Genomic DNA, 72,089 nt, shown 5'->3' on the forward strand with positions numbered 1-72,089 from the left:
TCTCTTTCTTGGTGTATCTAACTAAAGGTTTGTTTCTTTGGTTTTGGGTTTTTGTGGTTTTTTTTTTTTTTAAAGCTCTTAGTTTCATTCATCTTTTTAGTTTTCTTTTTAGTCTCTATTTTATCTATTTCCACTCTAGTCTTTAGTTCCTTCTTTCCACTAATGTGTTTAATTAGAAGATTACCCCTAAGGCCACAGCTGTGAAGGTAAGCTAATTGGCTCCTTTCACAGGAAGGCTGTGGGTTCATCTTACTGGCAGCTGGTTAAGAACTCTTTCTCCATTTGTTACAGTTCTGTGGGACCCCTGAATTTAAGACCCACTGCCACAAGACCCAGGTAATCGAGAGGTGTCCCCTTTGCCTGATAAATCAGCCCCAGTCAGGGCCTTCTGGGGGGGGGGTGGGTAGCACTGGGAAAGTTTCTCTTTCTGCTTCCTGTGTAACCACACTCATACACAGTTGACTCAAACACGAGTTTCAACTATGTGGGTGCACTTACTTATATGTGGATTTTTAAAATAGTAAATACAACAGTACTACATGATCTGAGATCTGTGGAATCCATGGATGTGGAACTGCAGATACAGAGGAACCACAAGTGTATGGAGGGCTAACTATAAGTTCTACATGGGTTTTCGACTGCACAGAGGGTGGGTGCCCCTAACCCCCACGTTGTTCAAAGGCCAATTGTATTTTATTCCTTTTTCCCCAGTGGTGTATTATATTTTCCTTTCAGGAGGGCTGGACTCTGCAAGTTCTCTCTCGTGGCCACTTCAGCACTCACCTAATTCTTGCTCAACAGTAGCAAGAGGAGTCCAGGAAGTCTCACTGGCTCTGCTTGTTCCACAGTTTGTATGGAGGTATGTCTGTCTGCTACTGGCTGAACTGGTGGGCAGGATTCCCCTTGGATCCCTTGGGGAAAGGTACAAGATCTGGAAACCCTCATAGAGGCGACCTTGTTCATTATGGATGTACAATTTGTTGATTAACGAGGGGGATTAAAAAGGAGGACTATCTTATGCTGCCACATGCTGATGTCCCTTTCCAACTTATAATCTAAATAAGTAGAGAGTTTCTCTTTAGTAACTGGTGTGGAAGTTTTTCAGTGTTAACCAGTAGTGCTCTTGTACCTTGAATATTAGCTGAGAATCAGCACCTTTGCTCCCACCTGTTATATGCCAGAAATGTCAGATAAACTGATAAAATGTGTAGAAAAATTTGGTGTCTTTGGAAAGATTTACTAAAGATGAGTCACCAAAAAATTGATGTCAAATTACATTTGGACAAGATAATTGTAAAAGGTTGAGGAAAACATCATTTAAAAATATGTAGGACAATGCACTCAGTTGGCAGATAAGTCTTAAGTTCTTGTACTTGCTAAGTTATGAGAATAGATTTTTAATACTAATCTGTTAAATACAAAGTCAGTTTAACCAAATTAGTTCATACACGTTGCTAGATTTGATTTGTTTTTATGTTATTTAAAATTTTTGTACTTATGTTCATAAGTAAGAATAGCCTATCATTTTCCTTGCTTTTATTGGCTTTGTTTTATTAAGATTATACTGGCCACATGAAATGAATCAGGGATACCACCTCTTTATCTATCTTCTATACAAAAGGGAGTATATACAAAAAGGGAATGACCTTCTGGGTTATTTAGTAGAACTTTTCTGTAAAGTATTTTGGGCCTGGTGTTGCAATATTCATTTGCCTGAAAATATCTATTTTGCTTTAATTCTTAAGTGATATTTTAACCAAGTAAATAATTCTAGGTTATTTCGTTTCAGCAATTTGAAGATATTAATCTACTATTTTTTTAAACATCTTTATTGGGGTATAATTGCTTTACAATGGTGTGTTAGTTTCTGCTTTATAACAAAGTGAATCAGTTATACATATACATATGTTCCCATATCTCTTCCCTCTTGTGTCTCCCTCCCTCCCACCCTCCCTATCCCACCCCTCCAGGCGGTCACAAAGCACCGAGCTGATCTCCCTGTGCTATGCGGCTGCTTCCCACTAGCTATCTACCTTACGTTTGGTAGTGTATATATGTCCATGCCTCTCTCTCGCTTTGTCACAGCTCGCCCTTCCCCCTCCCCATATCCTCAAGTCCGTTCTCTAGTAGGTCTGTGTCTTTATTCCTATCTTACCCCTAGGTTCTTCATGACATTTTTGTTTTCTTAAATTCCAAATATATGTGTTAGCATACGGTATTTTTCTCTTTCTGACTTACTTCACCCTGCATGACAGACTCTAGGTCTATCCACCTCATTACAAATAGCTCAATTTCGTTTCTTTTTATGGCTGAGTAATATTACATTGTATATATGTGCCACATCTTCTTTATCCATTCATCTGTTGATGGACATTTAGGTTGTTTCCATGTCTTGGTTATTGTGAATAGTGCTCCTATGAACATAGTGGTGCATGTGTCTTTTTAAATTATAGTTTTGTCTGGGTATATGCCCAGGAGTTGGATTCCTGGATCATATGGTAATTTCTATTTTTAGTTTTCTGAGGAACCTCCATACTGTTTTCCATAGTGGCTGCACCAATTTTCATTCCCACCAAAAGTGTAGGAGGGTTCCCTTTTCTCCACACCCTCTCCAGCATTTGTTATTTGTAGACTTTTTAATAATGGTCATTCTGACCAGTGTGAGGTGGTACCTCATTTTAGTTTTGATTTGTATTTCTCTGCTAATTAGCGATGTTGAGCATCTTTTCATGTGCCTATTGGCCATCTGTATTTCTTCTTTGGAGAAATGTCTTTTTAGGTCTTCTGCCCATTTTTCGATTGGGTTTTTTGTTTTTATTGTTGTTGAGTTGTATAAACTGTATATTTTGGAGATTAAGCCCTTGTTGGTTGCATCATTTGCGAATATTTTCTCCCATTCTGTAGTTTGCCTTTTGTTTTGATTGTGGTTTCCTTTGCTGTGTAAAGGCTTGTAAGTTTGATTAGGTCCCATTTGCTTATTTTTATTTATTTATTTAATTTTGCAGTACACGGGCCTCTCACTGTTGTGGCCTCTTCTGTTGCGGAGCACAGGCTCCGGATGCGCAGGCTCAGTGGCCATGGCTCACGGGCCTAGCTGCTCCACGGCATGTGGGATCTTCCCAGACCGGGGCATGAACCCGTGTCCCTTGCATCGGCAGGCGGACTCCCAACCACTGCGCCACCAGGGAAGCCCCCATTTGTTTATTTTTGTTTTTATTTCTATTGCCTTGGGAGACTGAGCTAAGAAAATATTGATACAATTTACGTCAGAGAATGTTTTGCCTATGTTCTTCTAGGAGTTTTATGATGTCACATCTTATAGTTATATCTTTAAGTCATTTTGAGTTTATTTTTGTGTATGGTGAGAGGGAGTGTTCTAACTTCATTGATTTACATGTGGCTGTCCAACTTTCCCAACACTACTTGCTGAAGAGACTGTCTTTTTGCCATTGTATATTCTTGCCTCCTTTGTCAAAGATTAATTGTCCATAGGTGTGTGGGTTTATTTCTGGGCTCTCTATTCTGTTCCATTGATCCATATGTCTGTTTCTGTGCCCAAACCATACTGTTTTGATTACTGTCAGTTTGTAGTATAGTTTGAAGTCTTGGAGGGTTATGCCTCCTGCTTTGTTCTTTTTCTTCAGGATTGTTTTCACAATTCAGTGTCTTTTATGGTGAGGAACTCCAACATTTAATGGCTGGGTGTTTGGGGCTGAATTGTGTCTTCCAAAATTCATGTGTTGAAGCCTTAATCCCCAGTACCTCTGAATGTGACTATATTTGTAGATAGTGCCTTTAGAGAGGCATTAAGTTAAAGTCAGGCCATTAGGATGGGGCCTAATTCAATCTGACTGGTGTCCTTGTAAGAGGAAATTTGGAAATACAGATACCAGGGTATGCACGCACAGAGGAAACAACTTGTGAGGATACAACAAGAGGGTGGCCATCTGCAAGCCAAGGGGAGGGGTCTCAGAAAAAGCCAACCCTTCTGACATCTTGATTTTGGACTTCAAGCTTCCTGAACTGTGAGAAAATACATTTATTGTTGTCACCCAGTCTGTGGTATTTTGTAATGGCAGCCTTAACAAACTAATACACTAGGTAAAAAGAAGACCATGGGAGAAAACTGTGCAAAGATGATAAAAGATAAGTTCCTGGATTATTGTGTCACAGAAGAGTATCTTGTCGCAGAAGCCAAGGCAATAGTGTTTCAAAAAGAGGGAAGCAGTGAACAGTGTTGAACTCTACTCAGAGGTCAAGATGAGAACTGAAAAATGTTCTTTGGATTTAGCGACTTGGAGGTCATTGGTATTCTTAACACAGACTCTCTTGGTGGAGTGAAAGTGCAGAAAGTCAGAATGGTGTGGGTTAGAGTCAGTGGGAGGTGAAGAAACAAAAGCAGTGTAGGTGGGACAACTCTTTGGAGGTTGGGCTGTGACGGGGGAGGGAATGAGGATTTAGGGAGTTCTTTAAAAAAAATTTTTTTTTATTATGTAAAAAAATTTTTGGCTGCGTCAGGTCTGAGTTGTGGCACATGGGATCTTTTGTTGCGGTGTGCGGGCTTCTCTCTAGCTGTGGCGTGCAGACTTCTCTCTAGCTGTGGTGCGCGGGCTCCAGAGCGCGTGGGATCAGTTGTTGTGGCCTGTGAGCTTAGTTGCCCTGTGGCATGTGGGGTCTTAGTTCCCCGACCAGGGATTGAACCAGCGTTCCCTGCATTGCAAAACAGATTCTTAACCACTGGACTACTAGGGGAGTCCCTAGGGAGTTCTTTTTAATGAGAGTGACTTGACCTTGTTTATAAGTCAATGGAAAGATTCTAATTTAAAGAACAAACTGAATATATAAGAGAAAGTAATTGGTAGAATAACATTCTTGAGAAGGCTGGAGGGGACAGAGTTCACAGCAGACATGGGGGAAGGGGGCAGTTGACCTTTTTGTTAACATAAGGGAAGAAAAGGATAGAAGGATTGTTGTTCATTTTCTGGCTGGTGAAGGTCCTAGGTTTTTAAGCAATCTTTGCTTCCTAAAATGAAATCTCAGTTCAACTTTGCCTTATAACTAGTGTCATTTCCTCTCATGTTCTGGCATTTAGTTGGTTGGTTGTCTTATTTTCAGTGTGGTTGTGAGTCTTCACCTTAATGCCACTGGTGTTTGAGTGAGAAGTTGGGAGAAGCTTCAAAGGCCAGTTGCTAGTCAAGACACCATAAAAATGACAAGTTTGTATATTCTCAAGTTTTACATTTACGTACTTATGCCATCTGGCATTTATGATATATTCAGGAAGTCTAATACTTTTCCCAACTTGCTAGCCAGTTATCCACATACCATTTTAAATTCAGTATTTGAGTACCTATTAATTGATTTGTGTGATAGGGAAAATAAATGAGAAATCACCTTTCTCAAAGGCCTTAGTATTTAGGCAGTAATTAAATAAATATACCAATGAGTATAATATGTCAACAAATTAAGTGCCATAAACCCAATTATCATTTGTAGTTCAACCACAGAGAGGTTAGATTTTTCTGGATTCTTAAAGAATCAGATTTGATAGGGGACAATAGCGGGCTGGAGATACGGGAGGGGATTTAGAGGGTGCAGGGTGTCCAGGGAGGGACCAGAATGAGCAAAGCCTCAAGCAAGAAACTGTAGGATGTCTTTGGGAAATTAGGTTAAATTATGGTGGAAGACAAGTAATGCTCGAGTGAGTTTATTCTTCACTTAGCAGACAGCAAAAGAAAACACATTGGCCTAGAGATGGTTCAGGGCTCTAAAATGGGTGATTCAAGCTATACTTGAAGAGGATTAATTAACTTAGAATGTAGTTTAGATTGATGGGACAAAAAATTAAACAACAGGCATGTTACAAAGTGAAGGAAAGTTTATTAAAAGTCAAGAAAATATGTAAGATTGTACATAATGAAAATTTCAAGTTTAAGTTCCTCACTGTCTCAATAAGCAGGGCTTTTTAAAATTGATGTTTATGGTACAAACTTCTCCACAAAAGCTCATCCGTGAACAAAATCTTATATTGTCCTCTTGGCCCTATCTTGGCCTCCTCAGAGGGGAGGGCCAGATGGCATCAAAGATGCTGTGGAAGAAAGGGGACAGAACCCTTGGGATAAACAAAGTAGGTAGCTTCTCTCATTCTTCCTTCTCAGACAGTGACACCCTTTGATGGGAAGAGTGAAGGGGTTATGAGACAGGAAAGACATACGGAGATAAAGCAGAGCAGCATTTTTGACTGATGAGCTAGGAGAGGTCAGAAAGGAAAACAGGGGGCTGCCACTAACAGGTGACCTCATGTTTAAGGGAGAAAGTGCTACATGAGTTTTCTGATCTCTTTCCGTGTTGTTTTGCCCAGTTTACCAGGGGGCAGACAGTCATGGCCCAGGGCCTTCATCCAGAGAAAAGGCCCATATGGTTGGAGCAAGTGGGACAGAATAGGGTGAAAAGGAGCCCCTTTCTTTTCAAAAAAAATACCTGTGCCCCTAAAAATGTCAGTTATGCTCCCTTTGGGGGTGAGTTCCCCCTTCTGATGCCCCTCTCAGATGTTCAGAAATATCTACAGCTAGCCCTATGCACTCTGATATCCAAAGAAGTACAGCTTTTCAGAAGGGTAGACAGCTTGTGGACGATCAAGTTTTCCTTGCATCTGCTTATACCTCGCCTGTTTGGACTCTGGCTGCTTTTGAAGGGCCGGCAGCTTACTTATGCATTGGCTTAGATTTCTCTACATTCTCCCTTTTCGGAGTTCCAATTCTGCTTCTAAGACTTAAGATGCCAGACAAGAGGTTAAAGTTATTATAATCACCCATGTGTCAAGCGCTGGTGGTTAAGAGTAATAGATAGGAGGCAATAAAAATGAAAGTAAAAAAGAAATTTTAGGAAAAACAAATTAAGGAATCGTGAATTTAGGGTCTAATAGGTCTTCAAAACAGATGCTAAATTGTTGAAGGGTGAAGGAGCCCAGAGGGAGTCAAATAGAACAGTACAACCCAGGTGCCAACAGCACTACTCTCCTTAGTGGGAGGGGGAGTGATCTTCTGGTTTCTCTGAAGTCACATTTGACAGGCCTCTGGGCCAACATGTGTTCTTCTAGCTCTGAATGCTGAGCAGGATGGAGAGAAGGGCAGGAGGGGCTCCACACCTCTGGATCAGGAATCTCATTTCTCAGCCTTTCCCCTCGGAGACCTATCTTTCCAAAGCACGAACTGGCTGAAGGTGCTTCCTTCCCCTAGAGCCACCCTGTTCTCCTATTACCTTTCCTTTCTCCTTAATCCACTCACCTTTCTCACTTTAAAGAAATCAGTCTGATGGAGGGGACGAAAACTAGACTGAGGGGAAAGAAAGCAAAGAAACCATTAGAGATAGAAAATGTATTTATTATTATGCAAATAGCTGTGCAAACTGGGGCCCTGGCAAGCTGCCAAAGGATTTTCCCAAATATCTCGTGCATCCCCGTATTACACGCACCACATCAGTACCACACCCAAGAGAACAAAATTCGAATTCAGAAAACAGAGTACCTCAGAGGACCACCAGATCCTGATTCCTTTTTGAAATATTCTATTACAGTAGCTTTGAGCAAACATCTTAGCTGGTTGCTGAAGGCTGGATCTGATGCTGAGCCGATTGTTAAGGCACCGGCTGTCCTAAGGAGGAAGATGAGGCCTGTGGATGAAGGATGGCAGCCTTGCTTCTAGGAAAGTAGTAGCTGATAAGGATGGTCAAGGAATATATATTTCATCACTTTAAAAAACTTTAAAACTTTTTAAAATCAACTTTACTAAAACTACTAGTTCTTTAGTAATTATTGAAATAACCACTCCAGAAGTAGCATGCCTTAAGTTTCTTTTTACCATATCATAAATCTTTCCAATATTGTTAGTACTTATTACTGTAGAATTATTATCTGATATACTAAAACTCTTTTGATACTGCTTGAATTGTGCAAGTGTATAAAACATAACTTCTCTGCTAAGTTTTTACATTGGTTTAAATAAACCACCACTGAGTGAATTCATTTCAGTAAGTATCTAAGTAAAAAGATGAAGTTTCTGTATAATTATAGCACTTGGGGGCCAATTCAGCTTCTTCTAGTAATTCTGGACTCAGTACAGTTCAAACAATGCTAACTTATACAGCAAGCAGGTCATTAGAAGAAAATACTAGTCCAGCAAATCTACATTATATCCTCATGGTCAAAATGAATTTCACACTGCTCCTTAAGAATACATTGAATGGGTTCAGAAATAAAACAGTTCACTTGTTTGTTTGCTTGTTTGTTTATTTTAGTGAACAGAGTGAAGTTCTTAGAATCAGGCCTTGGTCTATGGGCCTGAAGGATCTCCAGAGAACTGATGTGAAAAAGATTCAGTATGTTAGCAAATGGCAATTCTTCAATTAATTCCCCTCTTCGTATATCTTTTAATTTAGCTGTTGGCACCCAGAAACGCTTGGGTATATTTACCTCCTTGGATATATACAAGTTAGAAAATGCTCCTTAGTTTTTTCTCATTGAAGAGGGGTAGACTGAAAAACATGGCAGAAGAAGACTTGGCCTTGGATTAAATAATGACACCAGAAAAATGCAAGACATTTTCCCCTTCTGAGCTGGAAGTGCACACCATCAGGATAACAAAAGGATACATGTAAGTTGGGATGCCTCTTGAGGCCAAGTGTTTCCGAATAAGTCGCTCAGTACCATACCAGTTAAAACCTTCCGTGGCATGTCCAATGCGTGGAAGATGGACACTTGCTGTTAAAAAAAAAAAAGAATCATGATGTCTTCATTCATCAAATTGATTAATGTGTATAAAATATACATAGGAGATAATAACATATTCTGAGTCACTTTTGTGGTTTCCAATGAACAAAATGTATATAATCTTGGTGTGTCCCACTCAAAGCATATGATTATAATGTCAAGAATATTCTGGGGAGGGGTTGTAATAGGGGAAAATTAAATTAATTCTATTGAACACAAGGACCTACAGGCTCTGGAAATAAGTAGGTACTATGGAAATAAAATACGATCAATGATCAAGATGTAATTAAAATAAGGAAAGATTCTTTAACAAGTCAAGGGGACTTCCCTGGTGGCGCAGTGGTTAAGAATCCGCCTGCCAGTGCAGGGGACGTGGGTTTGATACCTGGTTTGGGAAGATCCCACATGGTGCGGAGCAACTAAGCCTGTGTGCCACAACTACTGAGGCTGAGTTCTAGAGCCCTCGAGCCACAACTACTGAGCCCCCGCGCCTAGAGCCTGTGCTCCGCAACAAGAGAAGCCGCTGCAATGAGACGCCCGTGCACCGCAACGAAGGCGTAGCCCCCACTCGCTGCAACTAGAGAAAGCCCGTGCACAGCAATGAAAACCCAATGCAGCCAAAAATAATAAAATAAATTTATTTAAAAAAAGTCAATCAGTTCAAGAAACTGTGAGACAGCACACTGGGCTTAGAAACAAAATTGAACTCGGGTTTTTGGCAGAGAACTGTCTGCTAATGCAGACTGGGACTCTCCAAGAGGCGTTTCACAACTGCATTATGACCAGTTTACTTCATCTCTGGTCCTTTACTTCCTCATCTGTAAAATGATACAAATACCCAAGTGGATGCAGGCAGTCCACAGAGATAATGGATACAAAAGTGATGCAGAAAGGAAAAGGGCTTTGCAAATACAAGATGCGGAGGTTGTTACTTCTGTGATCTCTCATACTGGGGCTTACCTTTACCATGTATGCTGAATGGGGTCTTGACATTTCTTACCTCCCTTTAAAAATCACATCATATGCTTGGGAGCAGAAATTTATCTATCCCTGAGCACAAGTGGAAGAGCTTACCTTTCTTTTTCTTTGCTGCTAAAAATATCTTCTTCAGGCCCTCGTCTAGGGCTGCCATCTTAATGCCAGACAGGACATTGGCACGATCACGGTGCTGGGCCACAATCAAGGCCAACTAGGAGGAATGATCATTAGCTGGGTGGGAGCAGGAGTAGTTTCAAGGGGAGGTGATGGGAGTCAAAGTTCAGCTCTGATAAACTGATGTGGTTGTTTACTTACCAAATCTTGCCCTTTGTTTCTTGACTCTTTATCATCAATAGGAAATAAAAGGACACCTCCCAAACACAAATCTGAGGTAAAACAAAAGGGAGCAACAGAAAGAACACAAAGTTCACTACAGAATGAGATCCCTGAGGAAGGACTACTCTGAATCCTCCTTATGTCTTGCCTTTTCCAAATCCACTCAGGTATGGGTAAGAGTGGCACCCCGTCTTGTTCCTGATATTAGAGGAAAAGCTTTCAATTCTTGTGGAATATAATGTTAGCTGTGGGTTTGCTGTATATGGCCTTTTATATTATACTGAAGTATGTTCCTTCTATACCCAATCTGCAGAGGGTATGTTATCGAAAGGATGTTGTATTTTGTCAAATGATTTCTCTGCATCTATTGAGATGATCACTTGTATCTTTCATTCTATTAACGTGGTGTATAACATTTATTGATTTGTGTATGTGAACCATCCCTACATCCCAGGGAAAATTCCTGCTAGGTCATGGAATGTAATCCTTTTAATGAGTTCCTGAATTACGTTTGCTAATATTTCCCTGAGAATTTTTGCATCAATGTTTACCAGAGATATTGGTCTATAGTGTTGTTTTCTTGTAGTGTCCTTATCTGGCTTTGATATTGGTAATACTGGCCTCACAGAATGAGTTTGGAAGCGTTCCCTCCTCTTCAATTTTCTGGAAGAGTTTGAGAAGGACTGATGTTAATTCTCCTTTGAATGTGTGGTAGAATTTGCCAGTGACGCCATCTGGTCCTGGAGTTTCCTGTGTTGGGAGGTTTTTAATTACTGAGTCAATCTCTTTACTCATCATTGATTTGCTCAGACTTTCTAGTTCTTACTGGCTCAGTCTTGGTAGGTTGTAGATTCTATGAACTTATCCATTTCTTCTAGGTTATCTAATTTGTTGGTGTACAATTATTCATAGTAGTCTCTTATGATTCTATGTATTTCTGTAGGGTCAGTTATAATTTCTTTTCTGGTTTTATTTGAGTCTTTCCTCTTTTTCTTAGTCTTGCTAAAGGTTTATCAATTTTGTTTATCTTTTTGAAAAACTAGCTCTTAGTTTCATTGACCTTTTGTTTTTCTGGTCTCTGTTTCATTTATTTCTGCTCTGAATTTTACGTCCTTTATTCTGCTAACTTTGGGCTTAATTTACTCCTCTTTTCTAATTCCTTGAGGGGTAAAGTTAGGTTGACTATTTGTGATCTTTCTAATTTCTTAACATTTGCATTTATTACTATAAGCTTCCCTCTCAGAACTGTTTTTGCAGCACCCCATAGGTTTTGGTATGTTGCATTTCTATTTTCACTTTTTTGAAATATTCTTTGATTTTCCTGTTGGTTTTTTCTTTGACCCATTGGTTGTTCAGGAGTGTGTTGTTTAGTTTGCACACACTTGCAGATTTTCCAGCTTTCGTTTTATTTCTAGTTTCATACCACTGTGAACACAAAAGATACTTGGTATGATTTCAATTGTCTTATTTTGCTAAGACTTGTTTTTTGCTCTATCATATGATGTCTCCTTGAAAATGTTCCACGTGCACTTAAGAATGTGTATTCTGCTGCTGTTGGATGGAATGTTCTATAGATGCCTGTTAGGTCCACTGGGTCAAATGTTTGGTTCAAGCCCATCATTTCCTTGTTGATTTTGTCTGGATGATTTACGTATCACTGACAGTGGAGTATTGAAGTCCCCTATTATTATTGTATTGTAGTCTATTTCTCCCTTCGTATCTATTAATATTTGCTTAATGTATTTAGGTACACAGGTGTTACGTGCATATATGTTTACAACTGTTATATCTTCTTGATGAATTGATCCCTGTATCATTATATAATGACCCCTTTGTTTCTTATTACCATTTTTGGCTTAGAGTCTATTTCGTGTGATATAAATATAGCTACTTCCACTTTCTTTTAGTTTCCACTTGCATGGAATATATTTTTCCATCTCTTCACTTTGAGTCTACATGTGTCTTTAAGGCCCAAGTGGGTCTCTTATAGGCAGTATATAGTTGGGTCTTGTTATTTTTATCCATCTAGCCACTCTGTGCCTTTTGATTGATGAATTCAATCCATTTATATTTTATTTATTTATTTTTGGCTGTGCTGGGTCTTCATTGCTGCACATGGGCTTTCTCTAGTTGTGGCTAGTGGGGGCTACTCTTCACTGTGGTGCGTGGGCTTCTCATTGCGGTGGCTTCTCTTGTTGTGAAGCACAGGCTCTAGGCACGCAGGCTCAGTAGTTGTGGCACAGGGGCTTAGTTGCTCCGCAGCATGTGGGATCTTCCCGGACCAGGGCTCGAACCCGTGTCCCCTGAATTGGCAGGCGGATTCTTAACCACTGCACCACCAGGGAAGTCCCCAATCCATTTACATTTAAAGTAATTATATGTAAGGACTTACTAATGTCATCTTGTGCTTTCCAGTGGTTTTGTATTTCCATTGTTTCTCTTTCCCTCTGTTTTCTGCCTACCTTTGTAAATTGGTTATTTTTTGTGGTGGAATACTCTGGTTCCCCTTTCTCTGCCTTTTGTGGATCTGCTCTGGGTTTTTGCTTTGTGGTTACTATGGCGCTTACATGAAACATCTTATAGACAGAACAGTGTTCAATTGCCTATAAAAGCTCCACCCTTTTACTCCTCCCTTTTATACTATACATGTAACAATTTACCTCTTTTTATGTTTTTATATTATTCATTAGCAATTTATAGTAGCTATAGTTATTTTTACTACTCTTTTCCTTTAACCTTTACATTACAGTTGAGTGGTTAACACACCATCCTAACACTGAGTTAGTTTTCTAAATCTGACTCTATATATTTTACCTTTACCAGTGTGTTGTGTACTTTCACATGTGTTCATGTCACTGATTAGTGTCTTTTCATTTTGGCTTGAAGAACTCCTTTCAGCATTTCTTGCAAGGCAGGTCTAGTGGTGGTGAATTCCCTCAGCTTTTGTTTGCCTAGGAAAGCCTTTATTTCTCCTTCATACCCAATAGATAACTTTGCTGGTAAAGTATTCTTGGCTGGAAATTTTGATCTTTCGACACTTTGAATATGTCATTCCACTCTCACGACCTGTAGAGTTTTTGCTAGGAAATCTGCTGAGAGCCTAATAGGGGTTCCTTTGTAGGTTACATTCTTGTTTTCCCTGGCTGCTTTTAAGATTCTTTATCATTGATTTTTGACAGTTTCATTATAATGTGTCTTGGAGAACGTCTTTTTGCATTGAGATTATAGGGTGATCTATTAGCTTCATGGACATGTATGTCCAAGACTTTCCCTGGGTTTGGAAAGTTCTCAGCTATTATTTCTTAAACTCTTTGTCCCCTTCTCCTTCTAGAAGCCCAATTATTCTGATATTTGTGCTTTCTTGTTTCAATCTCATAACTCACATAAGCTTGCTTTGCTCTTTTAAAATTTCTGTTCTTTCATCTCTTCTGTGTTATTTCAAAATTCCTTTCTCCCGAAGTCACTTATTCTTTCTTCCATATGGTCTCCCCTGCTATAGCTGCTCTCTATTGCATTCTTCATCTCATCCACTGACTTCTTCAGCTCTACGATTTGTTTTGTTTTTTAAAATTTCAATCTCTTTGAAAAGAAGTCATTATGTTAACATATTTTATTCCTGATTTTACTGAGTTGCCTGAGTCTTCTTGTAAAATTCATTGAGTTTCTTTATAACTGCTATTCTGAATTCTTTGTCAGTCAGATCATAATATTCTGTGCCTTTGAGCACGGTTGCTAGAGAACTGTCATTTTCTTTTTGTGATGCCATATTTCCTTGATTTTCCATATTCCTGGTACATGCTGGTGCTTTTGAATCTGAAGTAGCGGATACGTCCTAAACTCTGTGCTCATTACCCTCAGCAGATGGGGTATTATGTTCTATGGTTTTGATGTTATCTCGGTTTTTCCTACGTGTTTGTGCTCCACTCTTCTTGCTGTGTCTTGTAGCCAAATTTTTAAGCTTTTGTGTCTTCTCTGATTCTTACAATTCACCAGGTTGGCTGCACACCTTTTCTCCCCAGAAGGTGGAAACCAAGTTTGTGGTTTCTTCCCTGCCCATCAACAGGACCTGTTTTGAGTGGGCTCCTGGTCTAGCAGAGCTCGCTCTCATGGACACACTGCGGAGCAAGCACAGGGAGCCAGCATCAGAGTTGGGGGGAGGTGTGGGTTTAACACTTGGTGCACTGGGAGTGCCCACACACCTAGTAGGGAGATCCCCAGCATGGTACCCCCCCCAGGGGTCCTTGAGTGAACTTCCTACTGAGCACGTCTTTGACACCATTTGAAATTCTTATCTGCCTCTTTCCCAATATCCTTCCTCCCCACAGTCGTGGAGCTCCCACCTTAGTACTCCAGATGCTGGCAGAGAGAAACAGGTTTTTCCAGCTGTGTTCCACCTGGTGAGGGTAGCTGGGTGCCTCTGCCAGAAAAATCAGCCCCTCGAAGTGTTTCCTTGCGGGGAGGGTTGATGCTGGGAAAGTCTCTTACCACCTCGGCTGCAAGCAAACTCGTATTTTTCTTTTTCTCCAATGGTGTGCCAGAGTCTCCCTTCAGGAAGGCTGGACTTCTGCAAGTTCTGTGTGTGAGTAACTGCCCAGGGCAGCACTCACCTGATTTTTGCCCTACAGCAGTGAGAGGGGTCTAGGCAGTTTTGCTGGCTCTATTGGTTCCTTGCCTATACGGAGGTGTGTCTGTCTCTTACCAGTTGCAGTGGTGGGTGAGTCTTCTCTTGGGTCTCCCAAAAGACCCACCAAAGCACCTTTGTTCATGTTTAGATGTCTAAACTGTCGGTTAAAAAGGGAGATTAAAGAAGGAATGCCTTATGCAACCATGTCACCCCCTTCACGCCTGAATTTTTATGATCTAATTCAGTGCCTCTCAAACGCTGCCTACAAAGTACTCCTGTAGGCACTGGAGAGTGAATGCAAAACCCAGAGGCATCCAGGCTGGGAGGGGGTGGGGCACTATGAACGTAAAATTCCTTCAGAAGAGTCTTACGTTTGTCTTAAACTATTCAAATATTGTATTCTACCATACTTACATATTTGTATTTGTATATTTTCCTACCTCACCCAAATCAAACCAAATTCTCTAGAGAAACGAGCTAATTTAATTCTATGGCTTTGCATACTCCAATTTTTTTTTTTTTTTGGCCTACTCCAGTTTGAACCTTTTGTCCTCTCAATCCATCCTGCATACCCCAATTGTTCAGGTCATTCTAAAATATTTGCTCTGCTATGCCATTCTTCTACTCAAATCTCCCATATCTAGCCACTAGCCATTGGATAAGGTACTGCCTAGAATGGCATCTCCCTGGACAAGTCATGTACGGTCTTCTATAATGTGGCCCAAATCTCTCTTTAAAATCTAACTCTCCTCTATTCCTCAGCCTAAACCCTCTATTCCAGCCTGTCTGACCTACACAACATTCCCCAAAAACATTCACTGTGTAGCTGCAGGGATCATTCAATACCCCATACTGGGAACGGTGGAGTTACAGGGATACCAAAAAGAATGAGACATGGTTATGGACTCTCCTGCCCTTTCTCTCCACCTATTTAAATTCAACCCAACCTACCCTTCCAGGACTAAGAGAACTTTCACCACTTTCCATGAAGCCCTCCCTGATAACTCAAGCCCACTTTTCATCTACCCTGCTCTACCTTATTTCAGTCCTTCTTCAGAAAACAGTGCACACCCCCATCTCTGTTTCCTTACTGACCACTTACGCCTTAACTCTGTGCAACCAGGTTTTACTTTTCACACTCTCTCCAAGTGCTCCAAGGTCATGTGACTGCCCTTGGGGCAAATCCAATGGCCTTTTCCCAATGCTCATCCTCACTTCAGTGTCTGACACTACAGACCACTTCTTGACATCTCTCTTCCCTTGTACCTCAAAACACTCCATTCTCAAGGTTCTCTTATTTTTCTGACAATTCCTTCTTTCTCCCCTTCTTGCCTCTGCTCCTAAATGGAGGTGTTTTCCATGCTCTATTCTCTGCCCTCCCATTCCTCACTCAAATGGGAACTTCTCAGCCAGCATCTCTAACTCCGACCTCCTCCTGTATTCTCTCCTTTTCCAGCTGCCCAATCAATATCTAGATCTGGGTTAATTATTTCACACATATTAAGCCCTGTAATATGTAATCTGTTTTATTAGAAAGAGGATTCACTCTACGTCCTTACATCCCCTTCTACCCTGGAGAAGTGAGCAGAAGAATTAGGAAAAAAACAATCTCTAAGAAATGTGAAGAGCCCTCCTCCACTGGACGAGATCCTTTATTTCCTACGGAACTTGAGAGGCTAATCACAATAATCACTTTACTCCTCTTGCCACTTTGTGATCTCCACACATAACAGGAGGTGCCCTGGCCCCTCCCTATGCCAAGGGGGAATAGTGTTCACCTTCCAAGTTCCCCTGCCCCGCACAGCTCTACTTCTGCCTCCAGGGAGTGTTACTTCATAATACAACCTCCTTCCCTTCAGCACCAAGGTCTTGTTAGCACTTCAGTGGTATGTCTCAGTTCTCTCCCACAGAAGTCTGACACTTTCAGGAGATATTCCCTCAAGAAGATGGAGTCAACTGGGTAAACAATGAAATGATCTTCAAGCCAACACTTTAACATGCTTGTGGGGATTGACATTTATCAAAGTACTTGCACATTCATTCATTATCCTCATTATAGTCCCATGTGGTGGGTGGAATAAGTATTATTCACAAATTACAAATGAGAAAACAGACATAGGGAGGGGAAGGGATTGCCTCAAAGTCACATATCAACCAGCTGACTGATGACAGAACGCGGCCCCAACTGGCTCGTCCCGCTCCTCATCTAGTGCTTTTTAACGCACCTAATACTTGTCCTAAGCGTCCTCTCCCCTCTTCTCCCATCCCTAGCCCTTCTCTCTGCTTTGCTTCTTACCTTTCATTTTCCCAGCCAGCTCATATATTTTTCTTGGCTCAGCAGATCTTTTTTCCAGAGCTGTGAATAAACCACCTCTGCCCCAGCGGCCGGAGTCATCTGATAGAAGAAACAGAAAATTTTCTTCTATAGGAGGCAAAATCCAGTCCACAATTTAAAAAAACAAAGGTACACCGAAGAGACCTGTAGAAGAATGATTTTTCAAAGAGCAGAAGAAACTAATCTCCTGCACATATTATACACTGGACTTCTCAAATATGTTTAGGTTTTCTGGAATATACTTGGCCATCATAACAGAAAAGCATCAAAAAAATTAGTGTTCTGAAAGAGCAGAATCTCTGCGGTACTTCTGTAATTCCTGGGAGATGGCTGAGGAAAGATGCAGAGCAGATATAATACAACAGCACACAACTCCCATTTTACAGGTAAGAAAATGGAAAGGTTAAATGACTTATTCAAGTTGGTACTAACACAGCTAGTTAGTACCTGGTATTTACAGTCATTCATTCATTCAATCATACTATAAATATTTGTTAGTATTACATATCAAGAACTGTTTTAGGCACTAGGGTTACAGCAGTGGACAAAAAGAAATCCCTGCTCCCATGAAGCTATTTTCTAGTTCAATGAAACAAATAAGCAAATACACAGGCAATACGTCAGGTGGTGATGTATCATCAAGTAAAATAAGGTAAGAAAGTGGCTAGAGAAGAATAGAGGCGTGAGGATGGGGTCTGGGCAATCAAGAGAGACCTCTCTGAGATGCAGACATTTGAACAATGCTTGATGTGGCGAAGTGGGGAAAGAGGGCTCCAGACAAAGGAAGTAAAAAGTACAAAGGTCATGAGGGAAGAACATGCTTGGAGTTTGGAGAGGATTCGTTTGTCTTATAGATGCTACCTCCTTGTACTCTCTTAAAAACCTTGTGCAGAGAACAGGGCAGATCTTATACCATTATACAGATAAGGAAGTTGGGGCCCAGAGAGGCTGGGCTGCTCAACCGGATAAACAAGAGGGACAAGAGTCAAATCCCAGTCTCCTGGTTCTAAAATTCACTCTTTTTGACCACACAAGACTACACTGGGCCCATTAATCACCCCTAAATCAGGGTTCTGCCTCATCTTCCCCAGACCTTGGTACCATAAAGACTCAGGCCCCATTTCTCCTACCTACGCAGTGCACGATGACAGCATCCTCCGCCCCAGCCTGTGGGTGGGTGACATCACCGCTTACATACTTGATGGAGGTTGAGTCCGGGTCCTCACAATCCAGTTGGGCAGAGCGTTCATCTTCCCAGTCCTCCAGGTCCTCTGGTTCGCTCTCGTCGGAAGGCAGGCAGAAGGACTGGTAATCGTTGGACTCCCACCAGGCCATCCTTCAACAAGCCAGAGAGGAAAGGAAATTAACTGGGCTTATCACAGTTTCCCTTGGAGCACAGCTTGTACTGCTATTCACAAACAGTAAGTGCCAAGTGGAGATGCAATTGGAAACTCACCCTGTTTTCTGCCTATTTGTAAATAAACAAGAAGCCTTACTGATTAGCCTAACTGCATCCTGACTACACTTCAAAAATGAGCAGCCCCCGGATGTCACTGTTTTTAAGAACACGTGACTAAAAGGGAATGTTCAAGTAAACTACTCTCCTCAGGCAGCTGAAATAAAATCCTAAAGTTTTCTAGCTTCACCTGAATGCATCTTCTCTGCCTTAGGCACTCAGGGCTGTTCTCTTAAGTAGACTAACCGTTAAGGTTAAAGTTTAACCTTTAAAAATGTATTCTAGTACCAGCAGGAACTACCAGCTTTACAGACATTTTCTGCAATTGTAAAGTGATGTTCAACTGTGGACTCACTATGCAATAGTGATTCCTTTACCAACTGGGACCCTCAGCTTTATTAATAATACAATCGAGTAACACATACATACTTTTTCTTATGTTCTGCTTCTTCCTTTCTCCTCTTCTTCTCCTCTAATAGTTTCTTTCTCTTGGCTGCTGCTTCTTGTCTTTTCTTCCTCCTGTCCTCCAGCTCTTCTGGGCTCAGAATCCGCTTCCTTTTGGTAGACCCCTCCACAAGGCCTGGGATGAGAACCTGTAGGAAGAACAAGCTCCATAACCAGGAAAGTTGGGGGCTACCTGTTCCTTCACGAGTTTCATTCATCCCTAAAACACACTCTGAACAGAAGCAACGTGCTTAATATTTCACAAGACATTGCATCTCCACGTCACCTTGGGTGGTGGGAAGTGGTAGCAAGACACTTCAATTGAGACATTTTATAGGCATGGTAACCAGGATACTGTGCTCTAAACTCAGCCAAAGCACTGCCATGGTTAGTACAGCAATACATCATTTTGATTAATTTCATTAGGAATAAGGTACTTCAGAAAATAACTTTTTTAAAAAATTGAAGGCATACCCTGCAGGACGCTATTTTAGGTTTAACCATGTTTAATGGAAATCTTCCTCAATGTATTATTCTGCCTTAAACAGAATATTTCAACATCATGATTATCTTAATGATAACTAGCATTTAATGAGCACAGATTAAGTGCCAAATACTGTGGACATTACATACAACACTTATGATTGCCATCCTCTCTTAATGACATAGGGTCATGACTGTCAGCAGCAGGGTATGGTATTTTGGTGTAATACAGTGATCCCTTCAGGAGTGGCTTAGACAGACAAGGCTGCTATCACCTGCATTAAACGGTAAAATATACGCTCCTTGTTATTATTTTTATGCCAACTTCTTACATAGTTTTTATACTAGGGTACAATCAATGATACTTGTATTTCAACAAACACTTACACACTTATTTCTTAACCAATCACTCCCAGCATCATTTTTTGTTCTCTTAGGATGAACATCTGAAAGAATTTATCCTTACACAAATTAATAGTTCTTACACTGCCTTTATGTCGGAGTAACCGGCCCTCTTGACTAGTCTTCTCCAAAAGGGTTTTGTGAAGATTCACCAGTTGCTCAAATGATTTTCTGTCTTCTTTACTAGGCTCCTTAGAATAATCTTTACCTTCAAATAAGTACATGTGGTTTTCTAAAAACATAAAACACAAAGAGAAAAATGTTAGATACTAAAGAAAAATACATTGATTCTAGTCAAAGCATAACCAGGGTGGACAAAAGAGCAGCCCGTGTTCTAAATGGGCTAAGACTAGCTTGTGATGAAGGTACTGGATTTCTGGTCTCACTAATGCTGATGGGTTTAGGATCCACATGGGGATCTCGTGTATTTACTTTTCAAAGGAGAGAGCATGGTAAAGCCCTTTTGGTCCATCTCTAGATGGTCTGTGAGTCTCTGCTGGATGCCTCCACCCTGCTGAGTTCCGGAACACTCATCACTCATCCATTCCACACAACTCCCCAGCATAAATCTCACTGACATTAAGATTATCTAATAAAGGTAAAGAATAAAGAATTTTTAAATTCTAAACACACCTTTAACACTCAACTTTTTCCCTCCTTTGCTGTAAAATAAAAAGGAACAAGTAGAAAATTTAGGAGGGAATAAAGAAGCACAAAAACAATCCCTTAGATTTACAATATTCTTTGTAGATCTCATGAAGCATCTTCATGAGCCTCACCACAGTTCTGATATAACTAACCCCACTTAAGAAAGGGAAAACTGAGGCTCAGACAGTGATCAGGATACTCCCCAGTTCTCATTGCTAATAAGTGAAGAAGGCAGGATTTCCTGACTCTAAGGCCAATGCGCTCTTTTCAGTGCATTACTGTTCTCTATAGAAGGATGGAAAGGTAACAGGCCAGCAAATAACAATTACAGTAACAACAATAATGGTGACAGTGTAAACTTGAACAGCATTTTATGCTATGTGTTTTGCAACTGTGTAAAAGAGTAAAGCAGGTACTAATAGCACCGTTTTACAGAGGAGGACCCAAAGGCTCAAAGAGGTTGGGTGATGTGCCAAGATCATGAATCACATGATAAAGAGAAGTCATAACAAGCCAAGACTAGCAACCAGAGAGAGGTGAGACAATGATTCTAAAGTGAAACATATTTAATAGCACATGTTACCAAAAATGTATTTTCACAGCATTATAAAATCAGCTGTAGGCATGCTTTTCCCAGAGAGTTCGAAAGCAAAACATTTTCATTCTCAATAGATCAACTGCTTCACACTTGTACCCAAATCCAGCCAGCTGTAATTCTAATTGGCATTTGCTAATTAAATCAGCAGGGGGGCTTTCAATGAGGTGCTCTAGCAACAAGTGGAAAAAAAAAATAAAGAGTCGAGAAGTGTAAAATATCAACATATGTATCTTCATGCAATTCTCAACTTACGAAGGTGATTTAAAAAAAAAAAACCCGGCATTCAAGATAAAGCCACCCTGTTTTCTATTTAATTTTGATAGGGGATGCTGTAATTACTAGTCTTTCATATTTATTTGTATTCTTTTAACCATGCTATCTGTCTTCAGTCTGCAGCCCAGAGAAGTTTAGAGACCACAGGCTTAGACACTTATCTATAGCCTGTCAATGGAATCATCTACCACAGAGTGAACTCTATACTCACTGATCAAAGACAAAATTCAAAATTTTAATACAACTGGGAAATCTTTTCTGGCAGCTGGACTGCCTGAAAAAAAAAAATATTTCTCAGTCCAACTGCCAAAAAATTGTAATTATCTTTCTGGAAAACAGTGAAATTTTATTTTATTCTATTAAACGTTAGGAAAATAGGCTGAAATTAATCTAGATGAGTGCAGAAATGGGTGCAAGCTTCAGTACTTAATGTAATCAAAATGCAACTTAAAAATAGGACCACATACATCTATTTCTTCTCCCACCTAAAATAACTACATGGCAGTAAAGGGATTTTAAAAAGATATATGAGACTACAGTGGATGAAAAGGTCAATAACTCTTTAGAAAATAGAAGTGGCTGGAGGGATGATAACAGAGTGAAAAGAACAATGGAAGCAAAACACAGGTGCCTAGTCAGGGGGTGATTATAAGAACACAGACCCTTTCAATCCCCCAAAAGCTTAGAACTTACCATGGATGAGGAACTGAGGGGTGGGGGAACTGAGAGAAAATCTGCACACCAAATACAGGAGTGCCCTGAACCCCTTTACTCACGTTGTCTCCTCAATCTGAGCAAACAGGTTATTCCGACCCTTACCCACCTCTTCCAAGAAAGATATTAAAGGATTCGTCTCTGGAGAAACGGAGTTGCCCAGAGAAAAGACTTCGAATACAGACATCTGGGAAGGTCCCCTTCAGTGTGAAAGACAGCTCACCAACCAGTGATGCTGGAATAAGCCCCGGGAGCCCAGATACCTGCTCAGGCCGGAGCTGCCCATCAGCTTTGGCATTTCACCAGCACACGTGAACAGACAGCCAGAGCACACCAGGTATTTCAGGAAAACTACCAACAAGGACAAGACAAATTTTTTAAAAAGAGGGAGAAGCAATCGGAGAAAAGAGAGACAACACAGCGAGTAGAGGAATACTTTGTTAAAAGATACAATAAATATTCTCCCTGGAATACTTTTTAAAAGCTATAATAAATGTCTTCAGAGAGGATGTTATATCCCTGGAATGAGAACAAGATACATTTAAAACAACAAGCAGAGAATAAGAAAGAGTTCTTGAAGAATAAAAATGGGATGCTAATATTAAAAAATTTAAAAGCTAAACTACGAGGAAAGTCAAAGAGCACTGTCTTGTAGAATCACGCCAGCCGCTGACGTTCCAATCTCCCCAAACATCCTATAAAAACCATACAGAACAACGATACCAAAACCACCCTGAACCCACGCCTACTACGAAACTAGGAGGCAGAGAGTACTACAAACTTCAATTTGCAGGTAGGTAGAGAAATGAACATCTCAAACCAGCTGAGTTGGCTCCCAAGCCCACGCTGGAGTAGAGTCAGGCAGACACCGCAAAGAGGCAGCGGGGTTCTAGCAACGTCAGACACAGATCAAATTTATCCCACTCGAGAAGGACACACCCCAAATGTGAAAATAATGAAGAAAGGTCTGAGACCTGGCAGATCAGAGCAGCGGCTACTAAGGAATTGAAAGGAAGGAACTAGAAAGTAGTTGCAGCTTACAATTTGGGAAGGCACTGCTTCTGGGGGAAAGAGACAACTTAGAAGGGGAAGACGTGCTTTGACAGTTTGGTGGCAAAGGTAAAGAAGGAAGCAAGTGATGGAAATTCAGGGTCCTACAGAAACAAATGAGAATCACAAAACCGGAAGTCATGCCAGCCCACTCTCCACCCAATAAAAGGAAGCAGCGTCGGGTAAAGAAACTGCCCTTCTCTGTATGAATGGAATAAGGTACTCCTGAATTAAGAAGCCTAGTAAGACTATCAGACCTCTCACCCCAGTCTGCACTGAATCTCTGTTGCCACTGGTATGGGAAAATAAAGTCATTTCAAAATAACCCTAAGACGACAGGGAACATCCTTACAAAGCTACTATGTGAAAAAAAAAATTTCAAATAAGAAATTAAAATACTATAGAAATGGACAAAAGACAAATGTTGACCCAAATCAGAAAGAAAAAGACAAGATCATCTCATGATCATATATATTGCTTCACTAAAAAAATTAAAATTAATGGTACCTCACTTCACAGAGCGGTGAAATGAAAACACAGGTATAAGGCACGTAAGTTCACACTTAATGCTCAACTGGTGTTAACTATAATTTAAAAAATAACTCATTCTACTATTCAGAAAAGGGATCACTATGTGCAGCATCATACTAAGGACTGAAGGATTTACTAATAAACAAAGGAGAAGATGCTTGCAATCAAGGGAGGAAAAAACACAAATTAAAATCCTTGAGATTGATACTACCATAAGCATTAGCATCATCAATTTGGTTCAAAGTTCAGATACAAGGGAACAGCCAGACAATTTCCAATCAGCCTAGGAAGAGTCCTTGAACCATGTTAAGTCTTAAACAGTGTGCCCAGGATGAGAATAGGGCTGGACAGGAAAAGGATGTCCCAGGAGCAGTATCCAGGACTTTCCCTGGGGACCCATCTCACTCATGTTCTAGCCTGGGGTGGCCGTGCCATTGGCTCTGCTCTCACCCCCCACTTACTTCCTTCCTCTTGTTCTCTGCTTCTTTCTTCTGCTGTCGGCAGGGCACCAGAGATCCACTGGCCATCTTTTGTTTCTCCCAGGATAGACTCCAGGTCTATTTCATCCATGGTGCTCCCCTCAGAGGACAGCAGTTTATCCAAACCGAATTTGAGTATCTCACTCAACTTGAATGAAGAAAACAAAAAGTCCAGTTGGCCCTCATGAAAACAAACATTGGATATCAGTGATTTGCAAAGTGGCTTAACGACACCAGGCACACTCCTCCTCTGATGGTCAGCCTTCTTTCTCTCCCCATGATGGATGACACCAATGGGGCTGTTTTGTAGTTGGATGATGGGTAAGCAGAGAGTGATAAATGATAGTCAGAGATGCTGACTTTAACAATTCTCAATAAACAAAAAATCTGAGCCTCCAAGTTTTCTTTTTTTGAATAACAGCCATTTCCTGCATTATCTTAGCACTTCTCATGGAGTCTTTTTCACAGGCAATCCCAGCAGCCACGTGAGAAGTCACAGACCCCGTTAGCTACTCTCCCATCCCTTCCACTGCCAAACTTCTTGGAACGAGAGGGCTACATGGGGTACTTCTTAAGTGACTTCTTTCCTTTGGCAGTTTTGTTCCTGCCGCAGTGCTCTATGGAAACCGCCTTCACAAAGACCAGTAACAACTCCCAACCACTAGACCTGAAAGCCCTTTCTCAATTCTAATGTTCCTGGACATTCCTCTAGCATTGCACTATCCTGCTTCTCTTTCCTTCTCTCTAATGTACCCTCAGCCTATCCCTAGGGCTGCAGGAACCACCTAAAAAGTTCAGATCATCTTTCCTGGCTTTAGCTTCCTACTTCCAACTCTGTACTTCCCTAAGTGATAACTCTGAGACCCTGAACCAAGCTGCATTCACATCTTGGCTCATTTGCATCTTGTCTCTTTAGACTGGGTCAGTTATCTCCAGATGGTGTATTTTGTGAGTAACTTGGAAATCTTAATGTATTCTGTATTAGCTTGAAAAAAATTTAGACAGCTCACCTAAGCATCAAACAAACCTGGATACACTGATCTTTAACCTGGATATATATAACAAGGCGACTGGTACCAAAAATAGAAGAAAGCCAACTATTTATGAAAAGGACTGGTCCGTCCTGGGACACTCCCTTCAGTCTACCTTATATTTATGCTTTCACTTGTGAGGTGTCTCAGTCACCAAGGGACTACATGTGTTTTTAGAGAAGCAATATATTACAGTAATTAACGGCATGTGCTTGGAAGTTAGAGAGTACTTGGATTGGCATCCTAATAAATGAGTGTCCTAGGGCAAATTATTTAAAATAGGAATAAAGAGAGTGCCTACCGCATTCTCTTGTTATTCATATTCACGGAAACAATCGGAGAGAAGCACTTCATATGATACTTAGCACACAGTAAGCGTTCAATAAATGTTCACTACATCTGCATCTGCCTCTCTCTGTTTCTATTACGTTCCTCCTGCAGGATAACAAACCTTCCTTCCTTGAGGACTTCAGGATCCTATACTTCTTAAATTTACTAAACAACAGTTACATCTTTTACTATTGGATTCTTTTTATTTTACAAACAAACCCTGCTTTCTTCTGAGACAAGGGCATTGGGTTGTTACCTTTGCTTTTGGCAACCAAAGAGATAACTTGCAGAGTCTTGGCAGGGAAGAGAGAAATCAGACATTAGAGCCAGAACGTAACCTTCTGATAACCACCTTCCAAGCTAGGCAAGATTCCGACAGAGCCCCTCTCAAATAGCCAGAGGTCTATGTTCCCACTGGTATTTGGCCCACAGCACAGAGGCATGTCTACTCAATCACATGGACATGCCCAGCAGCTCACATCACAAGGACACCCCGACTGAATCCCCTGAGCCCCTCCTGCACTGGGAGAGAGTTCCAACTTCTCACTGACAACCCCTCCTCCTCCCACACCCAGAATGTGGGCACTCCAAGGCTCTGCCATCTATTCCCACCACCAGACCCAACGCTGAACTTGTCACTCTCAAGGTTCTTTGGGAGAACTCGTGCATGAAGAACTATATTTAAGAGTCTCTGCAGTCTGTCCCTACCTCTCACTCAAGCTTTCATCTTACATTTGTAATTGCCTTTTGGATAATGTGAAAAAAATACGTACAGCCGGCCCTGCCACCAGCATGGATAAGTGTGCACACATCAATTGGGAACCAAAGGAAGAACAGAGAAAGAAAAAAAACACACTTTGCACCTTGAGATAAACAAAAATCAAACAAGTAAATGCATAAAACCCAGGGATACTTTCTAGTTCTAGACCTAAAATAAAAGAAACCTTGAGCCTTTCCTGTAAGTTACCTACTCACTAACAAAACCAATGTGAGCCCTGTCTTTTGCAAAGCTGATGTGTAAAGATATGCACTGGTCTTTGTGGATATGATAGCCATGTGAGAAAATGTTTTTTTAACCAGGCTAACTGTAAACTGGGTAATTCTGCTTATAATAGTGTTTAACTTTTTTTTCCTTTAAATACTTGTTGTACTGATATTTTCTGTTTGATAAACTAGTCCCTTTAAAGCCTACTCTCTCACAAACTTTTGCAAATGAAATTTTTGTCTCTGGGTTTTCCTCTAATAATAGTTTTGTTTATATTTTATTTTTTACTGCAAACTCTGTTGAATAAAGCATAAATTATCTTCCCTTCCTAAAACTCTGCCTACCTTCTATCTTCTTAATTTCTATCCTCATCATCCAGGGTTAAGACCTTACAGACATCTTTGAATTTTCCATCTCCCTAGCTTCCCACCTCCAAGCAGCCGACTCCTGTCATTTCTTCTTTTGTAATGTTGCTCACTGCAGACCCTCCCACTGCTACTGCCCCATCAGAGGTCTATTACTCACTTCACACCTGGATCTTTCCAGTATCCTAGGAGTTGGTCTCTCCACTTCCAGCCCCTCATCCCTGGGTCAAAATGGGAGAACCTGGGATATATCATAATATGGGTTCTAATTTTAACCCAAGGGCTGCTACAGAATATCTCTAAGCCCTCTTCCAGAAGACAGCTTTTTCTAAAGTCTTCCAGGCCAGCACTTGCTTCCTATCCTGCGTCCCCTTCTTCAAGCAATTAACTCTAGTTCTTTCGTCTATTTTTCCTATGGCATAATTTTGAATTCCTGATCTTGTCCACCTTCCTCTGAGTATGAAGAAGGTGATGTAGAGTGCTGATCAAAGGGTCTGGGGTTAAGATGGAGGTATGAGATTAATCATTATTTATTATGCTGAGCTGTTTATCTAATTCTCTGAAGGCCCCCTGAGGTAACTTGTGGTATCCTCACTTTTAGAAAAACAAAGGTTAAGAGATCTGCTCAAAGCCACTCAGCCAATAAGTGGCAAGGCTTGGATTTGAATCCAAGCAGAGGATCCAAAGCCCATCCTCATTCTGTATTTTTCTGCCTTTATATATCAGATTCATTTTAGCTCCCACAGCAGCTTGCACACAGTAGATACAATGGCCGGTAGGAATTTGGCCAGAGAACAAATGTGTGGTTGGGGAGAGTGGGTGGTTAATTCATTTACTTTCTCATCCACAGGAGCACTGACTAAAACCAGGACATATTCTAAAGTGAAGAATATGTTTTACCTGGAGGTCAGCATGCGCAGCAGGTTTCTGGGCTCCCAGAGTAAAATGGCCCCCTTCTATGATGGTGTTGGTGAGCTGCAGCTTGGAGGCTGCTTTCCTACAGACTATTTCTTCCACAGTGTCTCGGCCAATCAGCCGAATGACTTTAACGGACCTGTACAGAAGTCAAAGGAAAGCAACACGCTAACATAGAAGGGTCTGCAAAGAAGGGCACAAGCATGCAAGGTCAATACACCTAAAAGAAAACAAACCCAAAATGCCATGTTCAGGGTACAACTAAAGGGAAGTGGTTGTATGTGAACCTGAGCATTTGTTAGACAGATCCGGCCTCTAATTCTCACTGAACCTTTCCAAAAAAGTCAAGGGAGGGATGATGAGATGGCCATAACTGGGGTTCCTTATCTGTGGTGGAGGAAAACTTTTGGGAGATCTAAATCATCCTCAGGCCAAAGGGTAAGACTTATCTTTTTAGCTTAGCGTCATAAAGCCATAACTTCATTTTTTAACTGAATTAGACCTTAACTCAGGAAGGATGAGATAAATAACTTCTAAAGCTTCCTTCTAGTCCTTTCACAATTTGACTTTGCTCTTTTTTTTTTTTTTTTTTTTTGCGGTACGCGGGCCTCTCACTGCTGTGGCCTCTCCCGTTGCGGAGCACAGGCTCCGGACGCGCAGGCTCAGCGGCCATGGCTCACGGGCCCAGCCGCTCCGCGGCATGTGGGATCCTCCCGGGCCGGAGCCCGAACCCATGTCCCCTGCATCGGCAGGCGGACTCTCAACCACTGCGCCACCAGGGAAGCCCGACTTTGCTCTTTTTAACAAAGCAAGTATGGAATGATAACATGCCCATCCCAGTACTACTCGTGAGTGAGCAACAGAGCTGGGCTAAAACCTAGCAGTCTCTCGCCCTCCAGTCTAGGACTGTCACCAGCCCAAACTCTTCACCTTCCTCCCCAACCCAGAACTGCTCAGGAGCCAAGGAAGTGGGACCGTGCTATGCTTAAATCTCTCACTTGTTCTGGCCAATTCGGTGGGCCCTGGCAGCTGCTTGCAAGTCATTCTGCGGATTGAAATCACTATCAACAAAAATCACGGTATCTGCTGCCGTTAAGTTCATGCCAACTCCACCTGAAAACAATGCAGAAAAGAATGTTATCAGTAGCACATGGGCTAGGGACCAGACAATAAAGATGCAGGGCTACAGTGGCCAGATTGATAAATTGAGAGCAGCCAAAACAATTGGCTTCATCCTTCAAACTGACACCCCCATCCCCAACTCCAGACAGAGCCTTGGAGTGGTTAAAAGTCCTACCTGGGCTCCTATCACCTGACTTGGGAAAGTTTAACGACTGAAAGGAACAGAATGAGGGCAGCAGGGGCAAGGAGCAAAAGTGGGTACTTAAGTTCATGCCCTGAAGCCATCTTAAATCTCTTCTGTTTAAAAATCTTCATTGCAATTTGTTTAGAATCGTCTATAGAAAAGGCCACATGCTCTTTCAGAACCAGTTTTAAGTATGAGTGAGGTCTGCTGTGGGCAACATTAAGAGAAGAGCTCTTAATGTCCACTGCAAGGTACAACTAAGCAGTAAGACCCCCGATACAAGTTAATGAGAAGAGGGGATATGCCATCTATTACACGCCCAAGAGGAGCGGGGAAGCTACCTCCCTCTGACTGGAGAAAACTTCAGTTAAGTCTCTTCTGTATGTGTTTCCACATTAATCAAAGACAAGGTAACAAAACCAACCAAAGGACAAGAACACTCCCTGGGACAACTTTCCGGTCTTTCTTCAGCGCTGTAAGAAAAGGGCTGGGGAGGCTCCTTGGACTACAGGAATTAATTAAGAGAACCATGAAGGCAAATTACAGCCTTCTTTTTGATTAATGTGGAAACAAGTACAAAACTGACTCCCTCTTTGCAGGGTCATTACAGCTCGTTGCTGAAACAAGCAAGCCTGAAACGGCTTGTTCCAAGAGCCAAAATTAAGGACTAACTTTTGAGACAGACTACTGTCTCTATGCTGGATCTCAAGACAAGCCAGGCAGGAATATTCTAATTAAACCCTTCATATAAAATTAAAGTTGGAATAAAGAGATAATAAAGACTGATTACTGCGAGATGCTAAATTATACTTAGTAATAATGATGGCTACCCGGGTGCTGTGCTTTACTCCTTGCCAGGCACTGTTTCAATAAGCACTTTACATATATTAACTCCTTTAATCCTCGCAACAATCCTATTAGCAGTTACTGTTATTATGCTCATTTTATAGATGTTGAAATGGAAGCACAGAGAGGTTAAGGGATTTACTGGAAGTTGCACAGCTGGAAAGAGAAAGTACCAGATTCAGTGCCACATGGTCTGGCTGCAGAGCCTATGCTTTTTACCCACTATTCCATAATACCTCCCAGGCACTTCTTTCATTAAAGTGTGCTCCCTAAAAATTTTCTTCTTCTTCTTGGGTTAATGTTGCCTAAGTTCAACTCTTCTTCATGAAGGGGTGATACTTTATAAATAAGTTGTAGCCAGACTTCTTTGGGACATATTCATGAGCTATCACTGCCACCTGGTGGCGATATGACTCAATCAGAAATATTTGAAAGTTGGAGGGAAACTGCTGAATAAATGATAATGATGCAAATCTACAGCTAAAAAGCAAGAGCAAACAGGACAGTGTTTGGAAAAGACTCATGTCCAGAACTGCTTTGGCTTCTAAAAGATCACTGTGTCTCAACTAATTCTGAGTACTCCAAGGAGATTAGCTGAAAAGCAGAGATCTCTTTCTTCCTAATTTTAGACGTTTCAAACAATGCTGCTCTCTGAATATGAAGATGATGAAATCAGTAAAGCATAACTAGGGCTGTTTTCCCAACAGTGATGATGTTTGCCCTGATCCTTTCGGTCTCTCCTAAGTCTACCCCTGAGACAACTAATGACAGGAACAAATGGCTGAGATCCAGGGTGCAGTCGATGATCTTGGAAGTGAGTGGGGTCAAATGAATCTGACCAGATCTTCACAATACAGAGGTGAGACGTACACAGGCAGAACAATCTCCTTGTGGTCAAGGAGTATATCTAACACTTCTTTTTTATACCCTATAGTACTAGGCGCTTAATAAATGCTTACTAAGTAAGCCTGAACTCTCTTCTCATAAAGATATTGATCTCCCTTTATTTATAGAGGACACATATCCCTTCAGAGCTCCTGCATCTATTCCATCAAGATTTAGGTCTACAAAAAATAAAATAATGAAACTTAAGATTCTATGAGTTTAAAACTAACTTAAGGTCTGCTTGTTCCATGACATGAGAATAATTTCATCTCCAAGAGCTGATGTCGTATTATTTAAAGAAATGAAAACATTCTGTAACTGGTAAAACACTATAAATGTCATGTATAATATTTTTAACAAGTTTATACAGACAATGTTATAAATAATTCTAACAAGCTGGCAATTCCATTATCACATTTTTTAATACTAGATTTTTATTAAGCTTTTACAACGCTATTCAAGAGCTACTTGTAGGAAGGACAACTAGTAGACAGGTTGCTATCTCATTTCATGGCTGGGAAGGTAAGCTGTCTCTATCAAATGTGACTAAAATTTTGCAGAAAATCATAGGAATCTTTCAGGATAATCCCAGGTCAATAGTCAAAGCAGATTAGAATTACTTTCCAATGACCCCAGGTTTTAGCCTTACTTCCTTGATGAGATGAAAGCTTAGATCGGTTGGATAGAAAAGAACACCACGCTAAATAAAAGTCCAGCACCTGGATAAACTGATGTCGTCTGCCTCAGTTCCCCCTTTTTTACACTCCTCAGTAATAACCTCACCTTTCAGAGAATTAAGGAAAAACATACTAATGGTTAGGATGTAAAGGTACCGTGTCACCCCTTATTTGTCTGCTTTGGTCAGTGTCTATGCGGCCTACCTGCCCTGGTACTCAGGAGAAAAATAAAGATGGGCTGCTGTCCAAAGTTCTTGATGGCCAGGTGTCTCTCTTCTCCTCTCACGGAGCCATCCACACGCTCATAGCTGTAGCCTTCACACAGAGGGAGAAAACAGAGAAACATTAACCATTTCCAAGTATTCTCTGTGGAATTAAACACTGTCAGCTCAAAACCAAATGCTAATTTGTTCCTTCTCATATACAGGCATGCCCCTACTGTAAGCAATCTTCCTTTGGTTCTGAATACTGTTCTTACACTGCTTTCCTCTGTAACAGCCCCACACCCCAGGTAACTCTTCAGGGGCCTATCTGGACTGTTAAAAGTCTAGAAGTCTCGAGCAATGTAGTGGTCAAGGGATGTCACCTCTATAATCCATGTAGTCTTGGAGAATATCCAACATCTGGGTCATTTGAGAGAAAAGTAAAACTCGATGGCCCCTGGCAAGAAAAAGAAAAAGAAAACTGCCAATTCTGATAGTATTTAAGGTGGGTTTCGCTCAGGTGACACTTACCAAAGAATGCAAGTTTATAAAGAAATGAAATACTGAAGCAGAAATATAAATGTCATAATCATTTACAGAGACTTCTTCAGTAATGCAAAATGCTTTATGTAAGGATATAACTGCACATGTAGCTGTATCCTTAGAGCAGTTCTCAAACTAGAGTGGGGATATTCCCAGGAGCATGTGTCAATGCACCAGAGGGTGTAGGAAGACTGGATAACCAAGACACCTCTTTCTAGGATGTCAAATACTAAATGGAAAGAAATATACACTTTTAACAGCAAAATAAAAAAGATTTGTGAAGAGAAAAATGCAAAATTCAAATGTACAAAAAACAAAACAAAAATTGATAACCCTAAAGAGCTTGTGGTTGGGAATCTATAGCTCTTCTCTACTTGGGGGTGAAAGTTACTATCCTTTCAATGTATAGCATTATTGGTTAAAAATTCTGAGAAACATCACTTTAGAGAAGCAAGGGGCAGGTGGCATCTCATATCCCATGTGATACATGAGAAAATTTATGTAGGGAGAGGAGAGAGGAAAGGAGGAGGTAAAATGGATTAAGTCAAGAACAAATTCAAGGGAATTCCCTGGTGGTCCAGTGGTTAGGACCCTGTGCTTTCACTGCTGGTTGAGGAGCTAAGATCCCACAAGCTGCGCAGTACGACCAAAACAAACAAACAAAAAACAAAGTCAAGCTTAGAGCCCCATGCTATCAGCCATTATCTGACCATCATAGAGAGTGAAGTAAGTCAAAATGAGAAAAACAAGTATCGTATATTAACAAATATATGTGGAATCTAGAAAAATGGTATAGATGATCTTATTGGCAAAGCAGAAATAGAGACACAGACGTAGAGAACAAACATATGGACACCAAGTGGGGAAAGGGAGGGGTGGGATGAATTGGAAGATTGGGATTGACATATATACACTATTGATACTATGTATAAAGTAGATAACTAATGAAAAAGAAAAAAAGTTTGTGTAAACAAAGAAGCACAGCACTGTCAAAACAACATTCTCATTAGGGAAGCTAATTTAATCTGATTTTGCAATGGGTGTAGATGAACGATTATGAACAACTCCTTCAAGACTCTAGCCCCAGATTGGTAGAAATCGCACTGAACTTAAAATTGAGGACCTCAGTTCTAATCCCATCTCTGTCATTTGCTAGCTGTGGTGGCCTCAGACAAGCCACACAACTTCTCTGGGCCTGTTTCATCACCTGTGAAAGGAAAAGGTTGGAGAGAAGATATTTACAGGTCCTTCTCCAACACTAAGACACTTAGAGTAGATACACCATAGCCAATAAAATATAGTAAGATGTGCAGTTATTTGACTTGCACATTCCTAATGCTGGACAGTTTTGCCAAATCTGAGGTTTTAGGTTGGTTCAGGCCTACTTGGGTCAGTTGTCCCTAAGGGATAACTTTGAAATCCTTGGGAAACTAGGATTTTTCTAGACTCCTCTGTCCCTCTGGGGATCAGAAAGATCAGATACAGGCTGGACACCAGGCCACTGAACACTTAGCAGAACCTGTAGAGGCTCCAGAAGTGACTTGGTCATCCGATGCCCGACCCATGTCTCAGGGAAAGAGTCCCCAAGTTCTCCCTGGGTTCAAACCAAGCCCCACAGTTAACAGAAGTAAATATTTACTAAGCACTGATTATGTGCCAGTTCAATGCAAGGTACCAGCAGGAAATGAAACAAGAAATGCTTGATGTTATCTCTGTCCCTGTGGAACGAAACAATATAGCTGGAGTGAGATGGTTAATATACAGCAATTAACCAGACAGCAGATTAAGGCAGCACATTGCCAAGCACTGGATTAGGATCCTAAGTGCTGTATGAAATCAGGAAAGGAAAGGATGATTATGGAGGGGATGGTGTGGGATGGGATGGAATGGAATGGGGGGGGCAGTTGTAGTTGCAGAGAAGATGGAACCTGAATCAGGGTCTTGAAAAAAGGAGAATTGGGATTAGTCTCAAGAAACCAGTGAGTTGTTCCTTATTCTGGTTTTAACAGTCACCAGCTCAGAGCAGAAAATATGAAACTACCACCTACTTGGAATACAGGAATGCCAGCAGCTTATCCAGAAGGTGAAGTTTTCCACTGGCCTCAATCAGGTGACCTCCAATTTCAAAAGGCTCTGGTTCCACACCTGGAAAAGAAAGAACGCACTCCCCGTAAATGTGTCCCCAGTCAGGGCGGACTGAACAGAAAAGCCAATAGCCGAGGCTACAGAGAGGCCAAGCTCCTTCTAACTGATAAAGGGCCCAAGTCTCATATCTCTTTGAGGCATTTCATAATTATTTTTTACATGATGATCTCAGCACTGCCTAACATCAATCACAGAGCCTGGCACACCCAATATGCCTAAGAAATGTTTACCCAAGGAAGAAACCCACTCTTTAGGAAGCTGATGCTAAAGACCAAAGAGACCCAAAATTGAAATCTTCAGGCGCTCACTCTAGAAAACAAATCAAGAAATAGGCTTAGATGTATAAATGAGTCATTCTCAAGGTGGGGATAGTAGAATAACCTGGAGGGCTTCCTTCAAAATCGACATGTTCCCAATGCACCATCTCTTAAAAAAAAAAAAAAAAAAAAAAAGCTCTGATATGCACCTAATTAAGATTCTGTGACATTTTAAAACAATTCATACTGCTACTTGGCAAAGACTTCCTTAAGGTGACTTGGCAAACCCTCCACACTGATCCTATCAATAACAGAGCCCTCAGAGCCACAAAAAGTCTGGAATGGTCCCAAAGGCTACCAATCAGAGTGAATTTTAAAAAAAAATTTTTTTTGAATGAACATGAAAACACTACATATCAAAATGTATAGAATGCAACTAAAGTAGCACTTAAGAGGGAAATTTACAGACATCCATAAGATGAAAGGGAAGCAGCAAAGGAGGTTGAGAAGGAGCAGATGTAAGGCAGGTGGAAAAGCAAGAGAAAGTATTGTCCCAGAAGCCAAAGGATAAAGTTGTCTCAAGACGCAATCAATTACGTCAAGGTTTTGAGAGATTAATTAAAATGTGAACTGACAACTATTGGTTGAGCCACTCGGAGACCACTGGTGAACTAGGAATGGTAGTGATAAAAGGCTCAACACGTGGGTTCAAGACCAAGGGGCATCCAATCATAAAGAAATGATCAGATAATGATTCACTTTGTTATAGAGCAGAAACTAACACAACGCTGTAAAGCAATTATACTCCGATAAAGATGTTAAAAAAAAAAGAAATGATCAGATAAATTCAGATTATGAGACATCCCATAAAACAACCTGCCCTGATTCTTCAAAACTATAAGTGAATTAAATTTTTAAAAAATGACAAAAAGGGCTTCCCTGGTGGCACAGTGGTTGAGAGTCCACCTACCGATGCAGGGGACACGGGTTTGTGCCCCAGTCCGGGAAGATCCCACATGCCGCGGAGCGGCTGGGCCCGTGAGCCAGGGCCGCTGAGCCCACACATCCGAAGCCTGTGCTCCACAACAGGAGAGGCCACAACAGTGAGAGGCCCGCGTACCGCAAAAAAAAAAAAAAAAAAAAAAAAAAGACAAATGCAATGCATGATCTATGACTAGATCTTGAATTTAAAAAAAAGACAGACACGAGACAGATTCACAGGAGAGAAGTACACACATTATTTCCCTTAAGTTTTTACATGACACAGGGAGCTCTCCTAAGGAAATGAAGAAAGACCCAGAAAAGTGGCAAAATTTAAACTCTTTTCTATTGTGCTGAACAAAGAGAGGCAATTGTGAAAAAGGAACCACACTATGTGGGAAAGGCTAAGGAGAATGAGAATTGTGTTTAACGAGGCCTACTTGTACAGAATAGAGAATTTGTACAGAGAATGAGAGCATTCTCCAATTTCTGCCCTTGAGTATAACCATGTCACTCTCCTCCCAACAAAGGGAGGAGGTCTTCATGGTGGGAGGGGATGGGGGATGGATATGTTATCCTTTCTGCACCTGCTGTTTTGGGGGTTGGATTGTTTGTTTCATTTTTGCTGTTGTTTCTTTTTTAAGTGTCCGTAGCTCAAAACAATAAAAAAATGTAAATCAGATAATGTCACTCCTCTGATTAAAATTCTCCTGTGTTTTCCCATTGTATCTAAAATAAAAATAAAATTACTTTAAAAAAAGAAAAGAAAAAAGAAAACAGTCATAAGGGATGTTTAGGAGACAACTGAAGAAATCTGAATATGAACAATACATAAGATAACATCAACATAAAAAATTAACAGGAGAAAATGGGGGAAAATAGACAGTAAGTATAGGCAAATCTTTTGAAGAATTCTGCTGTGAAGTTGGCCACAGAAATGACAACAAAAAGTAATGTGGGAAAAAAGGGCACTGCCTCACCATCAAATAAATATGGGTGATCCACACACTTTCGAAGCTGGGACAAGACATTCTGAAGTTTAACTTTCTTTGCCATCTCATTTTCAAACGCGTCTGAAATTTTAAAGAGAGAGAGAGAGAGAAATGGACTACTGGAAAACAACAGAAAAAACCCTGTAAGTTTCCACACATAACCTTACTCATTTCAATAATATATCTTTCAAACCTATATTAACTTCCCAAATTTCACTGGATCGCATTAAGAATTAATAGCACATCGATATAACGTTTTCTTAACCATCACCTTGTTTCAAGAAAGAAGCCTAACTATAAAACAAACTCGGGGGTACTTTGTTACTCTTTTGCAGAATTCTAAATTTCCTTCTTCAACTGCTATTCTGGAGCCAAGGGACAAAACAGTGCAAATGGAGAGATCTGTCTATCCCTATCTCTCCCTTCCCAGTCCCGATTCCTTCCAGATAGTACTGGGCTGGCCAAAAAGTTCATACGGGTAACGTCTTACAGAAAAACCCAAATGAACTTTCTAGCCAACCCAATATGATTTAACCGAAACGTTTTGCAATGTGTTAAATATGTGTCAGGATAGGAAAATGAAAGGCATGACTGGGACACCTAGAAGAGTCTGCTTAACTAAAGGCAATAAGGAAAACCAGGAGCAGGGGGATGGGGAGGAAATTTCACAAATGCACCAACCAATAAAGTCTGAGTTATATTAAAGATACTCTGCAGCTGACCCGAATATTATTCAGAATACAAAATTCCATCCCATAGTCTTGCTATACAAAGTGAGTGTGATTATAAAATATTTCCTTGCATGCAAATCACATCCTCATTTAGTTTCTAAATGGACAAGTGCCCTCTGATTACCTAGGTCTTTCATCAAAATGGCCTTGTAGTATTTTTTCTGCAGTGCTGACATGCCATGGTATATCACTACTTCCGTCTTCTTGGGAAGCTCTGTGGCTACCTCAGCTTTCACTCGCCTCAGCAGAAATGGCTGCAAGAGTTTGTATAGTTCACCTGCTGTATGAGGGAAACACACACACACACAAGTAGTGTGGGACAAAAGCAAGACCAAGGCAATGAATTACTAGAGAACATACAACAGGTTTTTTTTTTGTTTTTTTTTTTTCGGTACGCGGGCCTCTCACTGTTGTGGCCTCTCCCATTGCGGAGCACAGGCTCCGGACACGCAGGCTCAGCGGCCATGGCTCACGGGCCCAGCCGCTCTGCGGCATGTGGGATCTTCCCGGTCCGGGGCACGAACCCGTGTCCCCTGCATCGGCAGGCGGACTCTCAACCACTGCGCCACCAGGGAAGCCCACAACAGTTTATTTTTGTTTCTCATTTTCATGCCAATTCTGGGTTCTAGGCCAGCACGGTAATTTTTCATAGTGTTTCTTCCTTATTGGGTTCTTCTTTCCAGCTCCTTCTGATTCTTACTAATAATTTCATTTGCATAGAGCTAGTCTGTTTCCAGGATACTTTTGCATTTGATCAGCATAACAGCTCAGAAATGTAGGGCAATAGGTAATATTGTCTCTATCTGTATAACTAAGTTAAGTGAAGCTCAGAGGAATTAAACCCCTTATCCAAAGTCACATAGCTGGCTCTAATGTTGTTAGCACTCAAACTTAGTTCTTTGACTTCAACGCCCTTGTTCCTTCCCCAGCTGTCGTGAACTTCGAAAACTAGCCTAAATTGGAATTCCACTGCATGTAGGATTGCCAGATATGGCAAATAAAAATACAAGTGCCCAGTTAAATTTGAATTTGATAAACAAATAATTTTTTTTAATATCAGTATGTCCTGTGTAATATTTGACTGGGTGTCATATATTTTGTCTAGCAACCCTAAACATGGGAACAATCAGAGCAGGTTCCCCAGGTAAATTTCAGCCTGTGGTGTGGGGATCTCTGCTGTGAGGACCCTTTCCAACTCACACTCACCTAGTACATACATACCCACTAGTTGGCATGCCTACCACTTGCTTTGAATAATCATCCTGGGATAATATCACAGAGATAGACAAGACAATCCTATGAGGCAGGGGGGCAAAGGTGCAAGAGGAAGACTACAAATGGTGACTGTACAAACAAGGAAGGCTTCCCCCTGTACTTCCACCACCATCCATCCCAGACTTTTGGTTTTGGTGCAGCGTTAAAAGAAACACCAGTGCTATGGAAAGCTGAATGACAGTTTCAGACTATAGCACCCACGTACTTTTCTGCCTCAGGGAGTAGCGTGAGAAGTTAACAATGTCCTTATAGAGATTACATGTTGGAAAAAAAAGGTCTGCAAATCAGCAGATATTATTTCTTCTGAAAATGACCCAAATAAGCGCGAATCATGTAACAAACAAGTAAGAGAGTCATGAATAGCAGGAGTTGGGAACAGCAGGAGGGCTCTGACATCACCTTACCTTTGTGCGGCTCTGTATCTCCCTGGAAGGTGTCCTCTGTTTATCGATTCTCTTTCTTTTCTGTCTATAACCCTTATGCACTAGGGAAGTCTCTGGGCCAGACCTCTTGGGCATGATTTGTAAGAAGGGAACTCACCTGACTCAGACTCTTTCTCAATATCCTGGTAACGCTGAATGAAATCTTCCACCTGCTCCTTGGAAAAGAGATCAGGCTCCACAAAACTGAGGAGAGAGTAGAGCTCTCGAAGGCTGTTCTGGATGGGAGTTCCGGTCAACAGGAGACTGAAGACGACTGAAAACTCAAATATATAAATAAATAAAGTGAAAAATCCATAACCCTGGAAAGCAAGACTGAGTTACCCATCACAGCCTTTACAAAGAGAGGCATGATTTAATGAAATGCCTAAAGGGACATGAAATTAGAAGGCTCAGGTTCAAAATGTATATAACTGTTTGATGTAGGAAATAATACCTCTTCAGTTTCGACTGTAAGAAAGGGTAATAATCCTGTGAAGGAGATACCATTATAAGGTAAGTAAAATCACATTTTGAACGCTAAAGTACTGCATGAGTATTGAATATGGGTACTGTTATTCAATCTATGTGGGAATTCAAACACACAGCATATACCCAAGCAGTTTGAGAAGCCCAAAGCAATAGCAGCAGGACCCACCACTATAAGCAAGAAGCAAGAATATCTCTTTTAAAAGAATGTCCTATTGTAAAACTTTACAGGTGCAGCCAATGCAAGGCATCAAGACTTCTGGACATTTCTGGACCATATAGAGTCCAAAATGGAAAAAAACTCTTTAAATTTTGAGCAAAAGATGGGAACACCAAGAATAATAGACTAATGAAGTAAAAGGTTAGGAAAAACAATAACAACAGATATTAGGTAAAGCAAAGGACAACCTCTGAACTAACATTAACAAGAACTTAGACCACTTGAGTTAAATAATACAGCACAAAGAGAAAGCCATATCCTATGTATACATGTTAAACATCAAAATACATTATGTATGAGTGTATGTATCTATATAGATACACATATACACTGCACTTTGATATTTAAAGTAATATATTTTTATTTTTTAAACAATATATATGCATATTTATGTTTGGGTATACATAGCACTGCAAAGGATGTGGCAGCATATACACCAAATGTTAACACATGCAGTGGAGTAGGATTTTTGGTAGCATTCACTTTTCTTCTTGTGTTTCTATATTTTGATTTGGGAGGGGGTCATAAGAAGATACTGCTTTTGGGAATTCCCCAGCAGTCCAGTGGTTAGGACTCCGTGCTTTCACTGCCAAGGGTGCAGGTTTAATCCCTGGTCAGGGAACTAAGATCCCACAAGCCACACAGTGCGGCCAAAAATTTTAAAAATTAAATTAAATTAAAAAAAGGAGACAATGCTTTTGAAATAAGAAAAGGTGATAAATGAAACGACACAATTAAAATTGATTTCAAAATCTTTTTTGGGGGGGCACTCTCCCTTTTTTCGTTTCTTTTTAAATTGTCTAATCAATGTCCATTCATGCCTGCTCTGCTTGCAGGACAGTGTTTTCATAGTAGTTCAACAATAAAGGTTTCCAATAACCAAATCACATTTTTAAAATATGTGCTCACCAAGCAAAGAACTAAAGTGACTAAAATAATGAGGTCAACAAAGATAATCAAGGTTGTCAGTCACTAAAATCAACTTACACTATCACATGAGTTAACATTTTTATTCAAAGCAGTGTCCATTTTGGCATCAAAACTTATACTCGGGGAAAAAAAAAAAAGAAGTCCAGAGGTGGGGCTTCCCTGGTGGCATAGTGGTTAAGAATCTGCCTGCCAATGCAGGGGACATGGGTTCAAGCCCTGGTCCAGGAAGATCCCACATGCCTCAGAGCAACTAAGCCCGCGTGCCACAACTACTGAAGCCCACACACCTAGAGCCCTTGCTCCGCAACAAGAGAAGCCACTGCAATGAGAAGCCCGTGCAATGCAACAAAGAGTAACCCTCCCTTCGCAGCAACTAGAGAAAGCCCGCGCACAGCAACGAAGACCCAACGTAGCCAAATACAAATAAATAAATAAATTTATAAAAAAAAAAAAAAAGTCCGGAGACAATTTGTTTGTGTACAATATTTTGTAAACATTTTTGTATAAAATATTTTGCAAATATTTTGTAAATATTTTCTACATTATTAAATATTCTTCTGCATAATTTTTCATGGCAGCCTTACTTTGTAAGTGTACTGTATGCATAAATTGTATAATCAATTCCTTATATTCACATTTAGGTTGCTTCCAACTTTTACAAACAAGCTCAAAACACCATTAGGAAGGAGGAAAAGGCAGTACCCTTCTCCCCACCAATCAATAAATGTGAGTAATCAGATATAGAGAGCAGACTTGTGGTTGCCAAGGGGAAGGGGGGTGGGGGAGGGATAGATTGGGAGTTTGGAATTAGCAGATACAAACTATTACACATAGAATCGATAAACAACAAGTTCCTACTGCATAAAACAGGGAACTCTATTCAATATCCTGTAATAAACCATAATGGAAGAGAAAAAAATTAAAATTAAAATGAGTGTTTTTTTCTGACCAACTAGTTGTCTGCAATTCAAACCTCACCTAAAAAGGAATACTTAGATGATGCAGAACAATTTCCTCACTTAGCCCCTCTGAGCCTTAGTTTCCTTATGAGTAAGAAGAAGAGGCTCTGGAACCGGCAACAGACTTTAGCTTCCCCCAGTCCAAGCTCAGGGTCCTTTTACTACACCTGCTTCTCTTCTCCCATAGTAAATCAGTAAACTGGCATGGTAGTTTATGAAGCAGTCTCTTATAAGGTTAGGTGCCAGGATATGACAACCTCTTGGGAAAGAGATACTGTTATGAGTCCCTAAAAAGAACGTAAAGGACACTACAGAGCAGAGGGGCCCCCACTAATGGACAGCAATCTTTGAGACTGTGCTAATAATAGACAGTGGCCATATCTGCATTAACACGAAAAACTGCAACTTTTAGCCAATAAATATACAATTAAAATCTAAGACTTTCTCCAGAAGACCTCTAAATTTATTAATTGATCTATTTTAGGATAGGGACCAAAATTCAGTGACAGTCCCAGACATTCACACGTGGGGGTCTCATGAACGAATAAGCCTTTACTAGGTCAACAAGGAGAAGGGCACTTCATACTCACAAGCTGTTCCACTGGCTCCTCAGAAAAGAGGGCATATCTAGGGCTACAGTGACATTTCTCATCTATTTTGCCGGAATGGTGCCAGAGATTAAGAGAATGAAATAAGATCAAGGGTGTCATACTCAAAAGTATGACTAAGACAGGAGAGATTGGAGGGACTATTCAACGGTGTGAAATCAGTCTCTTCACGACTCCGTAAACTGTCAAATTTTTTAAACAGGTAAATGGGGGAGGGGTACAATATGTCAGATATGTTTGTTACTGCAGACAGAAAAACTACAGTAAGATTATTTTTAAAGAAATTGCCTCTTTGAAGAAGATCAAAAAGACAGTTGAGGGCTTCCCTGGTGGCGCAATGGTTGAGAGTCCGCCTGCCGATGCAGAGGACATGGGTTCATGCCCCGGTCTGGGAAGATCCCACATGCTGCAGAGCGGCTGGGCCCGTGAGCCATGGCCGCTGAGCCTGCGCGTCCGGAGCCTGTGCTCCGCAACGGGAGAGGCCACAACAGTGAGAGGCCCGCATACCGCAAAAAAAAAAAAAAAAAAAAAAAAAAAAAGACAAGTTGAAACATTTCCAAAAATACAATATATTTTCCTGGGGTAGACTCTTACTCATTTGATAACCAGATTTTAGTAAACATCACCTCCTATGTAAAAGACAAGAGGAAGAAGTTAAGCCATATTAAGTACTACTTCTGTCACCATAAATGTTCACTGAGCCCTGCAGAAATCTCACTGAAAAAAAATATTTCAACTGAATTGGCTTTATACAGGACTAAACTAATATTTTTTAAAAGGGAGTTATATAAAAGCTAAGAGTATCCTGGGAGTTTACCTCTGAAAGTGTCTTATGCAGCAAGGAGCTTTGGTTTTTCAACCTGTGAGCTTCATCCACAACAAGAACACTCCAAGGGAAGCTGTGAGGGAAAAATCCAAGCTTTCAGTTTTATGTAACTCAAACATATATCTCACAACCAAAAGTCTTACTACAAAACCGTGACTCTTGCTAGGAAGACTAATAGCAAGTCCATTCTATTAGAAACACACCCAAATTGCCTTCTTATCTGAGAGCTAACCATGTACATAAGACAATCTGGATAAGGTAGTAAAATTAAGGAAATTTATGGGAAAGATCTATGCATTGAAGGCAGAAAGAAAGGAATTGGAGACATAAAGCAAAAGAAAACACTTATGACCACCTACTATGTGCCAGACACTCAGCTTGGGGCTTGAGGTATGTTATTTAAACCAAAAATATAAAGTGAGCAGACATTATTGCGCCCATTTTACCAACACAGAGACTAAAGCTCAGAAAGATAGATGACTTGGTCACGGTCATAAAGCTAGTATGAGGCAGAACTGAGCTTCAGACCCAGAAGAAAAGCCAAGAGACACTGGTGTCACAGTAACTAAAAGAGTATGATTTTAAGATGGGGACGTGACGAACAAGATCAAATGTTACACAGTAGGATACATCATTGTCTCTGTTAATGTGGCAGTCGTTGGTAGCTGCGCCAGAGCACTTCTGCAGCATAATAGTTACGACCACAAACTCTCAAGAGGTTGTAGTCATAAAAGCACATCCTCTGCATATACTCCTGGGAAGCTGTTTTTCCCACCAAAAAAATTCAAAATATGGAAAAATATGTATGTATGAATATGTTCCAAGCTCCATTATTTAAAACAGCAAAAACATTGAAAATAATCATAATAGGTCCAATAATGGGTGACGAAATACAGCATTTTAAATGATAAATATGATTATGTTATAATATACAGGCCTCTATAACTAAAAAAGGTATTATATATCTTTTTCACAAATGTGAAAAACATGCAAAAGATAATAAAGTGGAAGTTAAAAGGTTTTTAACTTTTTATTTCATTTGTAAACATTCTATACTGCCATTACATTATTTTTATACTTAAAAAACTAAATGTATATACAAGTAAAGCAGAATATTGGGAAGACAGTAGGTATGGAAATAAAAATCCCTCAAATATCAGAGGAAGATATTGAGCAGAGGTTGGCCTTACGAGGGGGAAGCCTTCTTCCTCTGAGGCCACAAAGAAAATCCAAAAAACGGGTAAAAATCCAGCAGGAATTGGGATCATTCCTGCTGGGTAGCAAGACCAGGGGCTGCACTGAAGGATAACAAAGAATAAGAGTGCAACTGATGTTGGACACTGGTCACGAGATAAGGTGTGAAAGCAGGTGCAGTACAGTGCCTGGCTCCTGTTTGAATTACCCTTCAAAATAAATTAGGTATTAACCTATTAAGATTATGATGCCATTATTAAGGTACTAAGAACTAGATATTCAGGTTTTTACACACCGCAAGCATCCAGTAAAAAGTGTATTCAATGAAACAGACTTCAGGGAGGTGGATCTGGGCTCAGTGAAAGAAGGAGGTCAAGTCACTCATCAAAGGACATGCCAAGGGATGTTCCCTGGAGAGGATGAGGCAGAGGGAATTCCAGCACTGAACAGAAAGTAGGACAAAGTAACTTCTAGTCCCCTTGATCCAAAGATTTTGTAAGTCTGCTGTCAAAAAATTTTCTGATTTTTCCTATTGTTACATGCACAGCCTCAGCTCTCTCTGATAAGCCTCTTTAGGGCAAAGATTGCATTACACTCCCTGGCTGTTCTCAGAGTGTGCAGTACAGTAATACAAGTATAACTTTGCCAAATACATGAACCTAGTTGCAGGGCAGGAATAAAGAGGCAGACATAGAGAATGGACTTGAGGACACGGGGTGGGAGGGGGAAGCTGGGGCGAAGTGAGAGTAGCATTGACATAATATACACTACCAAATGTAAAATAGATAGCTAGTGGGAAGCAGCAGCGTATCACAGGGAGATAGAGGGGTGGGATAGAGAGGGTGGGAGGGAGGCTCAAGAGGGAGGGAATATGGGGACATGTGTGTGCATATGGCTGATTCACTTTGGTGTGCAACAGAACCTAACACAGTACTGTGAAACAACTACACTCCCATAAAGATCTATTAAAAAAAAAAAGAACAAATCCGTGTTCTTAGAGTTCATACTAAGTAAACATTATAGATGTCTCTTTATTATTTAGGCTCTTAAATTCACCTGGAATGGATTGAAGGCAGATGATCTAATATAGAAAGACTGTATTTCTGCTGAAAATGTGAAACTCCAGTGCACCTAGATACTTTGTAAAGCTCTCTTATAAAGAAGCGCCCCAGCACTGAGTGGTGGGTTTGGAGGTCTGCTTTGCCATTTACTAGCAATGTGCCCTGGGATGGGTCACCTAATCTCTTACCTTTCTCATCTATAAAACAGATGATAATACCCACCTTAGGGTTTTCATGAAGATTAAATAGGATAATTTATGTAAAGTACTCAATAACATCTATCTCCCAATCTTCTTGTCTTTTGAGACTTCCAATGTATTGCCTTCTATTATGGATATCTCTACCCTTCTTACCCCTCTACTGGAGTTTATGTCCTCTTAGCGTCACTCTATGGTTTACTTTCCTGGTATTGCTAATAACTCCCAGAACAGTGTCTTTCCAGGGGACAGATCTTCAATAAATATTAAGTTGGATATTAATAATAAAAAAGAAGTGAGAGGGAATGCATATCCTTTTCCTAAGTAAGGTAATATGCTTACTTAAATGAAACTTAAGTGAAACAAAACACTAGATGGAAGTCATGAAATCTATGACTGAGCCTTTAGTGTTTCAAAATAAGATGAAAATAAAAATCCAACTCAGAAGAACCTGGATAGGAAATAACATTCAAAATATTGATAAAGCACATTGAAAAGTTTCCAAATATTAAAGACGCAAACCCCACCTAACCATGTCATAACTACACATGCTATGGAGAATGAAACTCTGTCAACATAACTTCTTATTCACCTAAAACTAGCTCTTGTTTGATTTACATGGTGACTGTTGTCTTAACCACATACTGCAACACCTCATCCCTATTGCCAGGTAGTACTAAGAGTTACATCTACGTTTCCTGTACTTCACGAGCTGAGGAGAGGCCTGAAAGCCAATTCACTGGAAAGAAGTATACTTAAAAATCCCTTTCTAAAAAGCTAATTTTATAGCACTCACTGCTCTTTTAGGATACTTCCAGGAAAAGGCTCAAATAATTCACCTGCTGTGTTGTAGTAAAATCTCCACACTGCAGTCCTGAAAGGTGTCTGTGCAAGTTGTGATGTAAAGAATCTAGTATCTATTAACCACCCACCACGTATACCTTATCTTATTTAATCCTCACAACAAACATCCAAGGTAAAAATTTCATTATCCCCATTTTACAGATGAAGAAGCTGAGGTTCACAGAGGTTAAGTAATGAACCCACAGATTTACACCTAAAGAGTAGGGGGTTAGACTGTAAGACTCTTCCCACGCCGCACACCAGATAAGACTCATGGATGACACATCAGGAAAAAACACAAAGTGCTAAAATGTGAAGTAAAGAAATGACTTTCACGATACATTTAAGACAATTTCTGAAGTAGTGCAACATACTCACGACTTTAGAAACAATGCATCTTTCAAGCAAATCTGTAAAATTAAGGAAGACACATTACAAAGACTGATATTGATATAACTCTGATATTAATAAGCTAGCTTTTTATCAACTCTCCTAAACTACAGGATTTAGCTAAGTCTTATCCATTCACTACATAAGAAATTCTGAGCATAACTTCTAAGTAGCACCATCTTACAGACAAACAAAGGGAGGCATGAATGAGTGGAAGGTCTTGCTTACAGTGACCTGGACAGTCTTAGCTTGAAGAACAAGGACTTAAACAGGGACTGGAACTAAGTGTCTGGAACTAAGTGTCCTCCTTTCCCACCCTCCAGTAACAAGAGATGATGCCTCAGCCCAAAAAACCCTTTCCCCTGCCTGCCTGCCTCCTTCTACTCATCGGCCAAGAGGCAGCTCAAGTAGTACCTATCTGGGAAGCCTTCCCCTTTGATCCACCAGGGCAGAGAGGGAGAAATAGCTAACTAACTTGGAGCACAATGGTCTTCCGCTTCCTTTGCTCACAGCTTCTCTGTGAGAATCTAATAAAAGTAGACCTTCCTCTCAGAACAATATGAACCCTCAAAAAAAAAATTAAATATAATTCCAGTAGATTCTACAACTTCTAAGGTCCCAGGTTAAGAGTTCTGGCTGTAGAAAAACAGATACCTCATAGGTAGTTAGCAGCACATGAAAATGTGACTCCTTCCTTAGGTCTTGCTGTAGGTGGGCTCTCTCCTCCTTGTCACCTGAATATGTTACACAGGAAAGACCTGGAGCAAATCTGAATCCAAGAAAAGAGGTAGATGAACACAAACATAGAGCCGTGGAAAAGGGGTGCACGTCTGGAAAATTACTTTTCATGGAAGGATTGCAGATGTGTAGACCCCAGGATGCCCTGCAGTCAGAATGAGTCCTGGGACCCTGAAATCTTACCTACAGTAATGGGTAAACCTAAGGGTAAGTCCCCGTGTGAAGAGGGAGACGTGTCAGATAAACATCTAAAAGGGCCTTGTGTTAACTGTAAAAAGAAAACTATTTTTCCACATTCGTTACTTTCTATGAAGTGTCACTATATCACTATGAAAAAGATGGTTTCTTCCTTAGTTCAGCAAAATTTACTAAAAATGAGTACTGACCTTCAAATTGACAAAAGGTAACAATAACATCCATTGGACCCTCCCCCATCAGATCCTCAGTCTCTATCTACACTGCCTCATGTCAGAGTTTTCTGGAAGAAATAAACTCACTGCTTAGGGCAATATGTTGTTTTATCATATTTCACATAGCACCTAGAAAACAAAAATGTGAAAAATAAAATTTCAGCCACATCTTCTCTTGTACCTCTCAATCTCTTCTTTCCAGTTGCTCAAAACAGACAAGGGACAAAGAATCAGAAATGGTCCTTCATCATTTAATCTTCCTGCCAAGTAAATGAAGAGAGCAATAGTCTGGAACGCAGAAAAGGAAGACGGTTTTGACCACATTTCCACATGAGAAACAACGATAAAGTTCCCACAACCTTGTAGAGAACACTTACAATCGCATCAAAAATAATAAAACACAAACACAAATTGTTGTAGAAGACTTGCTTTGCAAAAAACAAAAATAATGTACAATCCTCCACACATTAGGAGAGTCACCCATTCCTAGAGTGAAATCAGGTAAGCCTCAGTATGACTGCCAAAGAAATTTATGGTACTCAATTACATCAACAGTCAACAAGCAATGGTACTCAAAATTTATGTAACTGAACCTTTTATACAAAGGAAAACATCAGGAAAGACAATAGAAATCAATGAAAACAATGCAAATGATGCACAAGGTCAGGAATGCTCTAAAAACATAAGGTAAGAAGTATCAAGACTTGACTGCAAAGAGGCCCAACCATGTGGTGGCCTCTTGCTGTTGGCCAGGATCTCCTAAGAGACAATGTTTTCCTTCCTCTCTCCATGTGCATTGATGGTGCACCTTCTATTTACTAGGCACTATTCTGAGCTCTGGTATATAAGAGTGAACAAAACAAACAAAACTCCTAGTTCTCCTGGGGCACACATTCCAGTGAGGAAAACAAACAATAATATAGCCTCATAAACTCAGGTCAGGGTCTAAACTGAAAATCTTTGTAAAGCCCAATAGCCTATTTTAGGATATGGCTATACACACTTTTGACTTTTAAATTTTCTTTAAAAGGTTGCTGTGATATATAGAGAAAATAGCACTCTTTTATAAAACAAAAAGTTTGAGGGCCCACCATCCCCAATGGCTGAACTGTTTCTTAGAAAAATCTATCCTAAGGATATAATCCAAAATCCTAAGAAAGCTATACAAGCCCAAAAATGTTCACATAGAGGTTAATTTAAATATCACAAAAGAGGGGAACTCTCCATTCCTCATCTGTAGAACATTCAAGTAAATTACGATCAATTCTCTTGATGGACCATTATGCAGCCAATAGAAAATAATCACTGAGAAGAATATAAAATATAAAGAATATAAAATGGAAAGTAACAATGACTATTAGATTAATAAAATGCAAACTATATGTGCACTATAATTTCAACCATGTAAAACACATATTGCTATTCATGATTATGGGTAGAGTGCTATGGTTACAGGTTTTAACTGATAATACATTAATTTCATAATGGAAATATTTTTCTTTTTTAACTACCCATGGCTTCCCAGCCCGGTTTGTGCCCGGACAACCACCCAGTAAGTATTTACTGAATTAAAACCATTCTGTTTAGTTTTTGCTGAAGACACTATTTAGAGAAAATTTATCTTTTATTATCTTAAACCAGCTATCTACAAAACAAATTTGGATTCACTACTGGATTCTTCCAAACATTTAAGGAAGAAACAGTAACAACTCTACACAAACTCTTACATAAATCTGAAAAGGAAGGGATACTTCTCAACTCACTTTATGAAGCCAGATTTACCCCAATACCAAAACCATACAAAGACATTACTCAATGCAAAATTACACAGATACAAAAATTCTAAACAAAATTTTAATAAGATGAATTTGGAGGTGTGATTTTTAGGGCACTTAAAGTAGAGCTATATGAACACCCTGGGAAAGGCAAAGGACAAGTGGAATTTGCTGGCTCTGAATGAAGTCTGGGCGATTCCAATGTCCATGGCACACGAGACTGCAAAGAGGGCTCTGGACCTGAGTACAGGAGTCCGTTAGCCTCCCTCCCAGAAACACTGGGAAACTTACCTTTGTTCCATAGCTCTCAGTTCAGGAATATACTAGAACCAGAATTATTGCCTGAGACACCTGAGGGTAATAAATGAGGTACCTGGGGCTACCATGCTGGGAGGTCATACTGTATCCTGAATAACCCCAAGATTGATGAGGTACACCTGGATTAGATTAAGGTGTCTCCAACACATGGTCAGCCCAGACTCTGAGCAGAACTGCTCCAGCTGGATGTTTACGGATGTGAGGTTAGAGGGGGCAGGTTAAGCTTCTAAAAGGATTAACGAGAACTTTACTCACTCTGTGGGTTCACTGATGAAACCTTTTTGGAATCAAGAAACCTACAGTTCCATGGTTTCTGCTCAAGTCGCCTCTGCTGTGTATCCTGACTGCACTGACTTTCTTTGGTACCTTATAGATGAATAAACCTTGTGTGATGAACCCAAGGAGTATCTGTGTCTGGACTTTTCATCAATCCAAGCCTATCACTGACATCTGTCAACATGAGCTGTATTGGTGATCATCCTACTGGAAGCATCAATGTCAACATGCAACCTGCTAATCAATGCCCAAGGAAGTCACATCTAATTCTCCAGGTGTCTAGACTATATCCTACGATTAGATGGCCAAGGCATTTTGGAAAACATAGAGTATTTCCTCTGTACTTCTGTAGCATGGCAGAGAAATGGGAATTAGCCCCATCACCCACTGAGGAAGGGAGACTAATATGAGAAATGATCCAGTTATCTTAACTACATAAAATATTACTAAGGAGGGCAGCGTCAATTTGATTCCTGGGACAGGTATATTTGCTTTATATAGAGAAAAACCCTGCCCATTAATTGTAATTCTGTATGTCAAGGGATAGATAAAATAAAGGTAGTGACACAGTTCAAAACCATCCCCATGACGAGAAAAGTCAAGTCCAAGGTCATGATCTCTTAACAAAGGTTCAGGCATTTTACCTCTTAGTATAAAAATACATACCAACAGCTGGCAGCTAAAGACAGTAATGAGTCGTGAGGAGTACTTCAGTAGAGGTGAACAGTACTCACTCCACAGTAACATACCTGGCAGGTCTTACCCAAGCCCATCTCATCTCCCAGTATGCAGCCATTCTGACAATGGAAGCGTTGGGCTAGCCAGTTGACTCCCTCCAGCTGATAAGGGCGTAGATGGATCCCTAGAAATAAAAAAAGCAGCAAGTCCAAAGAGCAGACATTTAAGCGTACACACAGGCTATGCTTAAGACTTCGACTAAAGAACACAGCCTAAATTCCCATACCCCAAACCTTACTGGCCATATCCTTTGCTGAGAAGCTACAGATATGCAAATATTTGCTGACTTCCTAACTACTTTTTGAGCAGACTTAATCACCACTATAATCAAAGCCCTAAAACAGCCTGTCAGTGTTACAGGATCAACTTGACAGTTGAGAGAGAAAGTCAGCCTGGGATTGGGCCTCTAGACTGCCTGAGTCTCATGCCTGTGTCCATTCTAGGAAATGAGGTTTTACTGATGTGATATAACAGCAAGCAACACATGGACTGTACATGTGTCTGCCTGCTTAATTGCAACGATGTAAATTTGCCCTCAGGTGCTAAAGGAAAAAAATCAAGACAGGACTAGATTAAATCATGCTTCAATCAAGAAGCAGTGCTGTTAAGAATGGAAACAATGTTACATAGAGGGTGTTTTAACAGTGCACAGGGACAACAGAAAATGTCTGAAATCCACATAGAGCTTCTGGGGCCTCTCTTTTCTCTCTCTCTCTTGATAAAAAAAATCCAATTTCAGAGAACAGTCATATCTTTGGGAGACGGAAGACCCCAAACATACTTTATAGAAAAATTATTAACAAAAGTACAACTCTGGTTTGAACTCATGACATTTAAAAAGAAACTGAACAATATATAACTGTAGAACATTAAAAAGATTGACGAATTATTTTTATTAAGCACTTACTAAATACCACGGTGAGTAGTAAACACCGTACATAAGTTACCCCACTTAATGCTGATAATGATCCCATGCACTAGGTATTATCCACATACTGTATGTTAGAAAATTCAGAAAATCAAAGAAGATTAAAATGTTAAATCTGGAGACTTCTGCTTTGGGGAAGATGGAGATGTTCTTTTCCCCATTCCTCTTGCTAATATAACTAAAAATCCTGAATATTACAAAGAAAATGAACATAATAAGATGACTCTGAAAAGGTGGGGTGAAGAAGGCAGACTGGTTAGTAACCTCGAAACCCAGCAAACAACACAGTGATGAGTTCCCTGGGTTTCTTTTGGCCTCATATATCCAGACTTAGAGGTGAAGAAATTGGCCACCCAGAAATGCCAATGGACATAGAAAGAAAAACAAAAAAAGCCCACAAAAGCCTACTCCCACTAGCCAAAGGAAAGGGACAGCCTAGAGAGACAGAAAATGTAAACTTTTAGACAATAACCACACCAGTTAAGCCAAACACCATAGGGAAAAAAACGTGGCCCACCCACATCAGCAAAGGCCAAGTGGGAGCCTAGACCTCCACCCTCAAGAGGCTGTAATGAAGTTCCCCAACATCCCCAGCAGGAAGGTACCAGAGAGGGCTAGGTAGGGAGCCAGGATTTTCATCCCCACTCACCAATAATGAGGCCATCCCCACTCCATTTCTCCCTCCCATGCAAGTCAATGGAGACCACACAGTGAGCCTGGACTTCTACCCCTACTAGATCTTATGAGCCCCCTCCCCAACTACCCCTAGAAATGGTGTCAAAGGAGGCCCAGTGGAGACTCAGGACTTTTATCACTGCCTAGAGGTAATGAGACCACTCTTACCAGTGTCAGTGGGGACCAAGTTGGGAGCCAGTACTCTCATTCTCACCCAGAAGTAAGGAGGAACCCCCTCCCTATCCCCACATATCAAGAGAAGCTCGGGGGGGGGGAGCCTGACTTCTATTTCCACCTGGTAGTAACAAAGCAGCAACCCCCCTTCCCCTGTCAGAGCAGCATGAAACAGACAATTGAACAGAAGGTTTAAATAAGATCCTGAGTCTCAAAACATAAGACAAAAATTTCCAGGTTTCAATAAAAAAGATCATACATTATACCAAGAACCAGGAAGGTTTCAAACTGAATGAAAAAAGATAATCCACAGATGCCAACATCCAGATGACACAGATGTTACACTTATTTTAAAGCAGCAATGATAAAAATGCTTCAACAAGCAACCATGAACAGGCTTAAAACAACTGAAAAAATAGAAAGCCTCAGTAAAGAAATAGAAAGTCTCAGCAAAGAAAAAGAAGATATTTAAAAATACAATAACCAAAGTAAAGAGCTCAGAGAACTTACTTGATAGAAGAATGGAGAGAAGAAAGAATCAGTGAACTGTAAGACAGAACCATAGAAATTACTCAACCTGAACAATGGAGAGAAAACAGACTGAAAACAAATGAACAGAGCTTCAGGGAACTGCAAGTCTCTAACAAAAGAACTACATTCATTCATTGGCATCCTAGAAAGAGATGAGAAACAGGACAGGGCTAAAAAAAGAGTACTCACAACAATGGGTGAAAACTTCCCACATTTGGCAAAAGACCTACAGATTCAAGGTGAATGAACTTCAAACATAATAAAAGAATAAATCCAAAGAAATATACACCAAGACACATCATAATTAACTTCCTAAAAACTAAAGACAAAGAAAATATCTTGAAAGCAGCCAGAGAAAAATGACATAAGTTACCTAGAGGGGAAAAACCAGGAGGCCATTACCCCAACGGTCAGCTCCAGGACCCTACTGCCTCAGCTGCAATCCATGCCAGCAAAGTGGATGCTCAGTACCCTACCCAACCCCACTGAGGTTAAGAGTCATGGCCAAGAGAAATGTAGAAAATTAAAATCCCTCAGGAACTGCAGCCTTTCTCCCTCACTTTCCTCTTCCAAATCTTCCACAGTCATCTGCTAGGTGGGAGTCAAGTCACATGCACAACACAACTCCAGGCAAGTCTCAGAAATGTAGTCTTTTTCTTTCTAACCTCTAGGAGGCAGTAAGGCATGCTTGGGGGTTGGGGAAGAAATAAATTTGAGGGATTTCCCTGGTGGCACAGTGGATATGCCCCTGTGCTCACACTGCAGGGGGCCCAGGTTCAATCCCTGGTCAGGGCACTAGATCCCACATGCATGCCGCAACTAAAGAGCCTGGCTGCCACAACGAAGGAGCCCACAAGCCACAACAAAGACTCGGTGAGGGACTTCCCTGGTGGCGCAGTGGTCAAGAATCTGCCTGCCAATGCAGGGGACACAGGTTCAAGCCCTGGTCCGGGAAAATCCCATATGCCACAGAGCAGCTAAGCACGTGTGCCACAACTACTGAGCCTGCGCTCTAAAGCCTGCAAGCCACAACTACTGACTCCGCATGCCACAACTACTGAAGCCTGTGCGCCTAGAGCCTGTGCTCTGCAACAAGAGAAGCCACTGCAACGAGAAGCCTGCGCATTGCAACGAGGTGTAGCCCCTGCTCACCGCAATTAGAGAAAGCCCGCGCGCAGCAACAGAGACCCAGCACAGTCACGAATGAATGAATGAATGAATAAAATAAAATAAACTCCAAATGGATTAAAGACCTAAATGTAAGACCGGACACTACAAAACTCTTAAAGGAAAACATAGGAAGAACACTCTTGGACATGAATCACAGCAATATCTTTTTTGACCCACCTACTATAGTAATGGAAATAAAAACAAAAATAAACAAATGGGACCTAATGAAACTTAAAAGCTTTTGTATAGCAAAGGAAACCATAAACAAAAAATGATAACCCTCAGAATAAGATAAAACATTTGCAAATGAATCAACAAAGTATTAATCTCCAATATATACAAGCAGCTCATGCAGCTCAATATCGAAAAAACAAATAACCCAATGAAAAAATGAGCCGAAGACCTGAATAGACATTTCTGCAAAGAAGACATACAGATGGCCAAGAGGTACGTGAAAACATGCTCAACATCACTAATTATAAGAGAAAAGCAAATCAAAACTACAATGAGGCATCACCTTACACCGGTTAGAATGGGCATCATCAGAAAATCTGCAAACAATAAATGCTGGAGAGGGTGTGGAGAAAAGAGAACCCTCTTGCACTGTTGGTGGGAATGTAAATTGATACAGCCACTATGGAGAACAGTATGGAGGTTCCTTAAAAAACTAACAATAGAATTATCATATGACCCAGCAATCCCACTACTGGGCATATACCCTAAGAAAACGATAATTCAAAAAGACACATGCACCCCAATGTTAATTGCAGCACTATTTACAAGTCATGGAAGCAACCTAGATGCCCGTCGACAGATGAATGGATAAAGAAGATGTGGTACATATACACAATGGAATATTATTTAGTCATAAAAAGGAACGAAACTGGTTCATTTGTAGAGATGTGGATGGACCTAGATGCTGTCATACAGAGTAAAGTAAGAAAGAGAAAAACAAATACCGCACATTAATGCATATTTGTGGAATCTAGAAAAATGGTACAGATGAACCGGTTCGCAAGGCAGAAATAGAGACACAGATGTAGGGAACAAACGTATGGACACCAAGGAGGGAAAGGGGGGGTTGGATGAATTGGGAGGTTGGGATTAACATATATACACTAATATGTATAAAATAGATAACTAATGAGAACCTGCTGTATAGCACAGGGAATTCCACTTCGCTGTACAGTAGAAACTAACACAACACTGGAAAACTACTATACCCCAATTAAAAAAAAATTCATACCAATAATAAATATTTGATTCCAAGGATATTTTTTAGTATTATTTAAAATAGCAAAAAAAGAACCTAAATACCTAAATAGAGTGGCTGGCTAAATTACAGCACATCCATACACTGAAATAGTCTGTATCTAATAAATATGATACTGAAGAAGACTAAATGATAATAAGGAAAAAAATTATGGTTTCCAAAAAGTATGTACATGAAACCCCATTTTTGCACTTCTCCCTCAGTCCCTGCTCCACCCTGGAAAAGAAAGAAAAAAAAATTACATACACACATATGCATGCACAGACCAAGGACTGGCAAAATAGATAATAAGATGTTAACAGTAATAGGATTATGTATATTACTGTTTTTTCTTTATGCATAAAATATTACCCTAAATGATTTACAGAGAAAATGTACTACTTCTGTCAATCAGAAGGAAAAAAAAAATCAGTAACCATGTTTAACCAACTCACAAAGAATAGTTTCTAAGAATATTAATTTATTCTGGCAAATAGAAATAGGAATTTCAAGTTATAAGATTAAATGGGGGCTTCCCTGGTGGCGCAGGGGTTGAGTGTTCCGCCTGCCAGTGCAGGGGACACGGGTTCGTGCCCTGGTCCGGGAAGATCCCACATGCCGCGGAGCGGCTGGGCCCGTGAGCCATGGCTGCTGAGCCTGCACGTCCAGAGCCTGTGCTCCGCAGCGGGAGAGGCCACAACAGTAAAAGATTAAATGGTTATTCCTCTGAGTATACCTATCTTCTAATTTTTCTTTCCCCCCACTATCCACTTATCCATGCCCACCACCAAGCTTCCATATTTGTCTACTTACTTCTTCATTCACTCACTCTAATTCATCCAGGCAAACTTGCAACCTCTTATCTATCTTCTCAATTTCACTACAGTAACAGCACTGGTCCATGTGTATATTTCTCCAAGTGTATTACCGACAGTCCAGTATCAATGTGCACATTAGAACTAGCCTTCTCTCACACATAATATCATACCCAAAAAACATGCAAGGAAATAGGCAAACACACAAATAATCACGTATAAACTTTGGCTCTATAAACATATAAATTTTACACCAAACATAAAAGCATCAGTCTGTAAATTCATATTTAAGTTGGATACATACTCCTCACAGACACAGAGATACCATTTTCATAGACTCAGAGCCTCAAGAAGGGAGAGTTCTTTCTCTTCCACGTCTGTATCCTATCCATTTATCTCTTCCCATCCCTCTTCTAAGTTGGACATAGAACTGACCCTTTTGTTTCATTCATAACAAAACCTCACACTTCCTTCGTATTTGGCACACAGTATGAGTTCAATAAATACTTGTTTATATTTTTGAAATCACTCACAGACTCCAGTCTAGAAACTCTAGGAGAGCAGGGCCCACATTTGTATCCTCATCTCTGCACCTAACATCTTGTAGCATGTGGCTCTCAGTAGCACTCAATAAACAATGAGTTAACGACTATATCATTATTACTGATCCAAGAGTAAAACAGTTAAGGCACAGCACTGCGTTCCCCATTTTAAAAATAAAACGAAATGGGAGTGGTTAGGTGGTGAGTCAAGAGCAGGCCGGGAAATAGGACCTGGGTCTCTCCATCCTATGACCTCCATCCAGAGATGCGGTCTGCCCCCCTGCCTGCAGACCTCAGGGGGATTCAAGTTTTCGCGCTTCAAAGTTTCTAGGGAAAAGCTACTATAAATCAAATAGCTACATGCAGTAATGAGTTTATGAACTTTGCTTAGCTGCATACTTCAAATTAGAGCTTTGAGGGAGAACTAACCAGTGGAGTATTAGCAAAGAAATGCGCGCGCACGGTAAACGAAGAAGAAAAGTGAAGCTTGGATCAGAGTTCTGATAGTTTTACACAAGCAACTAGTTAAACCTCCCAAGCCAGGCCTCCAAACCCACCGGAACAGAAATTTTAAACCCACACCCTTGGGGCGCCAGGACGCCCTCCGCTTCTTCGGAGAGGACAGTCCTACCTTCCGGACAGGGGCCTCACGAAGTTCCCCCTCCCCAGGGCCAGCGTGCTGGGTGGCGGGGGCCGCGGGCGGGCCTCGCTTCCCTACCGGGAAACACATTCCTCCCGCGTACGCGGGCCCCGCGCGCTACGCAAGCGGGGTAACGGCTACCTGGCCCCAGGCGGGGTTCCTCTCCGCCCAGCCCCACCGCAGGGGCGAGAAGGGAAGGCCCTGTTGTCCGTAGGTTAAAAACCCACAAGACGGTCCACCCGCGGCGCCGCCGGACCGTTCCTGGCGCCGGGTCCCGGGCCGGGAGAGGAGAGTCCCGAAGAGTCGGGCGGCGTAGCCGGAAGTTCCCCCGTGGCCACTGACCTGTCAGGCCCCACTGCCGCAAGTCCTGCTCCTGCACCCGCGCCGTCTCGACTCTGCTCTCGCTCTGAAGAGTCTGTAGAAAGCCGGGCATGCCGCCCTCGCGGGTCGCAGCGCCCTCACGCTCCATCCAGCCACTGCGAAGCTCCGCCCTACGCCGCCCCGCGCGCTTCCTTCCCGACGTTCGCGGCCTAACCCCCGGGCGCCGCCGCCGCCAGAGGGCGCGTCCGGCGCTGAGGTCTGGGCGCGGAGAGAGCCGGAAGGTATCCTACCCGCTGTTGAGGAGCGCTTGCAGCCGGGTGTGCGTGGGGCCGCTCGATTCTCACAGTTTATGCCCTCTCTAGGCAACTGATGACCTGAAACACCCGTCACTCACTTATTATTTAATCAACATTGACTGTCATGTGCCAGGTGCTCTGCTGGGCTCTGGGGTTATAGCATTCAATAAGACATCGTCTCTGCCCCTCAGCAATTCACAGCAAGATTGTAAAGTTCAGTTTACACGAGTAATAAATTGGCTTGGGCCCTGAAATCCTCTTACTTACTCCCTGTTGTCTGTAGGCTGGAACTTCTGAATGGTAGAAAATTAAAATCATGAAAGATGTCCTTGCCACAATGGGCTTCTGAAGTGAATTATGGGGAGCAAATTGAAGCCATGTGTTAGATTGTGAGTCACCATGACTCAACATAAACTTTAAGTGGATTTAAGATGTAGTGATTTATGATTAGTTGTGTACCACTAATACAAATATTATGATAACAACCAAATACCTGCATTTATTGATGCGTTAGAGTTGCTGTCTCATTTAATCCTCCCGATAATCCTATAAATAGGTACCATAATTGTTCCTACATCACAGTTGAAGAAACTGTGACTTGGAATGGTAATTGACAAAGCTGGAACAGGAACCATGTTATTCTCTGGGTAATGTCATAAGAATACTGAATTCCCATTTAGGTTAATCTTGGTGCTTCCACCTTCAGTAAACACAGATTAAAGTTGCACTCCCCACATCTTCACCCCCTTTAAATAAAGGGGGGAACTTAGCTACAAAGGAGATGTCTTCAGGTTGGTTTATTCATAAAAACTCAAACAAAGCACTGTTTGTGAAGCTAGCTTTGTGTCTTGAGTCATTCTGTAAATACCGATTGAACATCTACTATGTGCCAAGCACTCTTTTGGCACTGGAGATAGAGGCCACTGATCTCATCTGTAGAACACTTAAGTAAATTATACTTATATTAAGTTTATAGTTTAAGCTTATATTTCAAAAGGAGGTGACAAGTAATAAGCAAATAAAATCAGGTAGTGATCAACGTTAAGGCGAAAGAGAAAGTCACTTAATGGGGCTACACTGATTTCCTACCTGGGTATTTTCTCAAAACCTTAACATAGACTTGCGCCCTTTGCTGGCTTCTCTGGAGGGGCCTCTGTCCTATGTGGCTGCTCCTGAGTGGCGTTTGCATCCTGGTCTCTGTGTTTGAATTATTTCTTCCCCTCTAGGCTCTGTGGGTAGACTTATCCACTAAAGCAGCAATATCAACCACCTGCAGCTCAAACAAAAGGGTGTTCATTATTTTTAACTTAAAGTACATTTGTTTTTGTATAATACCAGAGATAGGATACTAGCTATAAGCTAAGTGTTCTGTTGGTATATTTAGTCTGGCATCTAAAGCACAGCTAAGTAACTGTATAAAGGTAACTGAGAGACTCCAAGTCAGCTAGTTGAGATGATGCCAATAAGTCTACTCTGAATGCTGTATGAAAAGTCTATAGAAAAGAGCAGAGTGGAAGCAGGGAGACCAGTTAGGAGACCGTTGCAGGTGTCTGGGCAAGAGATGATAGTTGTTGGGTCACTGTGGTAGTAGTGGAGTGGTGAGAGGTGGTAACATATTAGATATTTTTAAAAGGTAGAGCCGGGCTTCCCTGGTGGCACAGTGGGTGAGAGTCTGCCTGCCCAGGGGACACGGGTTCGTGCCCCAGTCCGGGAAGATCCCACATGCCATGGAGCGGCTGGGCCCGTGAGCCATGGCCGCTGAGCGTGTGCGTCCGGAGCCTGTGCTCCGCAATGGGAAAGGCCACAACAGGGAGAGGCCTGCATGCCAAAAAAAAAAAAAAAAAAAAAGGTAGAGCCTATAAAATACACTGATTCAGGGACTTCCCTGGTGGCGCCCTGCCAGTGCAGGGGACACAGGTTCGAGCCCTGGTCCAGGAAGATCCCACATGCCAAGGAGCTGCTAAGCCTGCATGCCACAGCTGCTGAGCCTGTGCTCTAGAGCCCGTGAGCCACAACTACTGAGCCTGCGAGCCACAACTACTGAAGCCCAGGTGCCTAGAGCCCGTGCTCTGCAACAAGAGAAGCCACCACAATGAGAAGCCCACGCACCGCAAGGAAGAGTAGACCCCACTCACCGCAACTAGAGAAAGCCTGCACGCAGCAACAAAGACCCAATGCAGCCAAAGATAAATAAATAAATTTTTTTAAGTTTAAAAAAAAGACACTGACAAAGTATCTGAGAGAAGTAGAGGAATAAAGGGTGATTTCAGGGATTTGGCCTAAGAAAATGGTAGAATGGAGTTTCCATTTATGGAGAGGAGAAGACTGAGAATGAGGAGGTTTGAGAAACATGAAGAATTCATTTTTGGACAGAGTAGCATGAAATGGTTACTAGATATTCAAATATAGATTTTGAATAGATAATCAGATTAGTCTGGAATTCAGGGGAGAGATTGGAACTGAATGTATAAATATGGAAGTCCTCATTTTAAGATAGACCTTAAGCCTTGATACTAGATGGATCCCCCTAAGAGATGACTGAAACTATAAAAGAGACTAAGCCTTGGACAACTAATATTTAGAAGTCAAGAAGATGAGGCGGAACCAGCAGAAGAGACTAAGAAGAACAAACAGCCTGTGACATAGTATGAGAACTAAGAACATGGTGTCCCTGAGCCACATGAGGTGCTTTAAGAAGTGAGTGATTGTGTCAAATGCAGCTAAGAGGTGGAGTAAAGGTAGGATAGAGAAATAACCACTGGACTGGGCAATATGGTAGTCACTGTTGACCGTGACAAGAATGATTTCTGTATACGGAAGTGGGTTTTAAAAATGGAATAGGTGGAAAGAAAGTGGAGACAAAATGTCTCACGCCTCTTTCAAAGAGTTTTGCTGTAAAAGGGAGCAGAAAACTGGGAACAATAACTGAAAGGGGAAATAGGGTCAAGGGGAGGGTTGTTTTGCAGATGGGTGACATTAGAGCATATTGAAAGCTCAGGGAAAAACAATCGAGAGAAAAACTGATGCTGCAGGAGTGATGTCCTTGAGTGAGAAGAGGTGAGACCCAATGCACGAGTGGAGGGGTTGGTCCAGATAGGAGCATGGACAGTCCACGCATTGGAACACGCAGAGGCACAGTATATGTACAGAAGCGGTGGGGAGAGCACATGGAAGATCTCTTCTGTTTTTGTTGTTTATGTGAAGTAAGAAACAAAGTCATCAGATGAGCTTGAGGAGGGGGAGTGGGGTTAGAGGTTTCAGGAGGGAAAGGTGTGAAATAATTGTCTGGGGAAGTGGGAGAGTGAATTGACTGGAGAAAAGTGCCAAACAGCAGCAAGGGACACTGAGGTTTATGGTTGCGAGACCAGTCCACATTAGTGTGTGCTGGGTGCAAGTGAGGAATAGTTAGAGAACTGGATTCTACCAGGTTGGATACTTCCGGATGAATACAATAAATAGTGGTTATGCTAGCCACATTCCCAGTGTCTGGAATGGAGGTGAACGAGTCAGAAAATGTCCTTGCTCTTACAGAGCTTAGATCCTGTGTTGGAGACAGACAAAATGGTGGTGGCGGTGGGGAGGCAGTGTACAAGTGAGTTATCAGGTAGTATTAGTGCTAATAAGATGGTAAAAAAAAAAAAGAAAGGGTAATAGATTAAGAGCAGGACTGGGGAGCAGCTCTGTATTGGATGGGTTGAAGAACATGTCACTAACAAAATGACGTTTGAGCTAAGATCTGAATGATAAGAAGCCAGCTCTGTGAAATCAGGAAGGAGCGTGTTCAAGGCAGAGAGACCACAAGGGTGAAAACACTGAGGCAGGCTTAGCAAGGGAGTAATAGATTCTTTTAAATGGTGAGGGTACACTTGAGAGGACCGATGTAGGGCTGAGGGAAAGAGAAACACTGAGACTGACGCCCAGGGGTTTCTGCCTCAGGCAACTGGATGGATGTTGACGCCACCACTGAGACAGAGAATATAGGAGATAAAAGCTGGGTTGAGGAAGAGAAGATAATTTCACTTTTAGATATGTTGAAAATTCAACTGTACCTAGAAGATTACCTGGCACATAATAAATATTGCTGAATGTTTGAATGAGGTATCTGTAGAACAATTCTAAAATCCAGGACCTATGATTGTGATAACCTTGAGGTACAGAGAGGATATTTCACAAATGGGTAAACAAAGGAGCAGTGAGTTTAGGCAACTTGTCCAATGTTTTCCAGTGAATCACTGTTAACTTCCAGAATAAAGTATAACCCGAAGTCCTGTTTCATTCATTGCTCAGGTTATATAAGCATGATGTTCATATTAATTCTTTGATTACACCACAGAGAAGGTACACCCTCTGCCAACGGCAACCTGATAAGATTAATAGTATCCAAACCATGTCAGTGATGGGCTTTGGCATATGCCAACCCTACCAAAACATGCATGATCGAGCACAGGTTAGTGGACAAGTTGTGTTTGCTGTCCGTTATGTCCCTGCTCTGTTGGGTCACAGCAGGACACTAGCTGGAAGCATCTAGTGAGTCAGATATGGAGCTTGAGTAAAAGTTGTGCCCATGGGTGAAAATCTGTACAGACTTCTTCTTGAGTACATGGACTTAGACTTTTGGGCTCATGTTAGGATTATGTCAGTGTCCTAGGATAGAAAATCACTGCACTAGGGTGAAAGAGGCTACAATCTTAAGAGTTCTCCCAACTCCATCCCCCCAAACTGCTCAAAATTGTCATGCACAATTAATACCCATAATCAAAGAGTTTTAACAATAAGAGAGTGCTTCTGGAAGGCCTATGATACACAATAATTTATACTGAGGATAAAATAGCTACCCTATAATGGTGTTGTTAAAATTAAATGAAATAATTTTTTACAACGAAATAAACAAAATTGGAAAGTCCAGGGTATTGTGAAGGAACAAAACAGTTAAGTTGGGAATGAGCCTGGTGATCACCTAAGTATCTACATCTTTCCAGTGGAGACACAAGAAATCAGGAATTATCTCTCATTGTTGAGGTCCCATTGTAACCTCATTTGCTCGGGGAATCCACAGGCAAATGTTCCATAGTGTTTTTCTCATATGTGTGGCCCATAGATACGGATTCTGAAGGTAAATAGAAAACACACACTCACACATAGAGTGTGGGATGTCTACTCAATGGTGGGGTCGTGGAGTCGTGGATAGCCAGTTTTGGTAGATGGTATTACTGTTCCCAACTATTCACTTTCTCCCCTGTAAGATGATTGTACATCCAGCCCTTAACTAATGACTTCAGTGCCTCCCAATAGGCCGGGTCCATATGATTTGCTTTGGTCAGTGGAATGCAAGTGGATGTGATGTACTCAATGTGAGCTAAAGCTTTAACTGTGCTTGCTTAGATTGTCCCTACCCTTTTCCAAGAGAGATACAGAAACCAAACAGGGGCTGTGCTGGTTAAACTCTTTGCTAATCTTTCCATGTCAGTACAATAAATTCATCTCATTCAAAATAAAATTTAAAAAATATACATATATATATATATATATATATATATATATATAGGTCTATAGTATGGTGTCCCGTAATAGAGTCCTTCCCCATCTTGATGAACATTTATGAAGTTATTTCAAATTTTTCACTATTAATGCCACCTGATAACTTGAACTAATTGTGCCAGGCCATGTGCTGAGCACTTTACACGTATTATTTTCTTTGTTCCTCACAACAATGTACAGGGTAGGTAATATTCTATTCCTCATTTTACAGATGAGAAAACTGAGCCACAAAAATATGAAGTTGCCTGAGGTCAGAAAAGTAGTTGAGGGTAGAGTCCACATAGTCCAGCTCCAGCACCTAAGCTATACCCCAAACAATGCTACAATAAACATCTTTGTTTATACACATGTGTAACTATTTCTGTAGGAAATCCTGGAAGGGAATTGGTGGTAAAAGGAACTCACAGTTTTGATAAACTTGTTCCACATGAACGCTTAATCAATTTATCTTCCATCCACAGTAGATGAGCATGCCCACTTCCATCACTTTTCCAATTCTGAATATGACCAATCTTTTTGTTTTGTTTTCCAATCTGATGAGGAAAATAGATATAATATTACCTAAAGTTTCTTTGGTTACATGTCTGATTGAAGATCATTTTATAAACGAATTGGCCGTTTTTAGTTCCTTCTATTTGAATGGACTGTTCATATCATTTGCTTATTTTTCTATTGCCTTTTTTTAATAGTTGTGTGAAGCTCTTCACACATTTTGAATTTTAATCTTTAGTTGAATTCCTTATTTTGTATTATTTATATACAGAAGTTTTGAATTTGCATGTGTAAGACTTCTCCTTCACTGTTCTTGGATTTTAGACTCTTACTTATTATAAATGCCTTCCTTTTCTCCAAGACTATACAAATATTTTCTTATATTTTCTCCTAGTAGTTCTCTAGTTTTGTTTTTTATATCTATCTCTGGAATTTGATACAATACAGAGTCAGGACTTAACTTTACCTTTTTCCCCAAATAGATAACAAACATTATTTATTGATAATTCATCCTTTTTTACAATGATTAAAAAGTAGCATCTTTATTACAAACTAAATTCCTTTATGTACACGAGGCTATCTTTTTACACAACTATACCACACTGTTTCAATCACTATACTGCTACTTTGTTTTTAAATATTTCTTTTCAATGTTTGTCTTTCTTTTAATTTTTTAAACACATTTTCTTTTCCAGTATTCAATATAAATTTGAGAAACAACTCATCAAGGTCCATAAAAATTCAACTGAAATTTTGATTGGATTGCCTTGACATTACCAATTAATGTTGGGAGACTGTCAAACTTAATAATTTGTACAATACTAAGATTCCCTATCTGGGAACAAGATATTTATTGAAGTCATATTCTATGTCTTTTAGTCAGGTTTTATTGTTTTCTTCAAATAGGTCTTGCATATTACTTTTTTGTTTATTCTTAGGAAATGTTTAGTTTTTCCTGCTATTGTTTTTCTGGTGTTTTTGTTTGTTTGTTTGTTTTTATAATTTTTATTTGAGCTGCTACTTTTTCTATTGCACCTGCAAAGATAGGGGCTCATTTTTTTTTTCTTTTTTGGCTGTACTGCATGGCTTCTGGGATTTTAGTTCCCCAGCCAGGGATCAAACCCAGGCCCTCAGCAGTGAGAGTGTGGAGTCATAACCACTGGACCACCAGGGAATTCCAGGGACTTGTTTTTTTTTTTTTTTTCTGGCTGTGTTGGGTCTTCATTGCTGCACATAGGCTTTATCTAGTTGCAGCGAGCGGGGGCTACTCTTCGTTGTGGTGCGCAGGCTTCTCATTGTGGTGGCTTCCCTTTTTGCAGAGCATGGGCTCTAGGCACACGGGCTTCAGTAGTTGTGGCATGCGGGCTCAGTAGTTGTGGCTCAAAGGGTATAGAGCACAGGCTCAGTAGTTGTGGCACACAGGCTTAGCTGCTCCGAAGCACGTGGGATCTTCCTGGACCAGGGCTCGAACCTGTGTCCCCTGCATTGGCAGGCGGATTCTTAACCACTGTGCCACAAGGGAAGCCCCCTTTCCTGCTATTGTTAATGGGATCTTTTATTCTCTTACTTTTTTATTGATATATAGGAAAAAACATCAATTTGTGTATGTTGATCTTATATTCTACCCCTTCATTGAACTGTCTTTTTAGTACAAATAGTTACTCAGTTGATTCTTCTAGATTTTAAAAATTTCCACTTATAAAAAATATTACTGCATGTTACTGTGACCTTTAGTAAATGGCTTAAAAGGTAAAATAAATGTGTTTCCAGAGTAAGAATGAGTCAGTAATGCCTAACAGAACCATAGATAACCATTAAAATATACTGGCATATATGGGGCCAGGGAGCATAAATAGCAACTATCTTATTTTACTGCACTACCAGCCATAAAATTGTAGGCTATGTGGACTTTCAGTTTGACCCAAGATGATGAGTCCAACCTCTAATGTTACCGAACCCACGTCCGACTGCTCACCGTTCAAAAGCCAATTCTCGAGAGACAAGTGTTGGTAGGAAAGGAAAGGTTGCTTTATTTCAGAGCCCGGCAACCAGGGGAGAGGGTGGGCTCCTGTCGGAGAACCAACTCCCGACTGCTGCTCAGGGGAAGGGGCTTTTAAAGGGGAGTTTCAGGGCTGTATAGGCAGAGGGAGGGAGCAGAACAGCACAGCCAGCTCTGACAGTCATCTTGAAACCGGTAATGTGGTGGTCTGATCAGTGTCACCTTGGTTGTTTTAAGTACAGTTAATCTTTAGTTCCAGAGTTTGCTCCCACTTCTTTGAGGCCAGTTCTCGGAACTGTGGCAGCTTATGTCATGGCTTCAATTTGGTCATCATGTAGTCATCCTCCTCCACCTGGTGGGGGCTTTGGTATCTGCAAAATAGCTCACAGGACATGGCTCAGAATATTGTCTATAGCCCTTAAGGAGGAACTAAAGGTCCTTGACTGTGCTTAATGATTAAACTATTATTATTTGGTCTCCTTTGACTGTTTTCCTTGGTTTCTGCATTTCCTCACTTCTCTGATCAAACCTATTCTTTGGCTAAAGATTTTCCACAGACAAAAGGCAGGCTGAGGACAGGGGGTGGGGCAAGGACCATAAGATCCTGCTCTGTTTCACTAATATATCTCAACTTATTTATCTATTAAGTATTTTAAAGTTTACACACAGCAAATTCACTCTTTTTCTTTTTTTTTGGTTTACTGCTTTATGAGTTTTAATAATGCAGAGATCCTTATAACCACCACCACAAGAAAGAAAGAGAACAATTCTAACACTCCTTAATCAGTCTCTCAACCCACCCCTAATCCCCAGAAACCGTTGATCTGTTTGCCATTACTACAGTTTTATCTTTTCCCGAATGTCATATAAATGGAAATATACATTATGTTACATTTTGAGACTGGCTTCTTCCACTTAGCATAATGTATTTCAGATTCATCCATGTTGTTTGTGTATTAATAGCTTACTCCTTTTTACCGATGAGTAGCACTCTGTTGTATGAATACACCATGGTTGTCTATCTATTCATCTGTTGAAGGTCATTTTGGGTTGTTTTCAGTTTTTGACAGTTACAAATAGTACTGCTATGAACCTTTATGTACAAGTTTTTGTGTGGACATGTGTTTTCATTTCTCTAGACTAAATACATAAAAGTAGGATTGCTGGGTCGCATAGGTATTTGTTTAACTTTATTAGAAACTATCAACATGTTTTCCAGGATGATTATTCCATTCTTACAAGCAATGTAGGAGAGTTCCAGTTGCTATAGATCCTTACCAGCACTGGGTATTGTCATTATTTTTTATTTTAGCCATTCTAATAGGTGTGCAAGAGTTTCCCATTTGGTTTTCATTTTCATTTCCATAATGACTAATGGGTTCATCATGTGTTTTTTGCCATCCATATATCTCCTCTGGTGAAGTGTCTGTTCAAATCTTTTGCCCACTTTTTTTTTTTTTTTTTTTTTTGCGGTATGTGGGCCTCTCACTGTTGTGGCCTCTCCCGTTGCAGAGCGCAGGCTCCGGACGCACAGGCTCAGCGACCATGGCTCACGGGCCCATCCGCTCCACGGCATGTGGGATCTTCCCGGACCGGGTCACGAACCCATGTCCCCTGCATCGGCAGGCGGACTCTCAACCACTGCGCCACCAGGGAAGCCCATTGCCCACTTTTTTTAAATTGTATTTTTTTTCAAGCTTTAAGAGTTCTTTATATATTCTAGGTAAACGTTCTTTGTCAGCTGTATGATTAGTAAACTTTTCTCCCAGCCCATGGCTTATCTTTTCATTCTCTTAATGTCTTTTTTTTTTTTTTTTTTTGCGGTATGTGAGCCTCTCACTGTTGTGGCCTCTCCCGTTGCGGAGCACAGGCTCCGGACGCGCAGGCTCAGCGGCCATGGCTCACGGGCCAGGCCACGCCACGGAATGTGGGATCTTCCCAGACCGGGGCACGAACCCGTGTCCCCTGCATTGGCAGGCGGACTCTCAACCACTGCACCACCAGGGAAACCTTCTCTTAATGTCTTTTGAGGAGAAAAAGTTTTAAGTTTTAACAAAGTCTAATTTATAAATTTGCTCTTCTATGGATTATGCTTTGGGTTTTGTATTAAGAAATTTTTGCCCCACCCAAAGTCATGAAAATTTTCTCCTATAATTTCTTCCAAGAGTTTTATAGTTTTACATTTTACACTTAGGTCTATTGTCCATTTTAAATTCATTTTCTATGTGGTGTGAGATACAGGTCAAGGTTCACTTTTTTTTTGCATACGGATGTCTATTTTTTCCAGGATCATTTGTGCAAAAGACTGTCCTTTCTCCATTGAATTGCTTCTGTACCATCATTAAAAATCAATAGACTGAATTTGTGAAGGTCTATTTCTGGAGTCTATTCTGTTCTACTGATCTATGTATCTATCCTTTCACCAATACCACCGTCTTCTTTACTGTAGCTTTATGGTATATCTTAATGTGTAATGTGTCTTCCAACTGTGTTCTTGTTTTTCAAAATTGTTTTAGATACTTCAGTTTCTTCACATTTCCATATGAACTTTAGAATTATCTTTTCTATATTTGCAAAGAATTCTGCTGGGATTTTAATAGGGATTACATTAAATCTTTATATCAACTTAGGGAGAATTGACATCTTAACTATATTGAATTTTTCAATCAATGAAAAGGGTATGTCTCACCATTCATTTAGGTCTTCTCTGCTTTATTTCATCAACGTTTTTTGATTTTCAAAATAAAGATCCTGCATGTCCTATTATAATTATACCTAGTGCTTCATTTATGAAGATCTATTGGTACCGTTTTTAACTTTTGGATTCCAATTGTTTATTACAAATAAATAGAAATGCAAGTTGATTTTTGTATGTTGACCTTTTTTATACTGTGACCTTGCTAATCACTTGTAAGTTCTAGTAGCTTTTTGTGTAGATTCCTTGGAATCCTCTACATGGACAAATGTTTTTCTCTGCAAGTAGGGACATTTCTTCCTTTCAGTTTAAATACCTCTCATTCTTTTTCTTTTAAAAAAAAATTATTTATTTATTTATCTATCTATTTATTTATTTGGCTGTTCCGGGTCTCAGCCGTGGCACACGGGATCCTTGTTGCAGCATGAGGGATCTTCAGTTGCAGCATGCGGGATCTTCGTTGCCACATGTGGGATCTTTAGTTGAGGCACGCGGGATCCAGTACCCTGACCAGGGATCGAACCCGGGCCCCCTGCATTGGGAGCACAGAGCCAGAAACACTGGACCACCAGGAAGTCCCAGTTCTTTTTCTTATTATACCATCTAAGATTTCTAGTACATTTATGTCTATAAATTGGAATTAGTATTTTGTAGAATATGAAGTAAGAATCAAGCTTTGTGGGTTTTTTTCCACCCAGCACCATTTATTGATAAGCTATTTTTCCAAGTGCTTTGCAGTGACAGCTTCATCATAAATCAAATGTCTTTGTGTGCATGAACCAGTTTCTGGATTCTCTGTGGTGCCCTATTCACCTACTTGACTATTCTTACACCAACACAACACAGTTGTAGCTTAGTACAGCAAGTCTTCCACCTTGTTTTTTTTTAAAAAAGAGAATTATTGAAAAAAATTTTTTTGATTCCATTTTTTAGACTTTTTTTTTATTTCAGAGCACCTTTAGCTTCAAAGTTAAATTGATAGGAGGTACAGAGACTTCCCATGTACTCCCAGCCCCACACGGGCATAGCCTACCACATCATCAGCATCCCCCACCAGAGTGTTACATTTGTTACAATCAAAGAACCTACACTGACACATCATTATCTCCCAAAGTCCATACTTTACATTAGGGCTCACTCTTGGTGTTGTATATTCTATGGGCTTGAACAAATATAATATAATAACATAAATCCACCATTATATTATCATACAGAGTATTTTCACTGCCCTAAAAATCCTCTTTGCTTCACCGATTCATCCCTCCCTCCCCTCAAATCCCTGGCAACCAGTGATCATTTTACTGTCTTCATAGTTTTGCCTTTCCCAGAATGTTATATAATCAGAATCATATACTTTGTAGCTGTATTAGTCAGGGTTCCCCAGAGAAACAGAACTAATAGGATATATATATACACATAGATAGATAGGTAGATAGATAGTAAGAGACTTATTATGAGGGATTTGTTCACTGATTACGGAATCTGAGAAATCTCCTGATCTGCTATATGCAAGCTGGAGCACAGGAAGGCCAGTGGTGTAGTTCCAATCCCAGTTTGAAAGCCTGAGAACCAAGGAAGCCAATGGTTTAAGTCATAGTCCAGTCCAAAAGCCCAAGAACCAGGAGCGACCATATGTGAGGGCAAGAGAAGATGGATGTCCTAGCTCAAGTAGAGAGAAAATTTGTCCTTCCCTCACCTTTTCGTTTTATTCAGGACGTTAACGGATTGGGTAATGCCAACCAAAAGGGTAAAGAGTGATCTTCTTTACTCAGTCTGCCAATCCAAATGCTAATCTCGTCTAGAAACACCCTCGAAGACACACTCAGAAATAATGTTTTACCAGCTATCTGGGCATACCTTAGCCCAGTCAAGTTGACACTTAAAATTAACCATCACAGGTGCAGGTCCCCTCCCTATTCTTTTGTCTCTGTTTTTTCTTTTTTCTTTTGCCCTACCCAGGTACGTGGAGAGTTTCTTGCCTTTTGGGAGGTCTGAGGTCTTCTGCCAGTGTTCAGTGGGTGTTCTATAGGAGCAGTTCCACGTGTAGATGTATTTCTGATGTATCTGTGGGGAGGAAGGTGATCTCCACGTCTTACTCTTCCGCCATGTTCCTCTAAGTGTCCATCATCGGATGAATGGATAAAGAAGATGTGGCACATATATACAATGGAATATTACTCATCCATAAAAAGAAATGAAATTGAGTTATTTGTAGTGAGGTGGATGGACCTAGAGTCTGTCATACAGAATGAAGTTAAGTCAGAAAGAGAAAAACAAATACTGTATGCTAACACATATATATGGAATTTAAGGGAAAAAAAAGTCATGAAGATCCTAGGGGTAAGACGGGAATAAAGACACAGACCTACTAGAGAATGGACTTGACGATATGGGGAGGGGGAAGGGTAAGCTGTGACAAAGTGAGAGAGTGGCATGGACATATATACACTACCAAATGTAAAATAGATAGCTAGTGGGAAGCAGCCACATAGCACAGGGAGATCAGCTCGGTGCTTTGTGACCATCTAGAGGGGTGGGATAGGGAGGGTGGGAGGGAGGGAGATGCAAGAGGGAAGAGATATGGCAACATATGTATATGTATAACTGATGAACTATGTTATAAAGCAGAAACTAACACACCATTGTAAAGCAATTATACTCCAATAAAGATGTAAAAAAAAATTAACCATCACAGTAGCCTTTTCATTTTAGTTTCTTTCGCTTAGTAACATGCATTTAAGTTTCCTCCATGTCTTTTTATGGCTTGGTAGTTCATTTCTTCTTAACACTGAATAATATTCTGCTGTCCAGATGTACCACAGTTTATTTATCCATTTGCCTACTGAAAGACATCCAAGTTGCTTCCAAGTTTTGGCAATTGCAAATAAAGCTGCTATAGAGACTTCCCTGGTGGCCCAGTGGTTAAGACTCCATGCTCCCAAGGCAGGGGGCCAGGGTTTGATCCTTGGTCAAGGAACTAAGGTCCCACATACTGCAACAAAGCCCACGCACCACAACTACTGAGCCTGCACACTCTAGAACCTG

General features: G+C 40.7%; 1 protein-coding gene across 5 annotated transcripts; it reads right to left on the reverse strand.

Annotated features, from left to right (window-relative positions):
• Positions 1–7,234: 7,234 nt before the first annotated feature.
• CHD1L (chromodomain helicase DNA binding protein 1 like) lies at positions 7,235–58,192 on the reverse strand. Of its 5 annotated transcripts, none has more exons than XM_029228185.1 (23): positions 58,046–58,186; positions 50,988–51,100; positions 48,051–48,157; positions 47,376–47,490; positions 46,710–46,741; positions 43,028–43,109; positions 39,126–39,288; positions 37,435–37,587; positions 36,568–36,660; positions 34,253–34,349; positions 32,045–32,118; positions 31,663–31,773; positions 28,743–28,857; positions 27,730–27,883; positions 24,101–24,266; positions 19,909–20,057; positions 18,926–19,089; positions 18,171–18,376; positions 17,002–17,100; positions 10,061–10,131; positions 9,842–9,956; positions 8,650–8,758; positions 7,235–7,714 (listed from the first exon to the last, which is right to left on the reverse strand). In XM_029228185.1, the coding sequence occupies exons 1-23, from the start codon at positions 58,170–58,172 to the stop codon at positions 7,636–7,638; spliced, it is 2,694 nt and encodes an 897-aa protein (XP_029084018.1). In that variant the 5' UTR covers positions 58,173–58,186; the 3' UTR covers positions 7,235–7,635. The 5 variants fall into 5 exon arrangements, 4 of the variants coding, with proteins under 4 accessions (XP_029084018.1, XP_029084020.1, XP_029084017.1 ...); XM_029228184.1 differs by having other exon boundaries at positions 7,362–7,714; positions 37,435–37,590; XM_029228187.1 differs by lacking the exon at positions 48,051–48,157 and having other exon boundaries at positions 7,252–7,714; positions 37,435–37,590; positions 58,046–58,192.
• Between the last annotated feature and the right edge of the window lie 13,897 nt (positions 58,193–72,089).

This window comes from Monodon monoceros, unplaced genomic scaffold, assembly GCF_005190385.1.
Source record: "Monodon monoceros isolate NGI ecotype Baffin Bay Population unplaced genomic scaffold, NGI_Narwhal_1 Super_Scaffold_18, whole genome shotgun sequence".
Classification (NCBI taxonomy): Eukaryota; Metazoa; Chordata; class Mammalia; order Artiodactyla; family Monodontidae; genus Monodon; species Monodon monoceros.

What these genes read in the sequence shown, in the direction of transcription:
- CHD1L (XM_029228184.1), bottom strand. Translation starts at nt 58,172, where the DNA reads ATGGAGCGTGAGGGCGCTGCGACCCGCGAGGGCGGCATGCCCGGCTTT. An exon ending in GATGCATTGTTTCTAAAGTC is followed by an intron (nt 43,110 to 46,709) that starts GTGAGTATGTTG and finishes TTTCCCTCACAG; the next exon opens with CTTCCCTTGGAGTGTTCTTG. An exon ending in AGACTACATGGATTATAGAG is followed by an intron (nt 31,774 to 32,044) that starts GTGACATCCCTT and finishes CTCTGTGTGAAG; the next exon opens with GCTACAGCTATGAGCGTGTG.